Source organism: Magnolia sinica, chromosome 5 (assembly GCF_029962835.1).
Source record: "Magnolia sinica isolate HGM2019 chromosome 5, MsV1, whole genome shotgun sequence".
Taxonomy (NCBI): domain Eukaryota; kingdom Viridiplantae; phylum Streptophyta; class Magnoliopsida; order Magnoliales; family Magnoliaceae; genus Magnolia; species Magnolia sinica.
Genome location: NC_080577.1, coordinates 25,031,580 through 25,103,668, shown reverse-complemented (window position 1 = coordinate 25,103,668; position 72,089 = coordinate 25,031,580). Strand labels below are relative to the sequence as shown.

General features: G+C 41.4%; 2 protein-coding genes and 1 long non-coding RNA gene across 6 annotated transcripts; 2 read left to right on the top strand and 1 right to left on the bottom strand.

Moving 5' to 3' along the window:
* Nucleotides 1-22,438: 22,438 nt before the first annotated feature.
* LOC131245802 (heterogeneous nuclear ribonucleoprotein 1-like) lies at nucleotides 22,439-34,202 on the top strand. Of its 3 annotated transcripts, none has more exons than XR_009170992.1 (3): nucleotides 22,439-22,889; nucleotides 31,969-33,237; nucleotides 33,744-34,202. XR_009170992.1 is itself a non-coding variant. In XM_058245507.1 (2 exons), the coding sequence occupies exons 1-2, from the start codon at nucleotides 22,668-22,670 to the stop codon at nucleotides 33,094-33,096; spliced, it is 1,350 nt and encodes a 449-aa protein (XP_058101490.1). In that variant the 5' UTR covers nucleotides 22,439-22,667; the 3' UTR covers nucleotides 33,097-33,520. The 3 variants fall into 3 exon arrangements, 1 of the variants encoding a protein (XP_058101490.1); XR_009170991.1 differs by having other exon boundaries at nucleotides 31,969-33,270; XM_058245507.1 differs by lacking the exon at nucleotides 33,744-34,202 and having other exon boundaries at nucleotides 31,969-33,520.
* A 1,762-nt stretch (nucleotides 34,203-35,964) lies between these two features.
* LOC131245800 (protein unc-13 homolog) lies at nucleotides 35,965-44,736 on the bottom strand. 2 transcript variants are annotated; one of them, XM_058245506.1, is made up of 5 exons: nucleotides 44,051-44,736; nucleotides 40,038-40,931; nucleotides 39,197-39,652; nucleotides 38,778-38,967; nucleotides 35,965-37,294 (listed from the first exon to the last, which is right to left on the bottom strand). In XM_058245506.1, the coding sequence occupies exons 1-5, from the start codon at nucleotides 44,525-44,527 to the stop codon at nucleotides 36,312-36,314; spliced, it is 3,000 nt and encodes a 999-aa protein (XP_058101489.1). In that variant the 5' UTR covers nucleotides 44,528-44,736; the 3' UTR covers nucleotides 35,965-36,311. The 2 variants fall into 2 exon arrangements, with proteins under 2 accessions (XP_058101489.1, XP_058101488.1); XM_058245505.1 differs by having other exon boundaries at nucleotides 39,197-39,682; nucleotides 44,051-44,734.
* LOC131245803 (uncharacterized) lies at nucleotides 39,678-41,076 on the top strand. Its single transcript, XR_009170993.1, has 2 exons — nucleotides 39,678-39,825; nucleotides 39,890-41,076. It is a non-coding gene; the product is annotated as an uncharacterized LOC131245803 (long non-coding RNA).
* Nucleotides 44,737-72,089: the final 27,353 nt, after the last annotated feature.

Sequence of the window (72,089 nt, the reverse complement as noted above, 5' to 3'; positions counted from 1 at the left end):
CGCCACATTTGGTAATTTCAACATTTCATCCCCAGTTGGCATTAGTGGTGACCCTTTATGTTATATCGATGACCACATGTTGGTGGGTACTACACACACCCTAGATGATAGCCTAATGGGCCGGGGATGGTGGTCATGGGACACTATGCTTGAGCCGTCGGCCTACGCTGGGCCATGTGCTCCCCGTAGTGATCGTGAGCTTATTTAAATCGACTGGTTGTAATTGGACTAATAATAAGTTGGCAAATCATGTATGCATAACATAGACCAGCATCTATTGCTGCCGTACATAACATACAGATTCGCTTGACTGGATGTTTTGCCCAGGGCACAAACCATCATCTATTGTTATCGTACTCATTTGCCTGTCTGGATGTTTTGCCTGAGGCACAAACCATCATCTATTGTTATTGTACACATTTGCCTGTCTGGATGTTTTACCAGGGGCATAGACCGTCTGGATGTTTTACCCCGGTCAATGATTTCATGGGTGACGACCCCAATGTCCGTCTGGATGTTTTACCCAGGACGACAATTGCATTCATGCATTCCTGCATTTAACAAGACTGCATCTACTATATTTTGGAATGTCTGTATGTTTTTATGTTATTCTTTGTTTAGGGCGGCTGTGTGTAATTTTGAGGGGAGATCACACTGAGCTGGTCACTCATTCATCAATGTTCAACCATACAGAGGATGTAGGTACAAGAGTCGACGAGTATGCGACAGACTTGGAGGCGGTGGCGGTCGAGGAGGAGCTATATGACTAGGAGTCGTAGAAGGAGGCGGCCGCCTATTTTGGGTTGAACTAATAAATTAACCCTTTATTTTATTTTAGTACATTTGGAGTTTGAGAAACTTGAGGTTTTGTAATTGGCCCCCAGCTGAGTGGGCCAGAATATTATTCCCATTTTGAATCACATCTATACTACGTTTTATTCCTGCTATGCACTTTGACTTAATGATTACCACTATTAGCCGTTAAATCCTGGGTTTTTTGAATGCGTGTCATGTACTCGGGTTCTGAAAACTGGGGCGTGACAAATGGTATCAAAGCGGAGTATGAGACAGCCTGGCTATGGGACCAACATACGAACCTTAAGAGGTTAACTTAGGCGAAACTTAAAAACTTTCCCTTAGAAGAATAGCTATGATGAATGAACAAAGAAACAAGAACACTTAGGCCCCTTAGGCATAAGCAATAATGAATATTTGAACTTATGAAGAGCTCCCGACTAGTTAGGAAGGACTTAGTATATGAATCACCTAGAATCCCTTGGGAAATAACGAATTTAGAAACGAAAACCTTAGCCCCCTTGGAAGATCCAAACCAAAAGTGCTAACTGAAGGATGAACTCTCGCCATGCAATTGCCAAACTCTCTGACCCTTGTAATGCTTCATACTGGCTAGGAACCGTTCTTCTCTCTTCTATTCCTAAACCACAAAAATCTAACCTCGCAAGAAGCTATGCCACCAGTAATGCGATCACGTCAGACCAACACAGTCGACATCTACCCCATCCCGTCGATGGAACGCCAATAGGAACGCAGCCCGGTCTACATGTCAGGCCTTCCGCCTGGAGTAGCAAATGAGGACATGAGGTCTGAGGTGGTAAGAGACTCTCCCTCCCCTCGGATAGTCACTTCTAGGATGCCCTCGCAGTACTTCAGGCAGCAAACCCCTTCGGCCGAGCCTTCAAAGGATGTACAAGCAGATCCGCCAATGAGAGCAATAGCCTTTGCGGCATTTATGCAGATGGCTGCCACTATGCAGCAACCACAGGGCATGTTCATGTGACAACAACAGGACATGCACACGCTAATGATGGAATCCTTAAGGAGTAGGGACCGTGGGGAGGCGTCTCGAGAAAGATATAGCAGGGGTGCAAATATCTTTGAGCAGTTCCATAAGCTTCGGCCGCCGACATTTGAAGGGGCACCAGACCCAGTGCAGGCGGAGCACTAGTTGGCGAGGATTTTCAAAATAATGCTACCCTTGAAATGTACTGACTCACAGATGGTGAGCTTGGTCACATACTTATTAGAAGGGGAGGCAGAGAATTGGTAGTAAAGCCTGCAACGGAGTGTCCCGGCCACCTACTCCTGGACACGGGCTAGATTCAAGGTAAAATTTCTAGAAAAGTATTTCCTGTGGTCATGCCACAATGAGAAGATCGCACAGTTTTTATGGTTGGAGCAGGGGAGCCTTACAGTAGCCAAGTATGAGGCCTGATTCGACGAACTCTCCCGGTACGTGTCCAAGGCCTTGGAGGATGCTGAATACAAATTGTAAAAGTTCAAGGAGGGACTTAGGCCAGGGATCCAGTCGCGGCTATGCACCTGGGATTTTGAGGACTTTGCAGAACTGGTAGACAACATCATGCGGGTGGAGAAAGACTTCAAGCACACCCTGAGAACCCGCCCTCCAGCTAGAGATGCTCAGTTCAGACCAAGGCAGGCGCTTCCCACTCCACCTACTCCTTCAGAGAGGTCCAGGCCTGTACCGACACGAGCTCCACCCTTGCCCTCCGACGGAAGTCATGGCTATTGTGGCAAAACAAACCACATTACCTGTAACTGTTTTCAGTGGATGCGAGATCAGGGTATCCCGCCTCAGGAGAACCGACCATAGTAGGACCGGGCGGCAATTAGAGCAGCGCCCAGGCCTCAATAGCCTAGATAGGGGCCCCTGGCTCAGTAGAGAGCTCCCCAGGCCAGGGTGTATGTCGTTACCGCTACAGAAGCAAAGCAGGACCCCTTGTAGACCATCCACGGTACTGCCCACATTAGCCGTACCCCTGTACTTACTCTTTTCAATTCTGGTGCAACTCTATCCTTTATTGATTCTGCTTTTGCATCTAGACTGGCATTGAACACCACTAGGATGCATGTTCCCTTAGTTGTAGCATCCCCTATGGGCAAGTTTGTGGAAACTGATAAGGTATGCAAAGCATGTCCCAACACGCTTGCAAATCGCGAGGTTGCTGTGGATGTAATTGTCATGCCTGTCAGGCAGTTTGACGTCATCCTTAGGATGGATTGGCTCACGTTGGCGCGTGCGGTCATGGATTGTCGCAACAAAACAGTGACTATATCCATCCCAGGGCAGGCCTCTTTCACCTTGAAATGCAGGGGCATATGCCGAGAATTCGAGAGCTTGCAGGCTCTAGAGGAAGCTGAGTCAGTGGAAGTCATCATCAGACAAATACCGGTAGTCTAAGATTTCCCTAAAGTATTTCAAGAAATACCAGGGCTACCCACTAGAAGGGCGATAGACTTCTGCATTGACCTCAAGCCAGGGACTACTCCTAGATTACTCCCTCCGTTTCGCATGCCCCCTTTCGAGATGGAGGAGTTGAGGAGTCAGATTGATGAGCTTCTAGCTTAGAGCTTTATCTGTCCCAGTGTTTCCCCCTGGGGAGCACCGGTCCTTTTTATTAAGAAGAAGGACGGGTCGATGTGTCTCTGTATAGACTACAGGAGACTGAACGATGTAACGATCAAGAACAGATATCCCTTACCGCGTATCAACGATCTATTTGATCAGTTGAAAGACGCCAAGTACTTCTCCAAAATAGACCCGCGTTCAGTTATCACCAGTTGAGGATCAGGGATGAGGATATCACAAAGACGGCCTTCAAGACTCATTATGGGCACTACGAGTTCCTGGTGATGTCTTTCGGTCTCACAAATCTCTGACAGTTTTTATAGACCTTATGAACCGAGTCTTCATATCTTACCTACACTGATTCGTAATTGTATTCATTGACGACATCTTGGTCTACTTCAAAAGCCAAGAGGAGCATGAACAACATCTGCGTACGATCTTAAGCATGATAAAGGATAACCAAATATATGTTAAGTTGTCCAAGTGTGAGTTTTGGGAGAAGGAAGCGAAATTCTTGGGGCACGTAATAAAGGCGGAGGGAATAGCGGTCGATCCAGCTAAGGTGGAAGCAGTATCTAAGTGGGAGCAGCCCACTACCGTGACCGAAATTCAGAGTTTCTTAGGCATGGCCGGGTACTACTACCGCTTTATTAAGGAATCCTCCAGAATCACGTGATCACTTACTTAACTGACCAAGAAGAACGCTCGATTCACATGAGATGAGAATGTAGAGGCAGCGTTACAGGAGTTGAAGATGAGATTAACTTCTGTACTGGTGCTCACTCTCCCACAAGAAGGGGAGAAGTTCGTGGTATGTAGCGATGCCTCGAAGTTGGGTCTCGGACGTGTTCTGATGCAGAACGACAGAGTAATCACTTACGCCTCTCGCCAATTGAAGAAGCATGAGGAAAACTACCCGACGCACAACCTGGAATTGGCAGTGGTAGTTTTCGACTTAAAGATATGGCGGCATTACTTGTACGGAGAGGATTTTCAGTTATTCTGTGATCACAAGAGTCTGAAATACATATTCATGCATAAAGATTTGAATATGCGCTAGCGTCGGTGGATGGAGACACTTAAGGACTTTCACTTTGATATCTCATACCACCCTGGCAAAGCAAACTCCGTGGCCGATGCTCTGAGTCGGAAGAAGAAGCATGAGCTAGTAGAATGGGAGATGATGGAATTTGTATAGGACTTTGATATCCAGCTCACCCTCGATGAACCTGATACGTATGCGGCTCTATTGACAGCAGAGCCAACCCTGGTCCGACACATGATCTCCACACAAGACCAGGATGAATGACTCGTCAAGATGAAAGAAAGATGCAAGAATGAAGGGATGCCTGATTGGAGGGTTAGTAGCGACGGCGGTCTTCGGTACCTGGGACGAGTATGCGTTCCAAACGACGCTGAATTTAGGAAAGAAGTGATGGTAGAAGCCCACCATTCCAAGTTAGTTATCCATCTAGGGAATACTAAAATGTACAATGACATAAAAAGACAGTACCGGTGGAGCAACATAAAGAGGGACATCGTCAACTTTGTAGCAAAGTGCATGGTGTGCCAAAAGATCAAGGCCGAGCATCGCAAGCCTACTGGCCTCCTTCAGCCACTACCCCTAGCCGAATGGAAATGGGACAACATTTTTATGGACTTTATATCTGGTCTTCCTAGGACGTAAAGGAAACACGACTCGATCTGGGTCATTGTTGATCGGTTGACAAAAGTCGTCAGATTCTTTCCGATCCGCATGACAGATTCCACTGATAGTTTGGCAAAGTTATATATCCAGTAAGTCGTGCGATCCTAGGAAGTTCCACGGAAAATTATATCAGATCGAGACTCTAAATTTACTTCTGCCTTCTGTAAGAGGCTGTAGGAAGAATTGGGCATGAAACTCAAGTTCAGTATGGTGTTCCACCCTCAAATAGACGGACAGATTGAAAGGGTGAATCAAATTCTGGAAGATATGCTGAGAGCATGCGTCCTGGACTTTCAAGGCATCTGGGATAATCACTTGGCACTAGCAGCATTCACATACAATAACAGTTTCCAGTCCAGCATAGGCATGGCACCGTATGAGGCTCTCTATGGTCGCCTTTGCCGAGCCCCTCAATACTGGGCAGAAATCGGAGAAAGAATCTTATTAGGACCTGAGCTGGTTCAGGCTACTGCTTAGGTCATTGACATAGTTAAAAAACGTCTGCGCACCGTCCAAAGCGGACAGAAGAGCTATGCAGATAATCGACGTCGCGACCTAGAGTTTGCAGCTGGGGACCATGTATTCCTGAAGGTGTCAACCATAAAGGGTCTGATGAGATTCAGACAGAAAAGGAAGTTGGCACCACGTTTCATTAGGCCTTTCGAAATTTTGGATCACGTGGGAGCCGTAACATACTGCCTTGCACTACCTACTGCACTGGCCGATATTCACAACGTCTTTCACGTATCCCTGCTAAAAAAGTATATACCAGACGAATCGCACATCGTTAGTTGGGAGCAAATCGAGCTGACAGATAACACCTCTTACATCGAGGAACCTATCCGTATTTTGAACCACAAGGAGTGGGTCGTACGGATGAAGACTATACCTCTAGTCAAGGTTCTTTGGTCGCATCACGGGGAAGAAGAAGCGACGTGGGAATGAGAAGCAGAAGTTAGGGAAAAGTAACCCCACTTGTTCAATGACACACCACAGGTAATTTCGAGGACTAAATTTCTTTAAGGGGTAGACTGTAACACCCCGTACCTTTGGTACACGGGTGTTACCTTTTAAAACCCACATCAACGTAAATTAAATTGGATTAATCAATTGGCTTGAACACAACTTATGTAGGATGGGACTTCCAAACACCACTAAGGGCCACCTATCAGAGGCCCTAGAAGCTGGAATGCACCCCATGTTAGTCTAGAAGGTAACCTTGCCTAGACGCTTCAAATCAGAATAGCTCCAACTCAACTAACTATAGCAATAGGAGGTGAAACAATCTTCAAGGGCTATTAAATAGCCAACTAAGTGCCCATTTCACTCTAAGGCCCTAATAAACCATTGAAATTTAATACCAAACCAATTCAACCATCGGGTCAGTAATTATGGGGCTAAATAGTGCCCGGGACGTGTGGTACGGCCCACCTGGGCCTTGGGTCCACCCTGAAATTGAGTAAATACCCCCTTACGACTACTTACAAAATGATTGAGCGGATCAGATTCACCGAGACCATCTCGACAAACTGCACATAATGTGCGTGTGCATCCCCTACACTTGTGCACTGGAACTATTGGCCCTGTTAAATGAGCTTTGACCAAGCTATTTTCAAATATGAGAAGAAAAAACTCATTCCCTCCTGCCAAAACTACGTTCAAACAGGGGGAGTTTTCGACCCCAAAGTGGCCCACCACGACCACTATCTGAATCATCCAAACCGTCCATCTTGTCCATGGGCCCGGTCTAACCAAAACAGTATAAGCTTCGGGCCTGTGCATAGGGACAAGAAAAATCAGGTGTGACCGTTCGGAATCCTCTGTGTGGCTGAGATTTGAGATGGTGGGCCTATCAGTGACCACCTAGGTGGTCCAAGATCGCAACAATCAGGCAATCCCATCCATCCAACCGTTGTAAGGATGTTTTGTCATTTGCCAAAAAAGGCCGGACACACGCCTGCAGCAAGAAAAGAGTGTGGGAACCTTGCCCTTCTTGGAAGTCAGCTGCCGACCATCCGATGGGCCTTATCCAACCGTCGAAATCCTCTCCTCCTTGGCTATATATAGAGCCGGAAGCCCTAGGGATTCGGACCAAGAAGAGAGGAAGAAAGAGAGTAGAAAGAGAAAGGGAAAAACAGGGAGGTCTGGCACCTTGTTGCAGCAGCGCGGTCGAGGGAGAAGGTGGCCGGATTCCTCCTGTTGCAGAAGTGCGAGCAGTAGCTCAGGTGACCATTTTCGTTCTCTTTTCCATCTCCCTGTAAGCTTTCAGCTAGGTTGGAGTGACTCTCATTTAGACCAAAGCCAGGCCAGGTGATGCCTAAGACTCGGTCCAACAGCAAGGTCGGACTATTAGTCTGTGACAAACCCAAATAGAGGCCATAGTTCGGGTTGAAAATCAGCCAAGTGATGGCTGTGATCAGACCCAAACAAGGCTGGAAGGGCAACCCAGTCTCAATCCGGGACCAAGCCAATCGATGGCTGTTAAACGGACTGAGAAACCAGTTAGGATAAGGTCCCTATTTTGGACTGAAATTGAACCAATCAATGGCTCTACTCCAGGCTGAAGACAGACCATATGATGACGATGCCATGGGGCTGAAATCAGACCCATCTGCGACATCAGTTTCAGGCCAGAATCAGGCCAATCAATGGTCGACTTTGGACCGAAAAGATGACAAAAAATGAACTACTTCGGCTAGCCAATTGAGGAAATATTTTATGCGTAATAAACCATTAAAACTAGGAAGTTCAACCTTACATCAATAGTCTCTTTCAACATGATCTAAATGATCACCTCCATGGATTGGTCATCGGGCAAAGCCTTCATTAAGGTCCTCGTCGTTAGAATTTGAATCATTTGGTATAGCCCTACGGTTTGCCATTGGTAGTGCTTTACGAAAATCTGGGTTTTGCCGTATAACAACAACGGGCGGTGGAGCAACCATAGGCGGTGGAGCACCGTCTAGGGCTCGAGGCGGAAGTAGCACATCCGCAAGACGTTGAGGGTTGCTTGCAACCCTTACATGGTCAACTGACTCTCCCGGTGGAAAGCTTCCATTCTTTTCGCAAGATAACGAATCCATGGATCATTGTCCACAGGATTTTGTCTCATACCTTTGTTGTTTACCATCAGTTCTAGGGGAATCCTTGCTCTGATACTAATTAACGCAGGGATGAACGTGATGAGGTCGATCACCATCTTACTCAAGCATAACTACTCCGAATTCATGGAATTTCTCTAGACTCCTCACAGAGACTTCTTGAATCCATGAGGAAAGAGAGTAAGAAGAATAGAAATAAATTCTAATAAATTCGTAATTTGATTGATAAATTAAAATAACGAGTTCACAACCCTTTAAATAGGGATACCAAACAATGGGAGAGAAATTAGAAGTAAACTAAAACTAAAAATCCTAGAATTCGCATCTTACTAAAATAATAAAATGGTCATGATGTCTACTAGTGCGCAAGGTTTTCGGCCAAAAATAGTAAGTGCCCTATTTGGCTTCACCAAGCTATTCTCCTAATTATTTTAAGCTCTTTTCACGTTGGGTGCGACTCCGAAAGCCCAACGAATGGAGAGTTATAATCAAACTAAAACTTACTATTTATAGTAAAAACGAAATTAAAATGGGAAATGGTCATCGATCCGGGCAATATTTCGCAAATCCGGCTTACACAACCTGGTGGCTAAAGTAGCTCGTTCTACCCCAAAAATCACATATTTTATGCTCAATAACTCATTCTGGATTGCGAGATACGCCCGATCTAAGGTCTGACTGTCTGGATAACTTCTGTCATCGACCGGGCCTTTTCTGATCTATCTTGGCCATGAAACTGTCCACGACCCACTCTACATTAGAAATTCTCTCCCTCATATATTTTCTCCCAAAACCCCCTTATAAGCCTCATACTAGCAACTGTCCTCCTTCAGAGGCTTGTTATTGTGTCGTTTATATAGATGTAGATAGGAGGTCCTTTAAGGACTACCTATAGGCTTATAGGCTTGCTTTTATTTATTATTAACCTTGACGGTCAGAGAATTAGAAAAGGTACCTATGAGCGATGACAACTATCTGGACGAGCGGTCCTTAAAGGACCTCTTGTTAGATTTACCTTTTTACATGCATCAGTCGTCACGTACGAGGGATTCTCAGGGTTTCTGGAGTTAAGACATACAACCACGTTTCGCTTTTTAGTGTGTTTGACATTAGGTAATCGAATATGGTAATTGTTTCCAGGAGGTGCTATGGATCATGTACACCTATTCCATTCAAAATTTTCTACTATTGGAGTATGAGAAACGTAGCTTGATTAAAGATGTGCACAACCAAATCTTTCGAACTACCCAACCAATTGACCATTATTTGATTTAAATGAGCTATGGGCCCATTGATCATTCTCGGGTTGGGTTGAGGACCATTTCCTGCTAATCTAGTTAGGCTTCCGAGGCTTTTAGGATCGGCTAGAGGTGGTTTTATTGGAGTGATGTATGTTTAGAGCTTCCGCAAGGTTTGAAAATTTTGATCAAGATCAGATAGACTGGGCCAGTAATATGTCGATCTGGTCCGTCACTGGTTTCTGTGACTATCCCAAGTGTATTCTATCTGACTCGCGTGGTCTTTCAATGAGTCTCAATTTTCTTAGAGATATTTTTATTGGGGCTTGGCCAAAAGTCGAAGATTAATTTATTCACATTTTAGGTAGGGTATCTACAACAATTTTAGCTGGGCCTGGTAGGGGCCATTTTATACCTTTTCAATGGAGTTGCCAATGATATAAGCTTTGAAAATTTTGCTGAACAACCTTGGTTGTTAGGCTTTTCATGTTAATTCTTCTAGCAGATGGGTTCCTTTCTTTTAAATAAACTTTTTCACAGTTTGGGTGATCTTTATTCTTTATTTCTTCCATAGTATAAGTTAACTACAATTTGATTGTTTTGACTATGCGTGAATGAGTACAGGTTTGCTTTGGTTGTTTCATTCAACTTATTAATATTTCTCTATAGCGTAACTTAGCTAAAGTGTAACACCCTTGCACCCGTGCCGTAATTTGTTGGTCAATCTTTTATGCTTTAGTTTGTATAGTTGTTTTGAGATTACTAGTCATATTTTTCATATCTTCTAATATTTTCGCCACATGTTTGACCTTTTTTATGTTCTTAACTTTATTATTCATTATGACATTTCTTCGATGATGTAGTACCCAGGCAGCCGATATAGGATGGTCGCCTTTAACTGGTTTGGTTGTCTCTTGACCAAGGTGGTGATAATGCTTATTAATGATTCATGATAGAGTTGGCCATAAATGTATAATTGTCAGGTATTGACAATGTCCACCTTATTTTCGTTCCACATTATGAGGAACCAATGAAGAGAAGAATGTATACATTAGTTAGAATGAATCTAATCACGACCTGGAGTGCATTGTATTTGGGTATTAAGTTAATGGTGAAGAAAGATGATACGATTTTGCGACTTCCTACTAGGAGTTCAATAAGTAGAACACATTGGGTCGAGTAATTCATTCAGAAAAATTGGCAATTGTGACTTCGGTTGGGATCAAATCCTGTGTTGTTTTCTTAAGCTTAAACCATAGTCATTGACATGATGTTGATGACAATTCCATTATCAACAAGAATCCTAGTAGCCTATAAGTAGTCCATATGTGCTAAAACATACAAGGGCTTAAGGTGTTGAGTTATCAAGTGTGAAGTTTTTGTAATAGCAACTACAAGGCTCGTATTCTAGATCGTACCATTCCGTAAACTTCTACGATCCTCCCCGTCAAATTCCGGTGACTCGTGACCTGTAACCGGCAATTGTGCGCGAACCTAAGTCGTGTCCTGTATATTGGAGTCGGCTTGACTCGAAACTTGTACCCTAGTGACCGCGTTGTCGCCACGGTTCCGACGCCGCATCTCGCGTGCTGATGCGATACCCGGGCCAAGAGATGTGGGCTCGCGTCTATCTCGAAGAAACGCCGCGCATTTGCAATTGTGAGAGAATCTCTACTAAACATTACATTAATCCATCAATTAATCAAGTTATGTACAACTCATACCCTAACCATTCCTCTGTCACCCAAAGTCAACCAAACCCATACTCATCTCTTACACACCCATCACCCATCCCTTTTTCATCCCATCACCCATCACTCTCTCTCTCTCTCTCATTTCTCTCTTCACTCCTAAGCAACCAAAGGGGTGGAAACGTCCAAGCTCCCCAAGAGAGAGCTAAGAGTGTGGCCCACCTTCCTACCCCCTCATCTCTCATCCTAACCATCCAACTTTCATCATCTTCCATTAAAAAAGGAGCTTAGGAGCCGAGGAGTCCAAGGAGCTAAAGAAGAAGGCCAATTGGTGGGTGATCCATCATTGATTTTCAATTTGATGGCCCACTTGTGTTGGGATCAAATTTAATGTATGTGTTGTAATCATATGAGGGGCCCATAGTGGTGGGGTCCCTCCACTACACGTCTCTCTCTCTCTCTATCTCTCTTTCCCATCTTATGGCCCGCCAACGACGTATGTATTTTATCCACGCTGTCCACCCAAGTGAGACCCACCATGTTGGCGATGTATCCAACATCCAGCACCATCTAACGGTCCCACCTTGTTGTCCATCTGGACGAACCTGGACGGAGGTGAATCACAAATATCAGCTTTGTTTCAATCCATGGTGGGCCACACGTGTGGACCCACCAAATGTATGAGTTTCATCCTTGCCATCCACACCATCCACGTGGGATGTGGGAAGCAGATTGGATGGTGTATCTCACAGCAGCTACATAGCTGCTGTGATTGACGTCAGCAAGTTATGGGGGTATGATCCTGACCGTCCACATCATGGGTCTCCACCATGATGTCGTGTGGCATCCATATCGTCCAGCAACTAAGGACGGTGGGACCCACCATACGCGTGTTTCATCAACACCGTCCACCTATATGTGGCACACCTCAATGTATATATTATATATAATATATATTAATATAATAAAATATTATGGTGGGTCCCACGTGGGACCCACCTACCGTTGTGGTGGATTGGCTGGTCTATCGCACACCAGCTATATAGCTGCTGTGTGCAACGTGGTTTGATCCACACTGCCTATCTGTGCGGCCCACCCTAATGATGTATTGTATATCCTCACCGTCGGAAGAGGATCGGTTGGTGTATCTCACTCCAGCTATATAGCTGCTGTATGATCAGTGGGACTGATCATGTGGTATGTGTTATATCCACACCGTGCATCCATGGGCCACACATGAAATATATGTGTTTTATCCATGCTGCAGAGTAGCCGTGGAACCCACGCACGTGTGGACTCCACATGATGCATGTGTTTATCAATGTCGTCCATCTATTTTACATCAGTGTTGTCCACCTATTTTGCAATTCCCACCGTCCAGATGGTTGGACGGTGGTGCACACCATGATGTATATGTTATATACAACTGTATACCAGGTGGACCGCATTGCAAAAATCAGTGGAGATTGACCGCCCACCCTTGAAACTATTTGGGGTCACATAAGTCCTGGATCAATATGAAATTGTTTTCCCCCTTAATTCAAGCCTTGTGACCTTATGAGCAGATTAGTCAGAAAATAAACATTATGGTGGGCCCTGTACATTGTTTAACAGTGAAAATCATTATCTCCACTATTATTTATGGTATGGTCCAGATGATCTCTCGATATGATTCACTTTTGAATAATACTCTAAAATGATCTCTAAAAATAGACGTATGGTGTAAATATATAGCCCATTGTGATTGCATCAGGCCCATTGTGATTGTATGAGACCCCTTGTGATTGTATATGAGGCCCATGTGATGCGGCTCATTTTGATGTGTATTAGGCCCATGTAATGCGGCCCATCGTGATATATATGAGGCCCATGGGATGTGGCCCATTGTGATGCATTTGAGGCCCATGGGTGAGGTCCAATATGATATATATGTGGCCCATGAGTTAGGCCCATCGTGATGTATATTAGGCCCTTTTAAGAGGCCCATTATGATGTATATTAGGCCCGTGTGAGAGGCCTCATTGTGATGTATTTGAGGCCATAGGACGTGGCCCATTATGACGTATTTGAGGCCTAGGTATAAGGCCCATTATAATGTACTTGAGGCCCATTGATGTGGCCATTGTGATGTATATGAGGCCCATGTGATGCGGCCCACTTTATGTATATGAGACCCATTGTTGTGGCCCATTGCGATGTATATGAGGCCCGTGAGATGTGACCCATTGTGATGTATATTTGGCCCATGTGCCAAGGTCGATTGCGATGTATATGCGGCCCATGAGTAAGGCCCGATGTGTTGTATATAAAGCCCATGAGATGTGGCCCATTATAATATGTGAGGCCCATTGTGATATGTGAGGCCATGGGCCCCACTATATGTTTGGCCCTATGTAGGCCACTCATTAGGAGCAATGTTAGTTAAATGTCCACATTAATGGACAATGATAGTTAAATATCTACATTATGACCTTCCCTTAGACCCTTTGTTAGGTCGATTATTGAGGCTGATTGTCGAGGCTGATTATCGAGGCCAATTGTCGACGCCGATTATCGAGGCTGGATATCGAGGCCAATCGTTAAGGCCGATTATCGAGGACAGATATCATGGCCGATTGTCGAGGCAGATCGTCGAGGCTGATTATTAAGGACGGATATCGAGGCCGATTGTCAAGGCTGATTATCGAGACTGATTGTTGAGGCCGATTGTCAAGGCTGATTGTCGAGGTCGATTGTCGAGGCCGAATTTTGAGGTCAATTATCGAGGCTGATTGTTGAGACCGGTTATTAATACCGATTATCAGTATGTGACAGCTTAACATCATGATACATACCCATATGCATGATGTACATGTTTGTTATGAGATGTGATTGACAATTGTATATGCCATAGTGCAGGTGGTTTATGAGACTCCCTAATAGGTGGAGTTATCCCACATGAGCGTATGGTATGCGCGGGATTGATGCATAATTAGACTGCATGACTTCTGTATCTTGCATTGTGTGATTGTGATTACTGTACGCCCTAGCGACATTAGGGTTATGGCCTCCACAGGCATGTCATAAATGGCCAGATGGGATACCAGAAATATTTGGTTCAAGCATCTGGGCACTTTAGATGTCTGTGGGTGAAAGTCCCTAAACCGCTGTGCCTAGGAGATGCCCCGATATCTAGACCAAGTGGATACATGAGCGCCCGAGTGCCGAATACCGGTAAGTCGCGTCTCCCACTATATCGTGGTTGGTTGGGAGGGGGTGTGGCCTTATACCAGTAGGTTGAGTTTGACCAGCTCCCAAATGGGTCCATTATCGATGAGGCAGGTAGGCATTGGTATACTGCTAGCAGGCAGGTAGTGAGGTCTTTTCCACTTGCTGGGCTACGCAGCCGGCCGAGACAGTAGCCAGTTTGGAGTGTATTAGACCCCGGTGATGATCCTAGAGATGTACAATGCTGATTTATGGAGCAGGAGTTGCATACTCAGCATTTTACTCATTCATTCACTATCCACTCGGGCTGGTGGTGCGCAATCAAGTTATCATGTGTACCTTCGCAGTGGCTAGAATTTCGCTCGGGGCACACGACCAACCTGAGATTAGGAGTTTACCACATTGAGTCTATCTATCCAAATTTAGGTATGAGACTGGTTTGGATAGAAGTCCCTTGTGATAGATCCCATACCCTATGATACCACATACTATCATCCTGACTTCACACTCCATCTTGGTTATTTCATTCACACAGCATTTTGCATTACGTCTACGGCATCTGGTATTTTGGGTTGTTATATTTTGCATTTGTATGACCTAGATGAGGTTGATGGTATTCGTAGCTCTTCAGAATTGTATATTGTATTACATCATTGGTATCTGATATTTGACTCATTATGTTTCCACATTACTTTCTTAGTATATGACATTGGCTTGCTATGTTTTTGCATCGCATATCCTGAATGAGGTTGATGACATTTATATGGACTTGTTAGTATTTCCGCTTACTTTGATATTTGCATGCTTGGCACTTATCTTGCGCACACACTTACACCACTCTCTAAACTTTCTATAAGCTTATGCACGATAGATGTGTGCAGGTGATGTCTGGACGTGGTCATAGTTTAGCAATAAGCTTATGCACGATAGATGCGTGCAGGTGATGTCTGGACGTGGTCGTAGTTTAGCAGGAGCAGGAGCATGCGACTGAGCTTTGTGAAGATTTTATTATATGCATGTATTTCCCTTTTTGCATTGTACTCGAATGTTTTTATTAGTGAATATGTGGTGATGATGTTGTTCTTGTGATTTGCGTATACTTGTAGTTATGCTTCTTATGAGATAAATTCATGTCGAAAATCCTCCTTATAGGATCCCAGGATCGGAATCTGTCGCATGGGTGCTAGGATCCAAGAATGGGGTACTACGGAGGCTATCGGCACCGAATTCGGCGATCGGGAATTTTGTGAGCCTAGTTTCTGAGTTTGGGGTGTGACAATAACCTTCTTGCCTTGTTTCCTTTCTCAATTGCAATGATCGGCCTTGCATTGTATCCTTGGCTAATGGTGACAAATGATGATCCGATAACTTGGGAGCTTCTTCTTCAACATTCCCTACCATATGATTTGGCTAGTCTGGCTTTGCTTAGAAGACTGACGAGAGAGCTAGGACCATATTATAGCCTACTATAAACAATGTTGTAGGCTTTTGAATCACACTTTGGCCTTTTCATTTCATTCCATGGGTTTCTTTAATTCACTTCCTCCCTGAAGTTTTCTAGAGTCTCATGCATCTGGGATGGACTTTTGAGTAACAAATTATTATTGAGAGAATCCTTTAGATACGAGCTATTCTCTTTAAGGTATTCTTCCATATATAGGTTTTTAAGCTCGATTGAAGTGGAACTGGATGATGTGCCACTAATGTTTAGAACTCTCACCCATGGTCTCAAACGCTATGCTAATGGCCACCTATTCTTCTGGATAACGTGCTTCTTCCACACCCATTGTCTTTGCATATGACACTTTTGAGTTCTGGTCAACTTATGAGATGGTTTTAAAAAATTCTGATGGATGACCGTCATCTAGCGATCTCATCGCGTTGCAGTATGTTTAACCATTTTCGGGCTTTTTGGGATGGCTATCTGATTAACGATCATAAGCATTCGAGTTGCATTGGAGTTTAATAGGTAAAGAACCTTATGTTTTATGACGTGGCCCACCTAACCAGTCTTGTCGAGGTATTGTCGTGTTTCTTTATGTCTGTACACTGGGTCGCTCTTGCGACTGAGACTGTCAATAGGGTATGATTTATGGCTTGGGTAGGGACGACCATTGGTGGACTGTGAATTTATCTAGAGCAGCATTCACATGGTGCATGGCCAGTAAACAAGTCTGTGGCCGAGGTCTTTACAGATGACGCTTCTGAGTTATGGTCAACTCATGAGATGGTTCTGGGATCTTCTGATGGATGACCATCGTCCAATAGTCCTATTGCGCTACCGTAGGTTTAACCATTCTCGAGTGTCCGAGATGGCTGTATGATTTATGATAAGAAGTGTTAAAAATGCGTTGCTTCGGGGTTCAATGGAGTTGTTGTGAAAGTCTCTGGTCATAGTTCCTTACACCTTTACTCTGGGGTAAATAACCTTTTCTTATTTCTTGGCGTGATGCAAAGTCATCAGGTCGTGAATGTGGGAACCATTCGATTTTACGACATGGCCTACCCAATCGGTCTTATTTAGGTATTGTTACATTTCACCATGTGTTCACCAACTCCAAGCGTAGGGCGGTGACGTAGTAATAACTCGGTGAGGCCGAGATTGATTCACAAGTACAAGAATTGGGTAGAACACAACTAAGACTAATCTATATCTAAAGTTAAGAAATCTAGCAAATGATTAGGGTGAAAAATAATAATTAGAATAACTAAGGATCCAGGGATCCACTTATAGTAATTATAATGTTTAGTTCATCGATTCACTCTGATAACTCAATTAGAATCGAATAATGATTCATTTTACTTGGAAGATAAAACAGTTAATCCATTCATAAACATCCAAATAATATATGAATTCAGTAGAACGATTCTCTTATGAAGCACTTGGACATCAATTATAGGGAATTCAATTATCTATTGTGCCCGTAGTCTATAATGGATCAATAAATTTTACAGATTGATTTATTTTCTAATAAAGCTAAGCCATTGCTAAATCAGAGCATCCAATATAATCAGAGTTCATAACAGATTCATAAATAAACAACTCAAAAGCTTATTAAGTAAATTTCAAATCTAATTCAATAAAATAATCACCATGAAATTCAATATATGAATGAAAATGAACTATAACATCGAAACTAAGTAGAAGCTTCACCCCTTAGCCTTAGCTAAGAGATTAGCTAGACATAGCCACCTCTTAAAAAGAAAAACAAAGAAACTAGACTAGAAAAGTAGGAAAATGTGGTGGGGACGTTGGCGTAGCCGCTCCACCCTTGAGCTGCTCTCTCTCTCTCTCTCGCTCTGTCTCTCCCCTTTGTTATAGGATGATTTGTGACGTGTTAGAGGCCTCCTTGTATAGAAAATTCTCCATTGACCTTGGGGTTATAGAAAATTCCAGCTCTTTTCACAAAATCATGCAACAGCTTTCGCACTTTTACGGTCGACCGACCATGTCCACAGTTGGCTGTAACTCTCTATCCAGTAACCCACAGTTGATCATGGAAATCCACGGTCAATATCACTCTTTGTTCTTTCTTATGAATGTATAACATTTAGAGTGTATGTGATGATTATTTCATCAAATACTCCTAAATACTTCAAAATTAGTCTCAATTGACAACATATTGAAAGAAAATTTTTGAAAAAATAATTTAATATTTTAATAATTTTTTATTCAGAATGATTTTTATTTTTTAAAAATTAACAATAACTAAACAATGATCATCTCATCAAACACTCCTAACATGTTTGATTTCATGTTTGGAGTGCAACATTGTAAGCAATTTGGAAGAAATTGATTTTTTTTTTGAATTTTTGAATTTTTTTTCCAAATCGAATCACCTACATTCGAATTTCAAAATTAGAGTTTATGTGATGATCATTTCATTAAACACTCTTAAATATTGTAAAATTAGTCCTAATTAATACTTCATTGAAGGAAAATTTAGTAAAAAACATGAAGAACATGAATAACCAATGGATATCGAAATCAAAGTTCCAATTTCAATTTTTTTTTTCCATACAAAACATAAATAACTAATAAATTTATAACCATTTAAAACTGATTTAATATAATTTCAATAAAAAAAATATCAAAAATTGAAAATATTCATCGGATCAAACATATAAAATATATCAGTATTAATTATGAATTTTGTATTGCACATATGCAATAAATGATATATGGTGGGTAGGATATATTGGACGATATCTTAGTTGTTTAAAACATTACCTATATATTACATACTATTTACACCCCTGCGCATGGGCTAGCTTGATAGAAACAAGTACACTATCTAAGCCTTCAAGCATGTGGTTCCAACTACGGACCTTCTCACCCAAAAGCCAGATGGTGAGCTCTCATCAGGTGAGTAAATTTTTGTAAAAAAAGGTTGATATCATAGAGCTGGGCATCGGACCGAGTCCGACCGGATTGGGTCTAACCCGATCCAATTCTAAATCTCAACAGCCTGACCCAAACTCGATTCGATCCGGGGCCAAGTCCCGATCACCTAACTCAAACCGATTCGAAGTGTATACGGCCTAATCCGATCCGAGTCCAACTTGGTTAGAAAAAACGATCGGATCGGATTGGGCAAGGTTCAGGTATCCTCGCTGCTATTGTCGGTGTGGTCCATTTAAGCTTTAGATGTGATTATTTTTTTCTTCAAATGCTCTAAAATGATCTCTAAAAATATATGAACATTGTAAATATAATAAATACATCACTATGGGGCCATATAACTTTGATCTCCTTTAAACCGTTCGTACAACTCAAAGCTCGAGGCATAGGCTTACGTGCACAGCACAAAAGTGCATACTTAGGTGCACTTTGCTGTATTGAGGTTAGCAAGTTCTATGGGTTTGATCATAGGGTATGTGTTATATCCAAACCGTCCATTCATTTGGCAAGCTCGTCTTAAGGCTTGAGACAAAAAATAAGAAAGATCTAACTATCAAGTGGACCGCATGAATTGTTTAATGGTGAAAATCATTATCTCTTCAGCTATTTGTGGTGTGGTCTAGATGATCTTTGGATATTATTCATTTTTTGGATAATGCACTATAATGATCTCTAAAAATATATGAACAGTATAGGTATAATAAATACATCACTGTGGGGCCCATATAACGTTGATCTCCTTTTAAACCGTTCGTACAACTCGGAGCTCGAGGAGAGTCAGTACCCATCTTTCACTAAAATCTCACTGAAATCCTGACAGCTACAGCTATAACTACACCGTACACGTACCTATAGCACTACAACAACTCAGTGCTCTGTGGGCCCCTCCATGATGTATGTGTTTCATCCATTATGACCATCTATTTGTCCATATCATTTTATCATAAGAAACTAAAAATCAGGTATATCCCAATATCAAGTGGACCACATTAAAGGAAACAATGTTCAATGAGTGTCAATCATTAAAAACTTTTTGGGGGCCATAAAAGTTTTGAATCAAGCTAATCTTTGTTTATTCCCTTCATTTGGGCCTGCATGACCTAATCAACAGATTGGATGTCAAATAAATAGTACAGTGGGCCTTAGGTGGATTTTAATGATGGATATCCAATCACTATTGTTTTCCCGTGGTGTGATTGACTTGAGATTTATATGCATCTCATTTTTGGGATCAAGTCCTAAAATGATCTTAAAAAATGGATGAACGGAATGGATGAAACACATATATCATGGTGGGGCCCACAGAGCACTCACCACCAGTGACGGAGCTGGTGGTAGGGGTAGTAGCCAATCTGTTTTGTCTGAATACAGGTCTCTCTCTCTCTCTCTCTCTCTCTCTCTCTCTCTCTCTCTCTCTCTCTCTCTCAGGAAAGCTCCGTCTCTCTCTCACCAAAGCTCCATCTCTCGTTAAAGCTCTTTCTCTTATTGAAAATGAAAGCTCTCTCTCTCATACTGAATGTGATAATACGATTATATAATATCATCGTCCCCGTGAACGCACGTGGTTTATCCGCTCTGGATCGGATCAGGTTTCAGATAGAATTGGTCTGGATTGCCCACTATTTGAACTTGATCCGAAAAGCATTCGGATCTGAATGGCTCAGCTCGATCGACGCCAATCCAGGCCATTGGTTCAGATCAGATCAGGCCGGGTCCAGTCGGATCCACCGGATTGGGTCAGACATGCCCAGCTCTATTGATGGCATAGAGAGGAAGCGGATTGACTGGTGTACCTCATACCAGCTGTATAGCTGGTGTATTGATGTCAGCAAGTTTTATGGGTCTGATCATGACGTATGTGTTATATCCAAACCGTCCATCAACTTGGCGAGATCGTCTTAAGGCTGGAGACAAAAAATAAAACAGATCTAACTATCAAGTGGACCACACTGCAAAAGCAGTGGGAGATTGAACGTGTACCACTGAAACCCTTTTTGGGGTCATGGAAGTTTTGGATGAATTTGAAATTTGTTTTTTCTTCTTCATTTAGGTCTTTGTGACCTTATGAACAGATTGGATGGAAAATAAACGTCATGAGGGGCTCTAGGAATTGTTTAATGGTGAAAATCATTATCTCCGCTGCTATATTTTGGTGTTGTTCGGATGATCTTTGGATATGAATCATTTTTTGTGTAATGCTCTAAAATGATCTTAAAATAGATAAACGTGTAAATATAATAAATACATCACTATGGGGCCATGTAACTTTGATCTCCTTTGAACCGTTCGTGTAACTCGGAGCGAGGAGCGTTTGTGGGGAACAGATTGGCTACTCCGCGGGCCACCAGCCTCATGGCTAGTGGCCGGTGCACTGTGGGCCCCACCATGATGTATTTTTTAAAATCCATTTTTAAAGATCATTTTAGTGCTTGATCCCAAAAATGAGAGAGATATAAATCTCATGTGGACCACACCACATGAAAACAATAGTTATTGGATATCCACCATTAAAATCCTCCGAAGGCCTGCTGTACTGTTTATTTGACATCCAATATGTAGATTAGGTCATACAGGCCCAGATGAAGGGAAAAAACAAAATTCTACTTGATCCAAAACTTTTATGGCCCCAAAATGTTTGTAATGGTCAATACTCATTCAAAACTGTTTCTTGTAATGTGGTCCACTTGAGATTGGGATATACCTCATCTTTGGTATCATACATTAATATGATCTTTAAACATATATGGACGGAATGGATGAAACAAATACATCATGGTGGGGCCCACAAAGCACCGACCACCAGCCATTGGCCGGTGTCAGGGGGAGTAGCCAATCCGTTTCCGCGTCTGTGCTCGTCTTCGCACGACACGTACCTACAGCAGCTATATAGCTGTTGTGTGGTACACCAGCCAATCCGCTTCCGCATAGAGAACTTTGGTTAAAGTTAATTTAAGCCGTACATTTGTCAGCTTTGGCCCAACTTATTACATTACTGACTAACCTGATTCTTTTGTAAAAGCATGAAAAAGGAATAGACGGTCATGATGCATGGATTAGATCTCATCCCCATATGCCCTGCTGGCACATGTGGTGATTGATACATGAGCTTCACTGACACGCGTCTAGTAAAGCTTTTCCGAGACCAAAAAATCCAAACAAGGATACTAAAGTCATTTCCGACCGGACCGGGCACAAGGGACATCCCTTCCCCTCCATCCATCAGCTGAGCCACTTCACTTTTACCGTACATAACAAGAGCCAGTGCGACCCAAAACTAAGGTGTAAGAGTGCAAAATCACGATTAAAATCTCTAGATTCTTTGAGTGTGGCCCACCTGAAATTTGAATCAGGCTGGATTTAGATCGCTTCATCTTAGCATGTGTCACATGATCAACGGGTCAGATGGAGTATAAATAGTGGCCCTAGGAAGATTACAATGGTGGGTTCCCATCCCTACTGTTCTCTGTGGTGTGGCCTACTTGAATTCTGGACCGTTCTGATCGCGGGCTTACGTCCTAGCATGAGGTGTCTAAACTGATGGACGGGGTGGATGTCACGCACGTACATCACGGTAAGCCCACAGAGTTCGGCTGTAACACTCTCTTACCATCCAGCGTCAACCCCCTGTACGCAGGCCCCCCGTACGTCAATACAAATACCATTCGACAACATCCAATCAAACCCTAAAATCTCCGCCTTCAATCCTTCTCCCCCACACTCTCAAGACATCCAAACCGTCCAATCCGCCGCATCTCATCCGTCCAATATATATATATTTTTTCTTTTTTCTCTCTCCTCGTCCTTTGAGCGTGATCAGATAGAAAGATTGGATATTTCTCTCCCAGCCCCAAGTCGCCTTTCCTCGGCCCAAACCCTCGCCCCTTCTCTTTTCTTCAGAGAAGAACCCCGAAGAGAGAGAGAGAGAGAGAGAGATGGATTCAGATCAAGGGAAACTATTCATAGGGGGGATTTCATGGGAGACGTCGGAGGACAATCTGAAGGAGTATTTTGGGAAGTATGGGGAGGTGTTGCAGACGGTTATAATGAAGGATAAGGCGACTGGTAGGCCCAGGGGTTTTGGTTTCGTTGTATTTTCAGATCCCTCCGTTCTTGATCATGTTCTTCAGGACAAGCACACCATTGATGGAAGGACGGTGAGACTTTTCTTCTTCTTCCTTTATTATTATTATTTTTTTGTTATTTTGTTATTTTATTTTTTCGTTCTTTGTTGTGATGTGTTTTGAGATGTTGGGGGGCATCGGGCTTTTTAACTTTTGAGATTGGGATTTGGGGTTCGTTTATTTGGTGGAGATTTTGTGGCACAGTGAGTTCTTAATTTTTTTTTTTTTTTTAATAAAAAATTTAAATTTATTTCTTTTGATTGACGATTATGTGGGGTTTTGTCATTTTCGAGATTTGGGTTTTGATTTGTTGGGATTGTGGATTTGTTATTAGCGGTTTTTATTGTTTTGGTTATTGTTATTGTTGTAATATTCTTTGATACTGTTATGAAGAAAAATGTTTGAAGCCTTAAGAAACAGTTTTTTTTTTTTTTTGGTTTTTGTTTTTCCTCGATGGCTCCCTTGAAATTCTTCATTCTGATGTTCGGGGCCTTGCACCTGTTGCTTCACTCTCTGACCATTGTTACTACGTTACATTCATAGATGATTTCAGTGGTTTGTTTCCTCAAACACAAGAGCGAAGTGCTAAGTGATTTTCGCCTCTTTCGGAATAGTCTGTTACAATTGTTTTTCTTTTTATGGGGGTTTTTTCTTAATTTTTGTTTAACTGTGTTTTTCTTTCTTTTGTTATTGATGATTGACATGATTTATTATTTCCTTTTATTTTAATTGTTTAAGAAATGTTTGGCAGTGTTTTGGTTCCAGTGTTGGAAGGAGAATGTTGGCATTGTATGAAATCTTTTGAAGAGCTTGCATCACTGTTTATGTCGTGATTGCAGTATTATGTTTTGTAATTTGCACTTATATTTCTTGATAACTGTGTGATGATTGTATGCATTTTGCTGGTGCATAATTGCTGCGTTTTTCTTCTTTTCCTTTGATGCATTGGTAGCCATTGTGGATGTTGCGTGGTGGTGTCTGGTTGCCCTTGTATCTCTATCTTGTAGTAGATTTGCTAGTTCAATGAGTCGACATTAATTTTTTGTTTAAGTCAGGCATCTTTAATGGAATCTGCATCTGGAAATGGAGTGTCTTTGCCCCAAGTTGGCATTTGGATGACTTCAAGTGGGACTTGTAGTTATCCAGAAGGTGATTTGGGTGGGCTGCATCCAGTCTGACACAATGTGGGAACACCAGAACACACTCTTTAGTTGATGACAGTAGCATTTTGAATTTTTTAGTATTTTGTGAATGTGAATTCTTTGTGATTTTTGAATTTCCAGATTGCAGGGTGTATGGTTCCTGTTATATCTGAAGCTTGTAGGCTTTCCTGTAGGTGAATGAGGGGGCTGTAATTGAGATAAATTAGATGATGGTGTAGTTCTGGAATAAAGTTTCTTTTCCCCCATTGTCTGGTTGTAAAGACAGTTGCCTCTGAATGCAGGAGCCTGAATTCAAATGCTAGTACAATCTTCTCAATCTATCTGTAACCAAAAAACCCAAGATTTTGAGTAATAACCAGGAAATCTAAGCGCTCTAGTTTTATTTGTTCTTGGGAAGAGTGAACTGCTTCCATTGATACGAACACGATGTCCCTGTTTCTGAAATAATTTTCAGAAAAAACTGCAGATGTTTATTGGTATTGACTGCCATTTTGCAATGCCGAATTGCATTTGTAAAAGAGTGATGTAATGCTGACAGCATGTGGAAGTCCAGTGTTTGAAATGTCGGTGGCGCATTACGTATCGCATCTTTGGGATACAGATGCGTATTGGTTATCGCACGGGATATATCCTTTGTATTAGGTAATTTATCCACTTTTTGGGATACATGGGGAAACGTTGGGAAAATGGTTGATTTTTTCAATGAAACTTCAGTGATTGTTAAAAAAGACCTTAATACACACTTTTAAATCATAACATCTCAAAAAAGAAGTTCACATAATAGGTTTCCTTTGTATAGGGTCCTAAACTATACGCGGACTGACTGAAATAATGCAAATATATTCAAATTGAATGCATAACATTTAGAGTGTATGGGATGATCATTTCATCAAATACTCTTAAATACTTAGAAATTAGTCTCAATTGATAGCTGATTGAAGGGAAATTTCGAAAAAAGAATCTAATTTTTTAATAAATTTTAATTAAAATGTTTTTTATTTTAAAAAAATCACAAGGACTTAACAAATCCGTTTATCAACCCTCATACATGCTTGATTTCATGTTTGGAGTGCAACATTGCAGGCAATTTGGGAGAAATTGGGAAAATTTTGATTTTTTTCCAAAATTTTCCAAATCAGACTACCTACAATCAAATTTCAAAATTAGAGTGTATGTGAATGATCATTTCATCAAATACTCCTGAATACTTAGAAATTAGTCTCAATTAACAACTGGTTGTAGGAAAATTTTGAAAAAAATGGAGAACATGTATAGCCAATGGATATCGAAATCAAGGCTCCAACTCCATGATTTTTCATGCAAAACATGAAGAACCAATGGAATTGTAACCATTTGACACTGATTGAACATAATTTCAACAAAAAAGAGATCGAAAATTGTAAATGCTCACCGGATCGAACACGTGGGATATATTGGTACTACTTCTCAGTTTCGTATTGCACAGGTGGGATACAAGATATATCGTGGGATATATCGGCTGATATTGTCGATATTTAAACCATTGGAACCAGTACTCAAACATTCAGAATATATTTTTTGGAAGATAAACATTTATTAATCAACCAAAAACGCCACCTGTTGGGGAAAAGCAAGCATGACAGCGTCAGATCTGCTAGAAAAGATCTAGCCAATCCAAATCATGCGGAAAAAGCCCACAGCCCAGACCAAAAAAAAAGTTCACAGCTGGGCTGAGAGGGAAAAACAAAAGAGAATCCCACTGCCTAAGCCAATCAAAGAAAGATAATAGCCCACAGCTGGGCCAAGCAAACCAACGTTTAAGTCCACAGCCTGGGCCAGTCAAACCAATCTAAAAGCCTACATCCTTGGCGAAGCAAACTAGCAGAGAAACCAAGGCACTTTATGCAAGAAAAACAACCAATGTCCCCCAACATTCAGAATATCTGTTGCACTTCAGTTCAGTAAAGATACCCATTTTAGTTTCAAGGTTCTGTTCCTCTATATTGTGAAACACATGCTTCCAATGAATGCACATTGATTTTTGTGGTGCAAATTGGATGTGTTCCATCTCTCTTCCATGGACTTTGAAATTTGTCATATGTATAATTAGTTTGATGTTTAAATTTCTAGCACTTGATTATCTTGTGGTGCTTTCAATTACTCTTGTATTTGTTTCATTTCCTTTTAGTGCAAGAGATTCCAGGTGTGGTGGGTTTATTCCTCTTGGTTTGCATTAATTCCTTACATTATAGAAAAGAGAAAAACTTTGATACCCTGACAGTGTGATGGATGATACACAAGCACTTAGAAATTACTTTGAAATTGCATACATGCCTTTCCGAGTAATTCAATTAAACCGTCCAAATTTGAATACGGGTTTATATGTAAGATGAACCCAGAATTATGCTTAGTCTACTATCTGATTAACATATTGGCGGACTTTTATTGGACGGTTAAAAATGAAAAATATCCAATGGAAATTCTAGAAAAAGAAAAATATCCAATGGTCTTATTTGAGCAAAGAATTGTCTATGAATATAGGTTAGGGTAGTTCAAATATTTGTTTTTTGGACTGTAACTTAGTGACAGTGGGCTCCACAATTCAGTCACTCTAATTTGAGTTAGTATATGACATAAGTGCTTGTGTATCAAGCACCATACACAACCAGAGTATCAAATATCTCCCTTTTGTTTGAAACATAACTGAAGATTTCATTGAAAAGGCGCTGAGATAGCGCCAAAAAAGCAAAAACAGCAAAAGGAAAACAGAGAACAAAGGGAGAGCAAAAAAACCAAACTAACTCAAACGACCCATGGCCGCACCCCATTATAACACAATATCCCTCACATGATTAGCAACCCAATCCACACTACCACAAGTGTTATGGAAACTTCTCCCGTTCCTTTCGCCCCAAATTGCCCATAAACCGGCAAGAAGATAGAGTCTCCATTACGCGTGAGAATTCTTGCCAAGGGCCACTCCGTGCTAGGTAGAGAGGACATCACCAATATCATAAGGCATAGACCATGCTAGGCTGAATCTCGCAAGAAGAGAGGCCCAAACTTTGCTAGCAAAGGAGCAATGAATGAGGAGATGGTTCACTGTCTCTGCACTGGACATACAGAGAAGGCAAATATTTGGAATAGTCATGGATCCCTTTTGCAGGTTGTCAATGGTAAGGATTCTCTTTCTTCCCGCTAGCCAAGCAAGAGCCTCGATTTTCAGAGGGGCTCTATAATGCCAAACCTGAGAAGTGTTCACAAACCAACCCCCTCCCCCCCCCCAAATGAGCTGGGGAATGGGATGAACGACGTGGATTAGACCCATACTTCAAGGTGGGGCCTACATGAGCGGCCCTCCCCAAAGCTTGTTGTATCACGCTAATATTTTTTGTTTTCAGTTCACGTCCAGCGTCCCTGGACGCTGGACGGTTTGGGCACACAACATATATTTAAGGTGGGCCCCACCTATAGATGAGATGTCCAGGTGGGCCACCAAAAGGCTGGGTGGTGTGGATAAGACATACATCAAGATGGGGTTCATCTGGATGGATGACCACATCATCACACCAAAAATAATGAGAGAGAGAGAGAGAGAGAGAGAGAGAGAGAGAGAGAGAGAGACGCGTGATGGAGGGACCCCGACAGTATGGGCCCTCCCATACATCACAACATAAATCAAGTGGGTCCCATTACATGTGGGCCCACCGATCAAAATCAACGGTGGAGATCCTTTCTCCACCAAAATGTAAGGTCTAGATGACCCTATTCATGCAAGGAAACTAAACATCATGATGGGGTTCATGGAAAATGGCCCCATCATGGAATGATCATGAGGATCAAGGTGGGCCGTTGGTCACATCTAGGGTCCAAAGTGAGATCCATACCATCAATCGGTAGGCCTTACTTGGCCCATCATCAAAGCATTAAATCTAGGCCTATAAAGCACCCACCGTTTGATCTTCTTGGTCCGATGGAACGCCAATCTTCTTGTGTCTCACTTTGATGAAAGATGATGAGAAATGAAGGGTTAAGATGATGGATTTTGGGATGGGAAGTGGGCCACACACACACTTCTCTCCTTGGAAGAGCTTGGATGTCCACCATTTTTTGTTGCTCGTAAATTGTGAAGAGAGAGAGAGAGAAGGGATGGTTGTAAGAGAGGTGATGGATGTGAGTGATGGATATGAGGTGATAGTTGTACTTGACATGTATGGGTGTGTAAGAGAGAGAGAGGGAGAGAGTTGACTTTGGGGTTGCTCTTGTACTTGACATGAGGTGATTGATTGATTGATGGGACATGATGTAGAGATTCTCTTGGGATTGCAAACGCGTGGTGTTTTCCTCGAACTGAACGCGGGCCCACAATTCCTGGCCAAGGTATCGAATCAGTGTGCAAGACGCGACATCGGAACCGCGGCGACGGTGCGGTCGCAATGATACAAGTCTCGGATTGAGCAGACTCAGATTTACGGGATACAACTTAGGGTCGCTCGCAAACGTCGATTATAGGTCACAGGTTGCCGGAATTCGACGTGAAGGATCGCGGGAGTCTACGGAACAGTACGAATTAGGATACGAGCCTCACAGCTCTCCCCTCCTAATAAAAATTTCGTCATCGAAATTTAAAACAGAACACGACCAATACAGAGCTCACCAAGGGGGAAAATCCTATCAGAACACAACATCCCAACATAGTCAAACACCTAAGAGATGGGGTTAATGACTTAACGCACACGAATCTCAGCCTCATGCTCCTAAGACGCTTCATCAACACTACGATGACCTCGCTGAACCTCGGATCTCAGATTAAAAACGATCAAAACTGGAATACTATGCAGCCTCATAATCTCAACGGTGGGGAGCTATATCAGAAAATCTCTAAGTTATTCAAACTCGGGGATCTAACCATTCTAAGTTCTCAACAGTCATAGAGTGAAGGGTAGTTATTAGCAGATATGTGATGTTATCTTCAGGTATTCCCAAGTCATGCTCTGATACCATCTTCTGTCACGCCTCAAACTCGGAAACCGGGCTCACAAAATTCCTGATCACTGAATCCGATGCCGACAGCCTCCGTGGTACCCCATTCTCGGCTCCCAGCGTGCATGCGCCAGATTCCGATCCTGGGGTCCTATAAGGAGGATTTTCCAGCATACATTTATCTTGTAATAAGCATAACTACAAGTTTACCCAAATTACAAAGGCAACATCATCATCACATATCCACTAATATTAAACATTTGAATACAGTGCTAAAAGGGAAATATATATATCAAAATCAAAGCTCCAGAAGACCGCTGTACACTCCATGCTCAATGCTGCTGCAACATAATGCCACCTGCACACATCTATCGTGCATAGGCTTATAGAAAGCTTAGAGGGTGGTGAAAGTGTGTGCACAAGATAAGTGCCAAATATTCAATGCAATACAATGTCAGAAATATTGGCAAGATCATGAATCATACGATAATAGAGTAAGCGAAAATACTGGCAAGTCCATAAGTCATACAATATCAGAGTACGCAATACAGATTAACTATGCAAATGAGGAGTCATAGAAACCCAAATATCAGATGCCGAGGGTACAATGCAATATATAAATCTTGCTAAGTCCGTCTAGGCTATATAAGTACAGAAAACATAACAATCCAAAATGCCATATGCTTGCGGATGCAATATGCGATGCGAATGAAATGACCAAGCTGGAGTGTGAGGTCGGGATGACAGTACATAATATCACAGGCTACGGGATCCATCACAAGGGACTTCTATCCAAACCAGTCCCATACCTAAATTTGGATAGTTAGACTCAATGTGGTAAACTCCTGATCTTAGGTTAGTCGCGCGCCCAACCGAAATCCTGGCCATGCGAAGGTACACGTAACAAATAGTTGTGCACCACCAGCCCGAGTGGATAGTGAATGAATGAATGAATGAGTATGCAATTCTTGCTCAATAAGTCCACATATCAGTAAGGTTCCTCTCTGGGATCATCACCGGGGTCTAGTACACTCCACACTGACTGCTGCCTCCCTAGCCACACAGCCCAGCGAGTGGAAGAGACCACACTATCCACCTAACCAGTAGTCTGCCGATATCTGCCCGGCTCATCGATAGCAGACTCATTTGCGAGCTAGTTAAACTCAGCCTAGCTTACAGCTCCCTCACTTGGGCGGATAAGGCCACACCCCCTCCCAACCGACCACGACACAATGGGAGACGCGGCCTACTGGTATTCGGCACTCGGGCGCTCATGTATCCACTTGGTCTAGACGTTGGGGCGTCTCCTGGCCTCGGAGGTTTAGGGACTTTCACCTACGGACATCCAAAGTGCCCAAATGCTCGAACCAAACATTTTCGGTGTCCAATGTAGCCATCCACGATGTGTTTATAATTAACACATCATATTCTATGATTAAAATAGCAAACCATTTATTAAAAAATGATTTTTCGAATTAAAAAAAAGGGCTGAAATTAGTACGTAAATAGAAAAAATATAAAAAAAATATAAAATGACACGACAAATTTGTAAAATGCACATTAACATGTTCTACTATAATTAACACATCATATTCTATGATTAAAACAGCAAACCATTCATTAAAAAATGATTTTTTGAATTTTAAAAAAAAAGGGCTGAAATTAGTGCGTAAATAGAAAAATATAAAAAAATATAAAATGACACCACAAATCTGTAAAATGCACATTAACATGTTCTACTATGATTAACACATCATATTCTATGATTAAAATAGCAAACCATTTATTAAAAAATGATTTTTCGAATTTAAAAAAAAGGGCCGAAATTAGTGCGTAAATAGAAAAAAATATAAAAATATATAAAATGACACCACAAATCTGTAAAATGCACATTAACATGTTCTACTATAATTAACATATCATATTCTATGATTAAAATAGCAAACCATTCATTAAAAAATGATTTTTCGAATTTTTTAAAAAAGGGACAAAATTAGTGCGTAAATAGAAAAAAATATAAAATGACACCACAAATATGTAAAATGCACATTAACATGTTCTACTATGATTAACACATCATATTTTATGATTAAAACGGCAAAACATACAATAAAAAGTATAAATACCTATTTTTGATGAATTTACGAAAAATGGCCCACGCCCCATGGAGCTTTGATTCAAGAAAATCTGTAATATAATGTGTTTTTATCTCAAATACCAATCCAAGATTGGTCGAAAATAGTAATAGAAGGATTGAGTAAGAGTTTGGAAGCAAGTGGTTTCAAAAAACTGAAAAAGCAGAGCTTAAAAAGAAAAAAAAACTGACCGTTACGGCCTAGCCATTATGGGGCAATAACGGCTGTTACGCCCCGTAACGGCCGTTACGTTACAAAATCGGGGGGTCGCCTGTTATGCCCCCATATCGCGTAACGGGTACGACCGTTACCGTTATGTATTGGCCGCTACGGCCGATACGTAACGGATTCGGGACACCCTGTGCTCCGTAGAGGGAAGATTCCTAGGTCCACCATCCACCAATTGAACAACCATATTTGCTAGCAATAACCTCACTCCGAAGAGCTCCCACCTCTGTACCGAAATGCTACCACCATTCGCCTAAAAGGGCTTCATTCATTAGCTCCAAGGTGCAGATGTTAGCACCACCTTTGTTGTAAGGTTTGCACACTTCATCCCAAGTCAAAAAGGTGGTACCTATTCTTCTTGGCTAAATCCCCCCAAAGAAAATCCTGCCTAAGCTTATCGATGTGATTAAGAGCCACCTTCGGACACTTAAACAGCGACATCAAATATCTCCCTATAGAGAAATCATGAAACAATATTTTTTTTTTGGGATGTATTCTCAAAATTTCATTGTCCATTTCATTGCATGTCTATGAAATATATGAAATTCTGCATTAGTTTCTGTTGTCTTTTTTTTTTTTTTGTTCCTCTTTTCCCCCAGTGTAATCTCTGCTTTGGTTGTTCAGGTGGAGGCTAAAAGGGCTTTGTCAAGAGAAGAACAGCACACCTCTCGATCTGGAAACCCCAATGCAGGGAGAAATGTTCCAGGTGGTGGCAATATTAAGACCAAGAAGATATTCGTTGGAGGGCTACCTCCCACTTTAACAGAAGAAGGATTCCGTCAATATTTTGAGAATTACGGCCATGTAACTGATGTAGTAGTAATGTATGATCAGACCACCCAACGTCCTCGTGGATTCGGTTTTATCTCCTTTGATACTGAGGATGCTGTAGATAGAGTTCTACACAAGTCCTTCCATGAGTTGAATGGAAAACTTGTGGAAGTCAAACGTGCTCTTCCAAAAGATGCAAATCCTGGCAGTGGTGGCCGCTCTACTGGTAGTGGGGGCTATCAGGGCTATGGTGGTTCTGGTGTCAACACCAGCTCATATGATGGTAATGCTAATAGGTACATGCAGCCTCAGGCGTCTGGAGGTGGTTTTCCGGCATATGGTTCTTCCGCCTATGGTACACCTGGCTATGGATATGGTGCAGCAAGTAATGGCGTTGGTTATGGTGGTTATGGCGTTGGTGGCTATGGTAGTGCTAATGCTGGGTATGGAGGCCCTGCCGGGGCCTATGGAAATGCTCCTAATCCGGGTTATGTTAGTGGCCCACCTGGTGCCCCAAGAAGCCCATGGAACAATCAAGCTTCTTCTGGATATGGTTCTGCTGGCTATGGTGCAAATACAGGGTATGGAGCTGCAGGTTGGAATGGTCCTGGTTCAGCTGTTGCTGGTAGTGCTGGGACTGTTCCTGCACAATCAGGCCAATCTCCAGGTGGGGCCACGGGTTATGGGAACCAGGGATACGGCTATGGTGGTTATGGTGGGAACGAGGGGTATGCTAATCCTAGCAGCTATGGTGCTGTAGGGGGGCGTGCTTCAAGCACCCCAAATGCTAATGCTGGTGGTGGTGGGGGAGACCAACAGGGGGCAGGTACTGGTTACATGGGCAGTGGCTATGGTGATGCCAATGGGAATTCTGGCTATATGAACGCAGGATGGAGGGGTGATGGCTATGGTGCCGCCCAGGCAAATGGTGGTTATGGTGGTGGCTACGGAGGTGCTCAGTCCAGGCAGGCTCAACAGTAGTGAAATGCAGCTGCTTGCGACGTCAACTGGGTATTTCTTATTTTGAGGAATCTTCCTTTTCTTACTCCCGAAATCTGGTTCGGATCGTTGTCTCGCTCGTGGAGGGATAGCTTGTGCAGATGAAAGCGGATTTTGGGACTGGTTGGATTGCTTGAATCCCAGTAGTTAGCAGTGGTAGCTATTTTTCTAGTATATAATGAGTAGTTCTGAGGAATAGCACATACCTCTCTCTAGTTTTTGTCTTGAAGTGCAGTTTGTTATGTTTGGCTTGTTTACTTGCGCCTGCTTTAGCTATATTCTGGAGCCTTTTCCTCATCTCTAGTGTTAAAGCTAGAGTAGCTCGTATTAGACTATTTACCTTGTGTGCTTGGATACTTATGTTGTTTTTTTTTTTCTAAATAATATGGCATTAAGCATTCTGATATCTAAGGAGGGGACCTGGCGATGCTACTTCATAAATTTCGTAATTAGAACTTGTGCTTGATACTATCTCGGTAGCTTTTCTGCTATATGGTATAGAATAGACTGGATGGAGCTAGGCAAGCTTGGGTTGAATGATAGTCACAGCGTAGGGATAATCATAGTAGTAGTTGAGATATTTGTCAATGGCATAATTGTTTTCCCCCTGTATTTGGCCTTTTGTACAGGAGATGCCGCTTTCTAGATTGGAATCAGATGTATACCCGCGCCAATTTTGAAGTTTTTAAATGGGGGCGGGCATGAAAAACTGTTGGAGGGATCTGATTCATTCGATTGCTAACCGAGGCCATGGGGGGGAATGCTGCTGAACTCAAGATACTCTGAGCCCAGTTCATGTTCTTTTGGTTGGTATGGTTGCTTGTGTTCCACCTGCATGGTATGTCAGACAGTTGTATGCAGGAGTTATTTTGTCATCTGTTCATTAGCAATTGACTATCCGGGAAAAAAAAATGTCATCTGTTCATTTGGAGATTTATCTGTTGCTTTTTTATTAAGCCTGCAAAAACAAACTATATCCTGAGACGTGTTCATTAGAAAATTTTAGAAGTAATCCTGTTGGCGCATAACTGAATAGATATGCTTTTTAGGTTCTTTTAATTACATAATTGTAGTTTGAGTTTTGATGAGATTGGTGTGTTTCTTTGATATCATTAGGACTCGGCTTTCAACCATGTTCTTTTTGCCCACCTTTTTAACTACAGCTCAAAGAAGTCGTTTTAACTACAGTTCAAAGTGAAGCTGTTTCTTGTGAAATTTGAAGCCGTTTTCCATCCTAGCTGCATATTGGAGGAGACAATTCCTTATGAGCAACCCAGTCATACCAATAGCTAGAGTTTTAGGCGTATATTTAGTTGTAGCTAAAGACGATTATTTAAACTGCCAACCCAGTTAAAGAGTGCTAGCCGGAGTTCAAGCTGTCCGTTCAGTCGTAGTTTCAATAGATGGTTGGTCATGATAATTACATAGCTATTACTGGAAAAGCATAGTTGCCATGCATCGTGATGTTTACAGCATCTTAGGGCCATCTCTAGGTTCCCAGTGCCAACAGGATCAAAGCTTAAAATGGGGTAATTCTTGTATCAGTTATAACTGATATTGGGTATGTGTCAGATTACATGCAAGTTTCGGTACCAAAAACAGTCTTATAATGCATTAAAACATGTTAAGCATTCCTAAATACTCACCTCTCTCGAATATGGGCTTAATTTGTATCACTGGGCACTGAAATTGATATGTTTTGGTTTTGGATGTACTTCAGACCTTGAACAGGATGTTCTACTTCTAAATTCTGGTTGAGGTAAGAATGCCACCTTGGTTTCTTATGGCACTTGTGGTTTTGGGTGAGAACTGCAGAGAAGGCCTTTATTTGCGTCTCCTCCGTTTTGGTGATGATTCGGTCCCAAGTGCTTTGCTGGGCTTCTTTTCAGTGCTGCCCCAAACACAGCCTATATTGACCATGCTTTAGAAGTCTGCTCACATGCCTATATTAACTATGCTTTAGAAGTCTCTCCAGCCATGATTTAGCGGAGCATCTAAAAGCTCTACCCTTAGATATTGACTTACCAACCATTGATTGGTTTCTCAGGTTACATAAATGTGTGCTGATGTTGGCTCACCAATCACCATTGATATAGATTTGTCAAGTTAGATCCAAACTAGGTTCTGATTCTTTGGAGGGGGCTCTTTGATTAAGATCACAAGACTGACAACTCGCAATGGTTGATTGACCTGGATCTGAACATTTTGTCAGAATGCCGATGTCCATGCCATGGCTGAAATATTCTTCCTGAGTTTTTAACCAGAGCCTAAATCTTTAGACCAAGCGCTACTGATATAAACCTGAGTCTTCTTCCGAGTTTTTGACCAGAACCTAATTTTAAGGCCAAGTTGGACTGATTTAAAAATCCAAGCTTAAAGCCTTGAATTACTTCATTATTTGAAAATAAAATCATTACACACTCGTATTCCTCCACTTTTATAGTTTTAAAGTATGTTTGATAAGAAAAGAAGTTGCTCTTTTTTACTTGTTTTATTTTTGTTTCTTTTGGTGGGAACTCATGTGAGTATTTTGAGGCTGTTTTGGATGGATTCTTCTTGAGGTTTGTTATGACTTCAGCTTGATGCAATCCCTCATACACTGTTCTAATTAACTGCAACTTAACAACTACCAGCAACATCCACACAGCCTGAAGAATCGGAAATGTTGGAGCCATATCCCCACAATATACACCGCAGTGTGATGTATCAACGAGGTCCATTCATGTACTGGGCCATTGCATGGATGGTTATGTTTCAAAACTTTCTAGATACTCGTCCGTCTGATCTGTGGACTCCAAAGTGATGGTAGAAAACTAGAATAGCTGCCAGTCAAATACTCAATTGGGTAAGTTGAAGAAAAATGATGTACAGGATCTTCCAATAGTTTCCATTTCTGAAACATAAGAAATCCACTTAAAGAGTCGTGTGAAATGGATGGGATTGATACATTACCCTGCGACACATACTCTGAAGAGATGGATCTACGGATCTAGTGTATTCTGGTTCTTCTGGCTTGGCTTCACCGGATCTGTCACCCTGTGAAACGAACTATCATTCTACCCAAGAGAAAGCATATAGACCAAAACACTCCCAACCCCATACAAGACCTCATCACAACCAAATTGAGAAAGCTTGTGCTCTATTCCCATGTATAAGAACTATGCCCTCTCCATCTTATCTTTTTCTGATTAGTGTTTTCATTTTCTCCTTGGTAATTGAAATGTCTTCTTCAGGAAGCTGTTGGCCACAGAATCATTCCTGTGACACAACACTCTCAGGATTGTGTTAGGGTCGGCCTGGTTCCATCTTCCTGTAGTCGGTGGCATTGGCACCTTCCGCTTTGACCCTTCCCCTATTCCAAGCCCACTCATCTCGCATGCTATGATACTGAAGTCTTCAACTAGCTGCTCTGAACCTAGGCCCATTAATTCGACCACCCCCTCAGCCACCTCTGCTTCCTTCTCCACCACCTCTTCTGCCATGGATCCTTCCCCGCAAGTGCAAAATGCAAGCTTCAGGCTCCTGAAATCTTCTGCTACTATCTCGTAGTCAGACCTTGTGAAGGTGCGGGACCTCCCTCCTGCGAGCAACACAGTCAAGAAGGCCTCAAAAGAAGCCTTCATCACCTCTATCACTGCAAGGGGCCGAGCCTGATTGGTGAGGATTGTGGTTAGGAGCGTGAGGTTCTGCTTGAGGAGGTGCAGTGTGGGCTGGATGCGGGTGTTGGTTATGCTTCCTGTGTAGAGGTTCTCATAGAAGACAGTGTGCAGGTCATGGAAGATGAGGCGGAAGGCCGCGACCTTGGAGACGTGTTGGGTGGCGGACTGGATGGAGGACTGGATGAGGTCGAAGGAGGGGGTGGTACTGAGGCTGCAGCGGCTGATCGGAAAACGGGCAGTGAGAGGGGAGGGAGTTGAGCTGGGAGAGAGGGACTTGTAAAGGGAGTCGACTTCGGAGAAGAGGTAGTGGAGGGTGTTGAGACGGATGTAGAGACGTTGTGTCCCGCGGCTCATCAGTGGTCGAGGTTGGTGGTTGCTGCTTAAGCCATTCTTATTGGAATCGCTTGAGCTGGCCGTGCCCACCCACCATTGGCTTGCCTTCCTCCATAGCTGGACGATCTTGGAATCTTGGTTGCATCTGGTTAAAGGGGGAAGTGCAGGGATGTAGCTTTGCTTTGATGCTAACACAGGAAGCAGATAGGAAGGACAAACCGTTATAACTATCTGAAAGGCAAGAAAAAGAATCTAACGGATGATTTATGCACCCATTATATTAAAACAGTATCAATCATTATTTTAAATGGGGTTTTCTGTGTCATGTCGACCCGGTTCAGGCCCGTATTGCCCATGGAAGCAGACAAACCATGGTCTAATTGAAGGAGATGCTCACTTATGTGTAGGAATTTGGTGAATTGCCATCATTAACCGTGAGATGGGGCCCACATGATTGCATGATCAAATTATCTTAACCATCCATATGGTGGGCCTACCACAGATGGATCGTAGTCTGAAAGTTGCGCCATCTGAGATAGAGGTGTACACACAGCTCGACTAGGCTTGGCCACTAGCTGACCCCAGCTAGAACTCGGCTTGGCTTGGCCACTAGCTGACCTCAGCTTGAACTTGGCTGGGCTCAGTCCTAGTGCCTGATTGGCCAGCTCGGCTCAGTTCGGTCAGCAGCTTGGGCCAGTTCGAGCTGGGTTCGAGCCAAGATCGAGCCGAGTTCGCCGGTGTAGCATTTCCACAAACACATGGGACTGTACCTTCAAAATCTCACTGTATGTAAAATGGTAGCAGCGGTTTTACTGGTATTTCATCAAACACCTTGTAGGCAATATCAAAATCAAGAAAAAACGTATTTGTTTCATATACATACCTTTCTTGCCACCAGTTGACACTTCGTTGGGTCATTTCGTCAAACACTTGGTGAGCAACATCAATATCAAAGTAAACGACTCACTGAACTGGTTCGATCTGCGTCCAGCCGAGCTTGAACTCGGTTCGAAATTTTTTCAAGCTCAAAAAATCAGTTCGACTCGGCTCAAACTCATTTTCGAACTGAGTCGAATCGAGCTTTTTCGAGTCTGAGTCGAGCTAGCTAACCGAGCTAAATCGGTTCGTGTACAGCCCTAATCTGAGCCAGTGGGACATACGCAGTCCATGACCTTTCCCCAATGAGTGAGGGACTTTTGACTAGCTATGTTTCTGATGGTCAATTCAAATTGCGCCAATTGGGATGGTTTGGATCAACTGCCACATACTTTTGGACATTGGGCCATCCCAGCAGTTCCCGCCAGATGTGATTGTCCAATCAAGTAGTCGTGTGGGCCCCACCAAATGAGTAAAACACGACTCTAAATAGCTATACAGATCTGGCCATGAGAGAGACAGTGGACCACAATCCACTACGGGCTGTGGGACTGACCAACCAAAACTTCGCAGAGTGACGATTGGGCTCGACGGTTTGATACCACACAGTCACACCAAAGCCACCCCTGACTTGGGTGAGTCAAATGGCGGGCCAATCAGAGTCAGGTCAAGTTGCCGGGTCTTTTTAGCTATGGTTGTGGGACCCCACCAAGCCTGTCTCATGGGTGACCAGACTTCTAACATATTTGTGCATGTGATGTGAATTTCTACACTGTTCCATCGTTTGGAAATTACCACATGATGCAGAAAAGGAAATGTAGTCTCTCAGGAGGGTTTGTAAGCCATCTGCAATGTCTTTAATCAATCTGCGAGATGGTCCTTGTACCGGCATTTCAAAGAAGCTGTCCGCAATTCCATTAGCCATCTTCATTATCTCCACCGCCGACTCTGCATATGGCTCTTTTCTGGACATGGGGTTCCACGTCTGAAACACCACACATTTACAATCACTCATCGGTTCGTTAGTACACAAGCTGATCGTTTTTTATTCGATTTTCAATGATCTTGATTGCCCCAAGTGGGGACCATCACCTTGTTAGGTTGGTAGGCTCCACGACCCACATGGCATAAATAGCCAAATGATCTGGGCTGTCCATTATCAGTAGGCCCTACGGACCCAACTGCTACTAGTGCCAAATACCAAGTGAGCTTACCTCAGTTTCTTTAGCAATGTGAAGACACTCCTCCCCTATCTTCAATCTCTGGTTTATCCCCGCCCTCATGAGGCCCATAATAACAGAATCGACTTCGTACAGCACCATCTCTCTAACGATGGTCTTTCCTCCGTCCTCACAATCCACAGAGTCTTCCACCACCATCTGAACCAAGACCTTCTCTAGCTTCCCGGCCATCTGCAGTACCTGGATCACCTCGTAACTGGCGGTGGAGACCTCACCAAGGTAATGCTTTAACACGGCCCCATAGCACTCATGGAGGGTCACGGCGGCAACCCCGGCTGCGACGGGGTGCCACCTCCTAAGGATAGGGCTGAAATTCTCCTTCTCTCTCAAGGCCAACTCCTCTGTTTCTTTCGCCAATGCGAGGAGAGCTTTGCTGGTGTCTTCACCCACTTGGACGGCCCTGCTGTTTGCATTCCCACCTTCCAAGATCTGTTGATCATTGGCAGACGATGGTGATGACTGGCGCCCATAATGCCAAAGAGGAAGTGTATGAGACTCAATCCGCATGGAAATTTTCATTTTGTACAAATGGGTGAATTCTAGACCATTGATCTGATGCCCACACTCTTTGGATTGATCATGGCCCGAGAATCTCCTGGAAGGTATTAGCAATCCAATCTCTGTTTCTTTTTTTTTTTTTTCCCTATCTTAATTGTTTATTTCCAGGTTGCCAATAGAAGATGCATGATGCTACTGCCAAGAAGACTTAGGAAGCATGATCCATTCACTGTGGGGCCCATCATGTCGATGATCTGGATCTTCGAATTGAGGTGTGACCAACAAAGACAATAGTAATATAACACATTACACATACCTTGGCAAATGCTTTCCTCAATGATGACCTTATGTAGTAATCAACTCGATTCCGTGTGGAATCCGGAACTGCATGATCTGGAATCTGTGAAGCGACTCTCTGCGCTGCCCCATTGCTTGAAACACTTTCGTCTAAGATCTTTGTGGCCGAAAGTGCTAAAGGGAGGATGTTCTCCACCAACTTGGCAGCATTCTTCTGAAAGCTCCCATGGTAATCGAGCAATCTCTTTTCAGCCCACCCTTGCATTGAAGCCAATGCTGATGAGAGGATCCTACCATACAGGATATCCTTATCGGCCCGCTTGGCATCGTTCGCAACCTCCGCCAGAATTGTAAGAGAAGCAAACAAGAGGTCATGTTCCACTAGGCCTGTTGCAACAAACTGGTGGAAGAGTACCCATGAAAAACATACATTGTGTATCAACCTAGTAATGCCCAAGGTGGACCATGTCTTCTTCATGAGCTCTACAAGATCGTCGATCTCATCAATGACCATGGTCGCATCCTTGATATCAAAGACCGACTGGAGGATTGCGATGTAGAGGTGGAGGTTGATTGGGTAACCATCTGCCCAGTGACACGTTTCCGGGACGGTGCCATTGGGGCCCCGCCAAGCTAGTGTCATTACACAATTGCACAACGTTTTCATGGTTTCTGAATTCTTGCTAGTGTCAATGATCTTCGATTTGCTTGATTGGATGATCTGATGGAGACGGACTGCGGAAGCGTTCGATGGGTCCAGGGGGATCAAAGGGTGCAGGAGGATGCCTGCTTCCATGATTTTTAGCTGGCGCCGTTGCCAGTGGGAGTACTCATGGGTGCCTTCAAATTCAGATGGTTTTAAATGGCGGAGGAGCTCTAGTGGGAGGATGATTGTCTCTGCACGCCGGCTCATCTGCTCGGAAGAAAGATTGCAGAAAACAGTGTATAAGAGCTTGCAGTATAAAGCAATGCTGCAGCTATTTTATCAGGTAAGTAACAGGATGTTGGTGTGTGCAGGGAATGGTTCTTTGTAACATTGAAACTCTTTTAAGCGTACAGACCACCTCCACCATCCAATAGGGTGCATTTTGCACATTCCTTGGGACCGTGCAATCACCCAACAGCTGTATTTTGGCCTAAAAAATGCAGATCAATGATCTTAACCATCCAATGGGCTGCACTAACCGTCTATGGAAAGGTCCAGTGCTGGATGGTTATAATCCTTTGATTGAGTGCTTTCTGGGTTATGGCCTGTTGGAGAAGTGGGCCATTGGGGGAATCGCTTGGGTGAAAAAAAAAAACACACCCTTTGATTATTCAACATTTTAAGTAGACTATCTCAAATGCTCAAATGGTCTAAAATTTCCGATCTAAGAGTGTCTGTCTTTTGTCCATTCCTAGCAATGGTGAAGACCATCACATATACTTACGGTTTGGATCGTTGTAAGATGGCCCGTATCTAAATGCTGCAATCCAACGTAATCCTACAGCAGTACCGGAATGGAATTAATCCCAACTGATTAATGTCTGCTAATTAATCAAAATAATGTGATGTAGGGAGGCAGATTGCGGAAATCAGTCCAGGCAGGGGCTCTGTGGGGCCCACAGGTGATTATGGGTTTTATGCACGACGTTCATCCATTTTTCCATATCATTTTAGGTATGAGCCCAAGAATGAGGCAGCCTGGATATAAATCGGTCCAGGCAGGGGCTCTGTGGAGCCCACCGTGATATATGTACGGTACATCCAATTTTCCAGATCGTTTTAGGCTATGAGAAGAAGGGAAATCACAAATGTCAGCTTGATCCAAAACTTCGAAGTTTTAATTTTTATTTTTTATGGTGGGTGTTCAATCCCCACTGTGTGGTCCACTTGAGCCTTAGATTTTCCTCATTTTTTGGGCTCATACCCTAAAATGATATGGAAAAATGGATAAATGGTGATGGTGGACCCCACAGAGCCCCTGCCTATCCAAGCGAGGCCAAGACTCAATCCGCTTCGTATTAAATGAGTGGTGCAGCAGCTCCTCCACCGTTCAAGTAGTATTCGTGAATTTCAATCTGGGCCGTCCCGGTCATGGGCCCCATTGTGGCTGGTGACAGGTCCTAAGAATCCATCGACTAGGCTGTTGTAAAGATAGTGATCAACACCATAGAAAATTTAGCTGAGGGAGTCGGGCGGTTAGTATTATTTCGAACTGCTTGATTTGCAGCCAACGGTCCACAATTTGGACGGCTCACTTGGGGAGCGGATTAGGTGAGACCCCATATCCACCGAGGTGGGTAGGACCCCTGACTATGGGCCCACTGTGATGTATGTGACTACATTCACGCCGTCCATCCGTATTGATAGTGCATGATCCAAAAAATGTAGCAGATCCAAATCTCAAGTGGACCATAATACAGGAAATAGTGGTAATCAACCATTAAAAACTTCTCGTGGGCCACAAAAGTTTTGGATCAAGCTGATATTTGTGTGGTCTCTTCGTTCAGATCTTTGTTACCTTATCAACAGAGTAGATGTAAATTCAAGTGGCCCCTATAAAGTTAGTAATGGTGGGGATTCAATAACTAATGTTCCCTGTGGTATGGTCCACGTAAGATTTGGATCTGCTTCATTTTTGGGATCATGCCCTAAAATAAGCTTTCAAAACGGTTGGACGATGTGGATTTAAGGCACATACATCACAGTGGGCCCCACCAACCTCGTTGGATCCGGGGTCTCACATAATCATTGCTACATCACGTGAGGCCTTTTTGTATCATTTTTCATTCGAGTCCGGATCCTCTGTTATCAGGTCAACAGAGAATTCCTGATATCCTAATTCTCATTGGTCCACGTCACCACTCACTAAAAAAAAAAAATAAAATAAAAACAGCTTCGGACGCCAAACCATTAGGGTAACAGGAATTCCCTGTTGACCTGATAACAGACGATCCCGACTCCATTCATTACTGGCCGGCACAGGCCCCAGTTAAAACAACGGAAACTGCTAAAATCCGCCGGTGTCCTTATCCCCTTGTGATAAGCGCCCAAGCATTTCTGTCGGGTGCGTCTTTGTTCGGGGGCAGTCTCTGGCTCGATGCCGGGCAATCTAAGCCGTTAAATCCAACCTCCCCGTTTCATCAATAGATTCTCAGCTGAAAGCGGGACCCACATTCTTTCCTCGGTGAATAGCATAAATCCAACATACGCTGACCCCGTCCCCGACATATGGCGCGGGCTTATAAGTCCAAATACATGGCAGGATCTAACGTGCACCGCCTCCTTTCTCGCACCGAAACGGTTATGCAAAAGCTTTGATACTCTGATAGAGCGTGATGGTTCATACGCATGCACTCATAAACTGTAAGCATGCTGTTGTACTTGTAACTCATTAAGCCGTCCAAATAGTGGGATCACTATAGTTAGGTAACGAATCAACACTTTTACTGGACCACTCTCCTAAAAGGACGATTGATAGACATCTAATGGACGGTTAAATGCATATAAATCAACGGTCTGATTCGTCAAATAGATGTCTACTAATTGGAAGTTAGGATTCAGATTTTAAGCTTCTGACTTATCTACTGCGGGTCCCACACTTTGGACGGTTGAATTTGAGTTGAACAAATTCGAATTACTAATCCAAAGTATTCTATTTCTACATGTGAGTCCATCAGCTACCACCCGTACAGCCAGGCACACAGCTCCACCCAGTGCACGTTAGCATGGCGCACACGTGTAGAACATAGCGCGGGCCGATGCAGAAGAAACGGCCAAAAAAGAAGATTTTACGTGGTCTGCCAATTCCGTACGCGTGTGGGAGACGCAGGCGCACGTACGTGTGTGTGAGATCTTAGCTTTCCATTTCATCTCCACCTCAGGTGCGACACAGCATCTCGAAAACAAATGAATGGCAAGAGAAAAAAGTTCTCAACCGTCAGTTTAGTTTGTACACTGTGGCCCACCTGATGGAAAGCTCAAAATTCACACACGCGTTTCATATAAGCACGTGTGGAATTAGGAAGGTTTCATGAAGAACCTTGTACCTGTCCAACGATCATCCTCATGAGCGTCTTCCTAAGCCGGCTCTCGCTCTGCTCCGACATCCTCATCTGCCGCCTCATCAATTCCGACGGCGTCATTGCCCGTTTCGCCCTCGGCGAGACAGCTGTCGCGACCCCATTGGTCGAGCTCGGACACGTCAACGACCGCCTCGGCGACCCTCGCTTCGTCGTCTTCAGCCCCATGGCCATCTTCATCCTGCTACCGTTCCTTCCAGCGCCCTCCCCGCTATCCTGCGCCGGATAGTAAGAGAGCGCGCCCCTCCCGCCAAACCCGGGCGACGATCGGCAAGCCGCGAAGAACACCTCGTACGCGGTCTCCCTAAGATCTTCGCGGTCGAGAAATTCCACCTTCCCGAAGGGCCATTCGATGCCCGGGTCGGCGGGGATGGGATCCGCCTGCCACGTGGACGACGAGGATGTCGTCGAGGCGAGGGACTCGCGGCGGGAGTTGTGGCCCATCTCGGATCCTCAGCGGTGGGAGGGACGGTCGTCAGATGGCGGTGGCCATGGGTGGGGCTCGCGGCATTCTGTAATTTTCGAGAGAGAGAAAGAGAGAGCGAGAGAGGTGGTTTTGGTCGTTTGGTTTGTTTCTGACAGCGGAGCCTGTCGACGAAAACGAAGAAGGGGTGCGGGTACAGCTAACTCATGAAACAAACCGACCTGGTTGTATGATACTCGGGCCGCGTATGATGCTTGATAGACAAGCAATCGGAAATTCAAATAAACCGACTATATTTTGCATCCAACGATCTCCAACTAACAATCCAAATATCAGATTGGTTGAACACTCCTAACCTCTGATTCGTGGACACTTGTTTGTGGAAATAGGACCGTTAGATAATTTTCACTTTTAACCGTCCAGTAAATGTCCACCAATCAGATATTTAGATTATCAAATAATCTTAATGTTTGGTTCATGCGAAATCTTCACTGGGTAACATAATTTGAACAGTTTAATTTGATGAATTTCGTGCCACGTATGCAATTTCTATGTGCCTGCGTATCATCTATCACACTCTGCCAGAGTATCTAAGTTTTTCTCGATGAGAAAATCGTACATCCACCTTCGTCTCGGGCCATGATAGTTTTGTTTTTGATAAAATCGAAGCCATCCTTATCGGTGACCCCACCATCAGGAAGGGACATCCAAAATCATTCCGATCCAAACGCAATCCGCATCTGGTTATGCAAGGACGCCATTTCGTCCCGTAATGTGTGTGTCATCCACACCGTCTATTTTCACCAGATCATGTTATAAAGTGATCCAAAAAATCAGGGCCCACCGTGATGTTTCTATGCCATTCAAATATCAGCTTGATCCATAACTTAGGTGGGCCCAAGGAGGTTTTAATGGGAAACGGATTGGCTACTCCCCCTGCCACCAGCCAATGGCTGATGGTCGGTGCTCTGTGGGCCCACCATGATGTATGTATTTCATCCATGCCGTCCATCTATCTTTCTAGATCATTTTATGCCATGAGACAAAAACTGAGGTATATTCCATCTCAAGTCGACCACATTACAGAAAACAGTATTGAATGAACTTCTACCATTAAAAATTTTTTGGGGACCATAAAAGTTTTGGATCAAGCTGATCATTGATTTTTCCCTTCATCTGGGTCTGTATGACCTAATCAACAGATTAGATGTCAAATAAACAGTACAGTGGGCCTTAGGAGGCTTTTAATGATGGATATCCAATCACTATTGTTTTCCTGTGGTGTGATCATTTTTGGTTTTAAGCCCTAAAATGATCTTTAAAAATGGATGAAGCACATACATCATCGTGGGGCCCACAGCGCACCAACCATCAGCCACGGGGCTGGTGGCAGGGGGAGTAGCCAATCCGTTCCCGTTTTAATGGTCCCCATATCCACTTTTCCATACGTCGTGGGCCACTTGTGTTTTGGATCGGCATGATTTTGGGACTCACGTCCTAACAAGAGAGTCAGACGTCCTACACATCACGGTGGGCCCGCAGAGCTTTTTGTTGCGAGCGTAGTGTCCGTTAGACAATCACTCGCAGAGGCCGGCACTTATCTGTGGTGGATCAGGATTAGGAAAGGTTTTCGTTCGTCCAATTACCAACACGTGGAAGGTAGGGGAAGTAGATCTCGCCCATCAAACTAGTGGATCCTATTTGTAGATGGGCGCTTGGCTTAAATCAGACCAAATGGTTGATCCTATCCAACTGTTTCTTCTGTTGAAACTATTTCAGTGGTGCTCGTCCATTTCAAGGACACCGCTCATATGGATAGGATTGTTGGTGTGATCCTTGTACCCTATTTCTATTCCTTCCTTTCAGAGCCAATAAGACAGGGACAAGTGTAAATTTACAGGAGTTGTGTGATACATATTAGATATTACATGTATTAATTTTATGCAAGTTGCATTTGAGACATGCGAAGATACCCGAACATGATTTTGTCATGATATAGCTTGTGTCCATCGAGCAATGCTATGTCATCCGTAAAATAAGAATCATTAAGCGGAACATGGTCGAGTTGGTAAGGAGGCTTAGAGTGATTATCTGTATAGGTGACAAACTAAGAAAAAAATGCTTTAAAAGGTCAGCAATGCACGAACCATCATAGGAGCTGTGGGGATGTGAAAAACATCCATACAGTCAATTTAATGTAATAAATAGCAAGGAAATTTAATAGAGAAGGCCTCTCATACCAACTAAACCAAATCAAATCTATCCTTTATTTACGTTGTGCTTCTTAGCATTATCTGTTGTTTACATTCCTTAGTGTAATCTATAACAATAATCAAATAGTTGTTAATCTTAGTTATAATTCGGGTCTACGCTTACATGCTGGGCTCAATTCAAGTATTAAGCAAGTTCTCTCTTTAAAAAGGTGCTATGGAGTTGCTCTTTGTGACTGACTGTAAGAATTTTTATTTTGTTTCAAGTATATTAAAGAAGTCCTTTCATACAGAAGGTATAGCTATAACTAATTTTCGGAAGTTGAACCCCACCCTCTGGAAATCGCGTGATCATCTTAATCAACGTTGTGCAAGTGGCAGAATAGGCGACTGATCTCATTCAATCTCGGTCACATATGGTCGATTTCGACATATCTGCCTATCTTGGCGCTTGCGGTTATAGTTTTTCGATTTGAACTGAGCCACACATTCAATTTTGGTACACTCGCACAAATCACATGATCGAAGTTAAAATAAAAAAATGAACAACATATTTTTGGTATCTCGGTGGGACCCTTTCTCTAATTTATTTACCGGTGTGACATTGTGAACTTACTAGTCAGAAATATAAATAGAAGAAGCAATCAAATTACAGGGGCTAAACCCTTAACACCAGCTACATCACCTCCGATCGAGGACGTGCCCATTCAAATGAACCTGAAATTATTAAATTTAAACACTAATATGATGCTCAGTCCCATTAACTAGGAAGGGGCATCGACCTCTTGGACCGTTTCTCTTAAAGAGATAATGGTTGGACTTTGGGATGTGCAACTGAGTATCTAGCATATTCATGAATGCGGGAGAGATTAGGCAGAGTTGGTACACGCTCAAGCCGAGCAATTTTATATTTAAACTGAGAATTTTAATGGATGAATGACTAACTAGACTGAGGCTATACATCGGTTGATGACCATCATTATTGAAAGAGCACCTATGGCAACGCAACATAATGCTGAAGTAAGTTCTATCGGTAACATTGTTTAGCCACCATTGATACCTCCCCTACAACAGAGAACACTTCCTGTTTCAATTTAAGATGGTGGAATACTCCATTATCCATCGAGTTCAGGCGACCAGAGAGGAATGTCAGGAATTTTATCCCTGAATTTTAGAATTAGGGCATATCGGGAGGACAACCTGTCACGCCACAAAATTCAAGTAAAGAGTGTGCACCCTTAGACTTGAGTTTCGAGTCATAATGTCACGCCCCAAACTCGGGAACCGGGCTCACAAAATTCCCGATCGCCGAATCTGGCACCGACAGCCTCCGTAGAACCCCATTCTCGGCTCCCAGCGCCCATTCGCCAGGTTCCGATCCTGGGATGCTACAAGGAGGATTTTTAACATCCGTTTGATTCGTAATAAGCATAACCAAAGGCATAACCCACAAACAACAACCAAAAACTCCATCACATTTCCACTATAATCAAAAACTTCACAGGTACAATGAGCATAAGGGAAATACAATGAAGATAGACCAAAACTCCAAAAGAAGATCAGCCACGCGTCCAAGCCTCAACGCTGCTGCGATCCAACGTCACCTGCACGCAACGGTCGTGCATAAGCTTATAGAAAGCTTAGAGGGTGGTGAAAGTGTATGCCCAAGGTGATAATGTAGTCATACAGTATCAGAGTAATGCGGGACATGCTGATGAATGCTAAGAATCCCATTAGCCGTACCAAGGCCATGCGGTGCAAAGAATGATGTCGGCCATACCAAGGCCATGCAATGCAAAATGCAAGTCAAGCATACAAATCCTCATCTAAGTCCACATGTCAATACGGCTCAAATCTGGAATATCACCGGGGTCTAGTACACTCCAAGCCAGATTGCCGCCCCATCGCGCGCAATAAGGTGAGTGGAAAAGACCTCACTATCCGCCTGCCAATATCGGGCTCGGCTCGTCAATAGCGGACCCATTCCTCGAGCTGGTCAGACTCAGCCTAGCATTGCCCCCTACTCTCGGGCGGGTAAGGCCGCACCCTCTTCCAACCGACCACGACACAGTGGAAAGCGCAATCGTCTGGTAATCGGCACTCAGCGCTCATGCACCCACTCGGTCTAGACGTTGGAGCAACCTCCTGGTACCATAAGGGTTTAGGGACTTTCACCTAGGGATATCTATCGCACCCCATGTAGAACAGTATTTCCGGTATCCAATCCTGCCAACCACGATACGTCTATGGAGGCTACGGCCCTGATGTCGATAGGGCGTATAGTAACCATATCACACAATGCGAATGCATGAATCACACTATCCAGTCATACAGCAATCCTGCGCGTATCATGCGCTCATGTAGGGCAACACCCCCTGTACGGGAGCCCCTTAAACAATCTGCCCAAAGGCATATGCTATGATCAGTCATTCCTCATATCAAGCATACGTATGATGCATATGATCATGAATCATGGAATTAAACATGCTATATAGGATGGATGATGTACATAACAAAGGTGGGCCTAGACGGCCTACACATAACACGCACGAGCCTAACAATGGGCCCTAGGAAAAGTCATAATGCGGACATTTAACCACACTACACTTACAATGTGGACGTCAAACCAACATTGCTCCCAAGGCACGACTGCCACAAATATCATTTCATAAGTTATTTTGGGATCACACATTGCAATGGACCTTAGGTACATCCATTGGGCCCTTAAATACATCAAATTAGCCAAGTCATATGGGCTTTATATTCATTAAGTGGGCCACACCAATGGGCCTTATGTACATTGCAATGGGTTATAACCCGGGGGCTTCAGAACCGATCAAATAGGCCTAAGCTTATGGGCCTTACACGTGTCAAATGGGCCTCGACAGTTGGGCTCCATATGTACATCAAATGGGTCTACTCACCTGGGCCTTATATGTATCAAATGGGCCTCACCAATTGGGCCCCATGTGCACATCAAATGGGCCTCAACTCATTGGCCCCATTACATCAAATGGGCCTCGACCCATGGGCCTTTTATATACATCAAAGTGGGCCTCAACCATGGGTCACAAGTACTGAGGTGGGCCTCAATCACGGGCCTCAACATTAGTAAAAAAAAATAAAAATATATACATATAATATAGTATATAATATGTATATAGTATATAATATATATACATAATATATGTATATAATATTATATGAACTATAATATTATATATATATATATATATCTATATATATACACACACACACACATCACAGTGGGCCCACACACTCATCACAGTGGGCCCATACACATCAGAGTGGCTCCACGTCCACCGTCCAGGCGGACGGTGGGAATGAAACACATACGTCAATGTGGGCTCCATGTGGGGCCCACCATAGTGTTTATATCCCATCCGGACCGTTGATAAGGTCCAGCAGACCTAGATGAAGGGTGAAAATAATTTTCACCCTGATCCAAAACTTCTGTGGGCCCAAAAAGGAGTTTCAACGGTATAATCCAATTCACACTGTTTCCTTTGATGTGGGCCGCCCGAATCTTGGATCAGTCTGATTTTTGGGGTGGGCCCACGTCAGGTAGTGGCCCACCCGATGAACGGGTTAGATGACATATAAACATCAAGGTGGGGCCCTCGGCTGCAGCCGTGGGTGGCTGCTCGGTCACCGTCCGCCCGGACGCTGGCGCAGGCAGCGCCTGCTGCGCTTCTGACGCGGCAGCAGCAGCAGCTGCTGCTGTTTTGTTTTTTTTTTTTTTTTGATATTCGTTTTTTTCATAGATTTTGCAGGTGGGGTCCACCTCTTGCAGATCTGCTCCGTCCATTGACTCCCCATGCCTCGCGACAGACAAAACAAGCCCAATATTGGGCCTGCTTCAGCGTATAAAAGGGTTAGGAAAGGTTTCAATGGTGCAAACCTCCATTTGTCACAGTATGGCCCGCCTGAAGATCTGATGGATCCCACCTTCTGGCTCAACGCCTAAAATCGTCTTGGGAAAGGAATGAACGGCACGGATTTAATATATACATCAAGGTGGGGCCTACGTGAGTGGACCACTCCAAGGCTTTTTAAAAAAGGATATTTATGTTTTCCATTTAAACGTCCAGCGTCCAGGGACGCTGGACTGTCTTTGCAATTTGAGGTGGGCCTGTTCAGGTGGGCCACCACTGATGAACGGCGTGGGTATTATACTTATAAGGTGGGCCCCACTCAAATAAAATGCTTACTACATGGTGGGGTCCATTCAAGTAGCCATACAACCTTACCATCATACAACAAAATAAAAATAAAAATAAAATAAAATAAAAATAAAATAAAAAGGGAGAGGGATAGAGAGTGAGACCGTGTGATGGAGGGACCCCGGCACTATGGGCCCTCCCTTGCACTAAATCATACATCAAGTGGATCCCATTACATGTGGGGTCCATGGAATTGAAATCCAACGGTGGAGATCCTTTCTCCACTAAAACAAATGGTCTAGATGACCTTAAATATGCAAGAAAGTAAACATCATGATGGGGTCCATGGAGAATGGCCCCATCATGGAATGATCATGATGATCCAAGTGGGCCACTGGCCACATCATAGGGTCCAAAGCGAGATCCAAACCATTGATCGGTTGGCCTCACTTGGCCCATCTTAAAAACATCAAAAACTATCCTATCCAAACACCCACCGCTAGATCTTCTTGCTCCCTTGGCTTCCTTGGCTCCTTGTACTACCCTTTGATGGAGGAAGATGGGAAATGGATGGTTGAGATGAGAGATGAAGGGGTGGGAAAGGTGGACCTCACATATGAAGTTTTCTCACCATGGGGGACTCATGGTGCTCTCTCTTGGATTTGGATTTCTTTTTTTGAAAAAAAGAATAAGAGAGATAGTTGTAAAGGGAGGGAGAGAGAGAGAAAGAGATGGGTGATGGAGTGATGGGGGATGGTTTGGGTTGAAAATAGTGAAAAGGTGTATGGTTGTTGTTGAAATTTGGAAAAGAGGAGTGGTGAGGTGGAAAGAATGGTGGACTTTTGTAAAAGGTGGTGATGGGTTGTTGTACTTGAGGTATGGGATGCTTTAATGGTTGATTGATGGGACTAATTGTAGAGATTCCCTCGAAATCCGCAACGCGCGGTGTTTCTTCGGAATAAACGCTGATCGGCATCTTCTTACCTGGGTATCGGTTCGGTGCGCAAGTCACGGCGTTGGAACCGCGGCGACGACGCGGTCGCTATGATATAACCTCCGGACCAAGCCGACGTCGGTGCGCGAGACCTGGCTTAGGATCATGCGCAAATACCGAATACGGTGCGAAGGTTGCCGGAATTTGACCGGAAGGACCGCGGAAGCTAACGGAACAGTACGGATTAGGACACGGGTCTTACACATAACTCGTACACAAAGTGTACCAACTTCATTCCATTATACAATTATTCAGAGGCAAAAGTAATATTCATTTTTACATTCCAATTAGGCTCATTCACACAAAATGATTTAAGCACCAACATTCGTCCATTCTCAACATCCATAAACATTCAATTAGTGTAAATTAGGCATTATTCATCAGTTAATACAACTTAGCAATGGGTACTTGCTACAAACCTATAACAATTCAACTAAATAAAACTAATCAAATGCTTAAAATCTTATAATTAATATCATCATTCATCATATATGAATCATACTATCATAACAAGTAAAATTCTAATTAATTAAATAATTAAGAATGGTGTAAATACGGTCAATTCCTCTTCTGATAGATACAGCCACGTCTCATATGTGTTGTGCACCAGTTCAGTCACAACTTCTTATTCCTGCGCCAACTCATCAGCTAATTGCTCATTTATACAATTTTTTTCATAAATAAAAATGTAATCTGGTCAGGCTTAGTGAGAAAACCCAGCATGGTTCATGCTTATTGAAATTAAGATATAATAGAAATAGAGTATGCACAATGATATGGATGCAAATGGTGTATGAATGCATCAGATTGGATGATCGTCCATGTGCTTAGGTTAGAGATCGTCAACCCGTATCCACCTGTTGATTAGACTTCCACCTTTTGTAGGCTTGAGCATAGCCTGCATCTGGTAACACTCTCCAAGCTCAACATTTCTTTCTGAGAGGGCCCCTAGGATCGACTATGCATTATGCAAATGCAATGAATGATGGATGATATATGAATGTATAGTTTTCATAATTGCCATAGATACTTGTATTGATAAGTGAATTCAATCTACAATTATTATAATTCATACAATTTGACACCGATTAGCATGTGATTTACCGTTGTATACGACCACCGTAGTTAAAAATAACAACATTGTAACAAAATACTCAATCAGTACATCAATCAATCAGACCATCACAAACAATTTATTTTAATTCCAATGAATCATGAGTCATGTTGGGTTACTCACTTGAGTTTAATAGTGTGGAATCCACAAGTTAATCAGGTAGTTTGAATTAAAAAAATTCTGTCAATTATATCCACAATATTGTTATTCATCTAGTTATATTACACAGTGAGGCCCACCTTTGATTAACATCCTAGGTAGTCAAACCCTAAATGATTAAGTAATTGAAAATTTCATATATAATATGTTCATTAAATTCAATGATTAAAATTTAGATTTTCTTTTTCTTTTAAGATTCTGAAATAGAATGACAATGATTGATCGGGGTGGCCCACCGAATGATTGAATCATTCATATTCTTGAGGTCTTGGCATATTTTACATCTACACATTTGATAAATGGTGTGGATCTAATCATACATACCCCGATGGCCCATCTCGACTTTTTACGCTAAGTGATAGCAACACTTGCGTATAAATATGAACTTTCCTTATTAAATACTTATACATCTGACTAGTGTGGCCCATCCGATGATTGGATTAATCTGAAAGCTAGGGCCCTTGTTTATTTTGGCCTTAGGGATCATATGATCCGTACAGATTTAATCTGATTTGACCAAATGCACACCAATCAATCTCTGCGACAAAAAACATCGCATGAAATTTTAGATTTCTATCGTCTTTACATCGTATCTACACATAGATTGATGCAATGAACATGTTGCTGATCCACACCGTTCATTGCATAGATCGAGTCAAATTGCATTAAATGCCTAAAAATTAATGAAAGAATGGATAATAAACTTACTAGATCTAAGCTCTCCAAAATCTTCTCTGTCTCCCTTTATTAGTTATCGCAGGGTGCCTTTTTGCTAATATATAAGTTAGAGTAGAACTTTTCTTATGACATACTTCTTAAAAAGAAAGGCTTATTTAAGGGATTGAGAGATACAGGGAAGGTTAGATGTATATATATGAGAGAATGATTAGGGATAGAGATAAGATAGGGAATAAGATAGAGATGAGATTATGATAAGATACAAATAAGATAGAGATAAGATAGAGTAGAGATGAGATAAAAAATTCTTTATTGTTATTATTTTATTTTTCATGGGCGTTACACATCCTTTCCAGCATTTGCCCAGTAACCCATTGTTCCATGAGGAACAAAACCGGGTAGGTCCTGATTTACCACCGATGGTTGAATCTCAACGAATGAATCATGACTAGATCGCGCAAACGGTCTAAGAGGTGGCAGACAAAGTCCTTGGCTACAATACTATCTCGGTTTACCAAAAGCCATATCCTGAATGGATTGGCCGACAACACCCATTGTAGAGAAATTATCGACCGTATTTTTTCATATTCTCGAGTGATCATGGTCAATCAACCATCGAATATGTAGGTTGATTCACTATGCAGTGCGGTGAACTGGCTAACAATGACTATCGTAAGTTATAATTATTCAGTCATTCGTTGATGATAATGGTCTTCATGTGGTACTCCAACTTAGTGCCAAATTCAATTCATACCTGACAGGAGATGGATGAAAAATTCCATGCTCAATTCTTTTGTAAGGACATGGAATGACCATGACCGATCTCGCACGCTTCCGGCAGTTGACAAGGGAATCTTGTGAGAATTACATTACCAAGTTTAAGAGAGTGAAAGCCGGTATAAGGTCTCACAACGGATGCCAAATTTGTGCAACTTGCACAAGACGGCTTAGAATACACACTACGAAAGAAATTTATTGGAATAGAGTTGGATTTGTATGATCTAAATAGGAAAGTTTGCAAGTATGAAAAACTTCATCAGGAAGGAGTAAGATAAAAGAACTCGACAATCAAGACATATTATTAGGACCCTAATTATGAAGTCATGATTACCGAGGTAGTAGCAAAAAAACCACTCATATGCTCAACGCTAGTTAAAGCGAAAACAACTACGTTGGCCACTGAAAAGGCTCAGAAGATATATACTTTTGATATCACCCGAGCTGATGAAATATTTTAAATGCTATTGGCCAGAAAGTTTATTAAAGTTTCCAGTAATCACAAAATACCCACGGCTGATGAATTGAAAAAAGGTTGAATATTGCAAGTGGCATGGGATGCGTTCTCATTCAACTAATAAGTATTGCGCTGTGTTTAGGAACATTGTACATGATAATATTGATAGCATATTGTTGAAATTCCCTGAGAAGGTGAACATGCAATGTTGATCAATATTGATCCGTTCCCGCCTAATCTGGACGTCAGCATGGTTGCGATAAATCTATGGAAATTGGATCGCCCGCGACAAATAATTGATTTTGGTCCTGGTAGTTGCCATAGCATGTCATGACGACCCAAGAAATATCAATCCTATGGAACGACCAGAGATTTTATAAAGTGACCGAGAGCAGTATATCATAACGGTTGAGACTCACAACCGTGCGACCAATGTGCCAGAATGGTCCAAGACTTAAAAGCTCCACTTTGGCCAAAGAGCCAGGTTAGATATGCAACTCTAAAGAGGATTGACAAGGAGGATCTCCGTCAATTGTGGAAGGCATTTTCATCTTATGACCACCAACCTCAATAGAGAACTCTGGGACAAAGAATGGTTAAGCCTCTACCAACTCGAGAGAAAGTCTGGAAAAGGGTCAGGCATCCTAAATTCTCTGCCCTCCCTAAAGCAATGACTTGAACCTAAAAGCATTGTTGGCAGTAATGTCAATCAGTAAGAAGAAAAAAAATGGCAGAGACTAAGAATGCCTCTCGAATACGAGCCATGCGATCATGTCCATTCTAGAGAATTCCTCAACCAGGGGAACATTGACTGTTAACATGGTTGAAGTGATTTTAAAACCCGTTGTGCACGATCAGGATATGGAAGATGTTAACTAGCTTAACAATACATCATGATTTGGGCAACATTGACAATCGTGACGATTTGTCTAATTTCTTGGCGATGAGTGGTTCTCAGGCGATGGTCTACTTATTGAAGAACTAATTGCAACAATTGAAGAATTAGAAGTGTCGTTATCCATTTCCAAGTAGGTAGGGCAACTCCAATGATTGATAAGAACGCCAAATGTTCTGGTGCAAGCTTTGATGAATAACACAACTTAGTAACACTTGATGGGGGATGTTTGGGTTCAGAGGTTATTTTTGGATCATTGCCACCTGTGATGTTTGATTGCAACATGGTACTTACTCTCCCATACGGTTTTTAAGCCAAGCCATCTCATCCTAGTAAAATGCCAGGTGAAGTGGAGGAACTTAGTCCTCTAGTAGTGATACAACACGCTTCTTTTCCCCCTTAAAGATGTAATTGAAGGAGCACCAAGAGTGAGTGAAAAACCACAAGTAAATATTGTTATCGTGGAGTAAGGGGCATCGTCTAAAAGAGTAGTCATAGAAATGCCCACTCATGGCATGACTCAACATCTTGAACCGCTGTACATATCCGCTCACCTTGAGGGCTCCCTTATTACCAGAATTTTGGTCGACAATGGGGCTATGTTAATCTTCTCCCAGTGAGAATGATGTCAAAATTAAAAAAAATCGCAGCTGATTTGATTCCATCTGAAGTCACTGTCAGTAACTTTACTGGGGATGTCACAAATACATATGGTGTAATATCGTTCAATTTGACCGTAGGAACTAAAAGAGTATTAGCTCCTTTCTTCATGGTCGACACTTTTTTTTAGTTACAATGCTCTGCTCGGAAGAGATTGGATCCACTCTTTTGCGTATATTCCATTATCCCAGCATTAATTTATAATATTTTAGAATTATGATAAAGTCAAATTGGTATTGACCGATAACAATCTATTTTTGACTACATCAAACGGAAATGAGGCCTACCACTACGGGGATGAAGTAGGACCAATTCACTTAACTAGAAGGAACAACCATGGATGTTTGACTGAGATATTTGTCAAGAAGAATCCAGACAATATTGTGCGAGATATTACTACTGTAATTCACCCAGTCGATTACCCACTGAGGAACATTGTACATTCTTAACTGATTCCGTACTACACCATCGAAGAAATCCCGTGACTAGTATAGTGGCAGATGAGGAGTGAATGACCAATTTCAAAGCTATAATAAAAAGGCTCAAAGAAAGCTTAAAAGATGTTGACAATGATTGTTTTGTAAACTTGGCTGATACGATTGTTTCGGCTGATGAAGCAGATGGATATGAGATAGACATGGACTTAAAGGAAGCCTATGATAAGTTGTGAGATTATTAGGCTATGAGATAGGCTCCTTTCTTCATGGTCGATGTAATAATCTTACAACTTATCATAGGCTAAGGATTAGGATCCCTTGGTTAAGGTGAACTTAGAAACCGAGCAGGATTCTTGACCAACCTTTATTAGTGGATTGCTGGAGCCACAAAATAAAGCTGAACTCACTGGTTTGCAGAGAGTTTGCCATTTGCTTTATGTGGGACTATCATGAGAGACCATGACTAGATTAAAGCCTAATTGAGCATAAGTTACTAATAAAAGAAGGGTATCAATTGTACAAGCAACCACTTAGGCGAATGACAACAGAGGTTACTAAGAAAATAAAGGAAGAGATCAAATAGTTACTAAAGGCAGTTTCATCAGGTCTATTAAGTACAACGAATGGATATCGAATGTGGTTCTAGTGATAAAAAAGAATGATAAGTTGTGAGTATGAATTGATTTTAGAAATTTAAATCTTGCCACACTCAAGGACGAGTATCCAATGCCCGTGACCGATCGGTTGATCGACCGAGCAGCCATAAACAAGATAGCTTCCTTCATAGACGACCATTCTGGGTATAACCGGATTTACATTGTGCTCAATGATGTGCTGAAAATAACGTTTAGGAGCCTTGGGCTTTTGAGAACCTATTGTTGGATAGTTATACTGTTTGGGCTCAAGAATGCATGAGTTACATACCAAAGAGCAATGAATGCCATATTCCATGATATGATTGACCAATTCATGGAGGTTTACGTCGATGATGTGGTAGTTAAGTTGGCCAATATAAGAGACCATTTTGCTCACTTACATAAGTCGTTTGAGCGAATGAGGCTCCACAAACTAAAAATGAGCCCCCTCAAATGTTCCTTTGGGGTGTTGGCCAATTATTATTATTATTATTATTATTATTCTTTTGGGATTCCTTGTACATCAGCGATGGATCGAGGTAGACCAAAATAAGGTTCGAGCAATCATAAATGCTCACCCACCAAGGAATAAACAAGAATTGCAACGTTTCCTCGGCCATGTCCATTTGATGTGAATGTTCATCTCTAATTGTTAAGAAAAACTAATGTGTTTCCTCCGTTAATAAAACTGAAGAAGGGAGTTGAGTTCAAGTGGGAGGTAGAACATCAGTTGACTTTCGAAAGGATTAAAGAGTATCTGATGAAGCCACCATTATTAATGCCACTAGTCAAAGGTCGACCATTTAAGTTGTATGTCGCGGCATCGGCAGAGTCAATTGGAGCACTACTAGTCCAATATAATGAAGATTGGAAAGAACGAGCAGTCTATTATTTAAGTCAGATGCTCCTCGATACTGAGAGATGATACTCTGCGATAGAGAAGTTATGATACTCTTTATACTTTGCATCCACCAAACTAAGGCATTATTTGTTGGCCGAAAGAGTTAATGTAATAACATTGAGTGATTTAGTAAAATATACGTTGAATCAGCTAATTTTGAGTGGTCAAATTGGTAAATGGGTTTTGGCTTTGTTGGAGTTTGATTTTAAGTATTTACCCTAAAAGGTAGTAAAGGGTTAGGCTATAGCTAATTTCTCGGCCGACTATCCATCTGATTTGGAAGGCTAACTTTTCTCAGAAGTTTTAAACTTGTATTATACATGTTTAATACCTTGAAAGTTGATCTTTGATGGCTTGAAGACCCATAAAGCTTTGGGAGCTGGGATTATCTTAATTGCACCAAACAGAAGCATGCAAGAATTCATGCTTTAATCAGAATTCGAATATACTAATAATTAGGCCTAGTATAAGGCTATGATAATTGGTTTAGACTTGCTAATGGAACTAGGCATGTGAAGTATGACAGTGGTGGGTTGTTCACAATTGGTGATAAATCAGATGGCGGGATTATTCTACTGTGTCAGCGTACTATACCTTAGCATCCCAGATGCTAGACAATTTTAATGAAGTAGAATTAATACACATAACACAAGATCATAACATGAACGCTAATGAAATGGCATAGATGGCTGCAGGGATCGACATCCTAAAAGGATCGACTGAAAGTATGGTCATAGTACAAAGGAAGTCCTTATCCTCGGTCTTTGAGAGGGAGATATTTATGAAAATATGGTAGGTCAAGATAGAGGAGGATGACTGGAGTGTTCTCCTTATAGGTTATCTTTAAAGCTCACAGATTAAGCTGGTAGAGATCTACGAAAATTAGCAATCAATTATGTCATGATTGACAATGAATTATACCAGAAAGGAGCCAATGTTATGCTATTAGGATGCCTAACTAATGATAACATCTAAATATTGCATATTTATCCTCTCAATTGCACTAGTTTTCATGCATTCAAAGTGTTTAATTGATTAACTAATATTTATTTTGTACATGTGAGGTAATCCGAAAAACAAATACGAAATCATGCTTAAGAAGGAGGATTAAAACTCAAAAGATTAATCAAGAGAAGACTTTGATATTTAGAAGACATTAATGAAGAATTCACGTGTCAAAGATCCAAGAAAATTAAGTACAAAATATTAAGGAAGGACTAAAAAATCACACAATTTAATAACAAAAATAATAGATTGTTCAGTCTCATTGGAGGTTATTCGGTCTGATCGAATGTGCACAGAACAGTTCAGCAACAAACTATGATTTTTAGAGATAATTCGGCTAAACACCTAGGTTCGATCAAAGCTGGTTTCAGTGCCATTGAAGATGAGTTTGGTGCGACCTATGTGAGGTAGAGACTTCAAAAGAAATTTGAGAAAATTCAGCTGTGACAAAAGTGATATTCGGTATGACTAAAGGCTACAGTCGGTGCGATCGAAGTGTAATAAGTACATAAATTTCAAGTCAGTTACAAGTCGGTACAAACTTTTTCTATTTAAAGCGGTGTTTTAAGCCTTCCTAAGTACGAATTAGGTTAAAAGAGAGACGTAGGAGTTATGTAGCTTCTTTGGAATCATCATTCCTTCTCAATCCTTTGGTTCTAGTTTGTTTTTCAAGTTTTTCTTTATGTTTTGTTTAAGATGTTAGTCATACTTGGGTAATCTCTTAGCTAAGGCTAAGGGATGAACCTTTTAATGAATATTTGATATTTTAATTTATTTTTTCAATGAAAGTTTAAGTTTTTATATTAAATTGGGATTTAATGTGATTGAATTCGTAGATTGGGGAAGGAATTAATTGGTAAAATTGTTTGATCTATTGTTGCCTCTGGATACATTAGATGCTTTCAATTCCTTGTGATGTGATTACCTAGATCTTCATGAGAGATCAAGCTTATCATGATTCTAATATATGTTGGATGTTTTTGATTGATATTAATGTGTTATCTTTTGACTAGAATGAATTAGAATTTAGTTCTGGTTGAGTTATCAACTCGAGAAGACAAATTGAATTCAAAGTCTATTGATTGTAGATTCTTGAATCCTTAGTCTTTTTTATCATTATTTTTACTACTCTATCTCACTGGGATAAAAACCCAGGCCAACTATTCTTCTTAGATTATAATCTTAGTATATTCTCACTAAGTTGCCTATGAATTAACCTCGATCTTACCGAGTTATTACTACATCACAACCCTATACTAACCCTTGGGTTTGATTAAGTTTTTGGTGTCATTGTCGGGGAACTTTGCATTGAAAATACTTAGATTTAGGTTATGCTTTAGTTTATAGTTTTAATCTAGGGTTTTTCTTTTAGGTTTAATTATAGGAAGTTTAGTTCTAGTTTGATGTTGTTATAAATTTTTTTAAAACTAACATTGTTTGTTCGGTTTTCATTTTTTTAACATTATTATTTATAGTTCTTCTAAACTGGTAACTCCGTTCCATCGTCTTATTGCTTTATAGTTGATTCTAATTGTTATAGGATTTTATATTTTTTACTATATGACTTTACTTCCTATGTCTAGGTTTATAACTTAGTTCCTTGTGCTTGGTTCATGCCTAAGTAGGTAAGGGACCATATAGAACGACTTTTAAGTGAAGGTGGTTTAATCAATGGGCTTTCCATATACAATCGAGTTAGAAAATATCTGAGTACACCTGAATCATCTTTAGGGGTGTACACAAGTCGAACTGAGCTCAACTTGGCCCGGTCACCAGCCAAACCCAGCCCGACCCGGTCACCGGGTCAACATGTCCAACCCAAACTCGGCTCGGTCAGCAATCGGGTGAGTTCGGGCGGAGTTCGGGTTAGTTTTGGACCTTAAAGCAAGTTCATGAGAAGGGTTTTGACAGGTAATCCGCGTCCCATTACAAGGCCCTCGATCAACGGTTTAGATAGTTGAACTATGGACTCCACAAAAAATCTAACTAGTTAGGAGATTATAATTCCTTTTGTATTTGGATGAATCTAGGCCGTTCAAGTTATACGTCTGTGAGGTGGATGACTCACTGTCACTTCAAAGATGGGCGGTGAACTATCCCATAAGTCAAGAGAGAGATTGAGAGAGAGAGAAAAGATATTTTATAATTTTACTACATTTACATACATTTGACAAAGCATAAAATAAAACATCAAATACAAACTGAATACAGTCATACACTACTGACTACTGTCAAGGAGATTCATCTGCTGAGCCCGAGCTGCTATCTAAATTTTCATATACGTACTCATTCACCTCTCCCTCTTCAAAAGGTGGAGATAGCTTTTTATTGCCCTCCTCTTGTATAGTTTGAAGTAGAATTTTCAAACTTTTTTAGTGAGAAGATTTATACATAGTTTCTAACATCCTGTAAAACGTACTCAGACTGGAGAGAAACTTAGCTGAATTTTTACTATTCTTATTTTTACTCGTGCAGCTTGAACCTACTTCGACATCATGTGGTCTCGGAGAACATCGCTGATGTGTAGAAGCCTCTTTCATACTGCGTTTTAAGGCGAGTTGGAATTGTTCTTCTTCCAATGCTAATAATTTAACTTCCTCATCTTCCTAAGAAAGTTTGGATTGAGGAATGAAAGCTTTTTTGTTTGAATCAAGAACTGCTTGGAAAAGAATTTGGATTTCTTTTGAGGCTTTAGGACACGGTTTTGCATCTCAACCCCGACAGGATAAGTATAATCTGAGCCGATTAGTTTTATTAACAAACTTAGCTCCATACAAATTACACAAAATCTTCAACTTTCTAGACTTTGGAGAATGGACTAAGGAACCATAATCCCAAATGTCAATCGATGGTTCACTTAAAGACATATCTACATATTGTGTTGGAAAAATATTTTAGGCTTTTTAGCAATAATGAAATATCAACATTAAATAAAAGTAATTGATGGATAAAAAAAGAGTCATTAGTGCATTGCGCAGAGCGCGTAACATCCATCAACATAACATAAAAATAAAATAAAAGAGTACCCATTACAACATTTGCAAATTCAAATAAATTAACAAGAAATGTTAATCTAACTTTATTCATGTAATCATGTTGCTGTTGTTTCATGTGTTGCAATTTGATACACATTCTCTTCCTCCTCCTCATCAAGATCATAACCTCCTAGACTCGGACGCAACCAATCTTGTGTACAAATTAATGCTTCTACTGTATCTGGTGTAAGGGAACTTCTAGTCTTGCTCACGACCTTACTCCATATATTGAAAGCAGATTCTGATGCCACGGTTGAAATAAGAACTGACAAAAATATCTCATGCCATCGTAGATAGTGTAAGGTATTTTCCTTCACTAACTCTCATTTTCCACAACTCCAAAACATCGAACTCTGAATCCTACCGTAGTACGACTGACTTTTTGAGATACATGTCTAACTCTAATTCTTTCGTTTCTGTGTCTGTATTTTCTTTTGCTAAAAAAGACATGTAATCATCATCGAAGCTTGAAGCAACATGCGATCTAACTTTAGAAGCACTTAGTGTGGATACTGTAGTTGTGTACGTCTTGTACAATGCTTCGATTGCATCATAAACCTTTGAGGTTTCATATATTGCCTTTTCATTAGGATAAATCCTCATGAAGATGTACTTAACATAACTCATCTTGCACCGAGGATCAAGAACAACAGCTAAGGACATTATCAAATGACAATCATCCCAGTACTTATCGAACTTCATTTGCATACCACTTGTCATGATTTGTAGAAAAAATGGACCGTCATCAGCAGTTTTCTTCAGGGCATCCTTGATCTTCCATACAGCTGGAAGAAACATATTTGCTGTAGGAAACTTATTGCTAGAAAATATTTTCATATAGTCATATAAAACCTTTAAAAATTTGTGAACTTCTTTCGCTTTGCTCCAATCATCTTTAGTAAGCAACCAAGCATATGTTTCATCACGCGTTGCATATTCTGGAAATATAGTTCCAATTCCAGGGCCGAATCCAACATCTCAAAAGTCGAATTCCAACGTGTGCATACATTTAGCTTCAATATTTTTGGAGATTTTAAATTCAAACGTTGGATGATGTCATTCCATATACTTAATCTTGACGGTGAGCCTCTTATGTATTTCACACTCTCCCTCATATTTTCTATAGTTTGGTCAATTGATTTCAACCCTTCTTGTACAATTAAGTTGAGAATGTGTGCACAACACCAAACATGAAATATTTTTTTCTCAAATAATAAATTGTCAGTTGCTTTGAACTGGTTACATAAGAATAATATTACACTGTCATTTGTTGAAGCATTATCTAAAGTTAATGAACTGACTTTTTTTTAATGCCTTAATCTCGTAGACAGTTGTAAATGCAATTTAAAATAACCAAATCGGAATGGGGAGGTGGAAGGTGGCAAAAGTTCAATATTCTCTTGCAGAATTTCTAATTTTCATCAACATAGTGTGCAGTCAATGAAATGTAACCCTTTATTTGATTTTGCGCCGTCCACATATCAGGCGTCAAACTTACTCTTGAAACTGAATCTAAAACTGCTTTCAGCTTCATTTTCTCACTCGCATACATCTTCTTCTACTCTCTCTTCACAGTAACATGGGAAACCTTCTCAAACTGAGGATTAAGAAATTTACCGTATCTCATAAATATTTCACTCTCTACCATTTTAAATGGCTGTTCATCAATGATAATAAGTTTTGCAAACCACTCCTTAAGCTTCCCTTTTTTAAAATTATGAGTGGTAAGTGTACCTTTAGAAGCAGATCCTTCAGACTTTGTAAACGATAACAATTGTTGGCCTGAAGGTAGAAGTCTAGGTTTTCTTTCGCAACTTTGTCTATGTCTGTTTAAATGAGACGTCTACCTGCCGACACTTTTGGTGTATAGACTTTTACAGTGCAGACATCTGATCTTGGTGATATTGTTAACTACTACTTTTTCAAAGTCATCCCAGATAGCTGACCGTTTCTTTCCTTTATTTGCAGCTGAAGAGCCCTCTCCCTCAACAACAAATGGTGATGTGGCTAACGCACTGACACTAAGGGTAGTTAAGATTTCATCCTCACTAGCCATCTCTAAAGATATGAAACAATTTCATTTATTCTTGAATCTTAGTAAAGAATTTCCTAAGCAGATAAATCAGTTACCCATTCAATGTTGGATAGATAGTAATGCTTTCATTATTCAATTTAAATGCGACGTCAAAATTTCGGCAGCATCTCCCCTTATCTCTCCAGAATATATAAATCTTGGATTTGATTCACACGTCGATTTTTCGCACAAAGTGTGGATATTTGATGAAGAAGTAAATGCAAGAAATATATCCAGAGAGAATTAGGAGAGACGAATCGAAACAAGCATGTGCATTTAAATTAGAATAAATGAAAATATTAATATCTATTCAACATTGAACTGTCCAAAAAGGGACAATTTGAGAATTTCTATGCATCCATGAACACACTCAATTTATGTTTGACAACATAGAAATCCTCAAATGAGTAATTGATTATCCTATATTATATAAAAAAATAAAAATAAATCAATTACCCATTTAATGTTGAATAGATAGTAATGCTTTTATTATTCAATTTAAATGCGACACCAAAATTTCGGCAGCATCTCTCCTTATCTCTTCAGAATATCTTAATCTTGTATTTGATTCGCACGTCAACTATTTACACGAAGTGTGGATATTTAATGAGGAAGTAAATGTAAGAAATATATCTAGAGAGAATTAGGAGAGACGAACCGAAACAAGCATGTGCATTTAAATTAGAATAAATAAAAATATTATTGTCTATCTAACATTGAACTGTCTAAAAATGGATAATTTGAGAATTTCTATCATCCATGAACACACTCAATCTATGTCTGGTAACATAGAAATTCTCAAATGGGCAACTGATTATCCTATACTACAACAAAAATAAAAAAATAAAAATATATCCAATAGACAATTAGTATAAGCATAGATTTTAGTATAAGTATAGATTAAGACTAAAACAGAAAATATTGTGTCTCTTTTAGAGTCAACGGGCAGATCTGATAGTTCCACGCTAGGACCCTTGGGCCGACGTGAAAGCGGGCTCCAAAGGAGGTACTGCTCCAAGAGCACGGCTAGAGGTGTTACCTCTTCTACTAAATGGGCTGTTGTTCTAAAGAAATCAATTCTATCATTGGCAACTGATAGTCCTATACTTAAACAATTCCATAATCAATCGTAATTGACATTCAACATTTAGCTAACTAATAACAAAATGTGTTTAAACTGAATAAACAGATTTTGTTTTGATAAATAAACCTAATAATATCTATTATATACTAGTAATATACAAGCAATATTGGAGCACCATACCATAGGCTGCAAGAATATCATGTCCCCCTAAAAAATAAATCCTCCAAGGATAACATATATATATATATATATATATATATATATATATATATATATATATATATATATATATATATATAAGTTGCTTATTATCATTCTCAATCGCAAGTATCATTCATCATCAAACTAACTATTAACAACATTTACAAAAATATAAATGACTACTTGATATGCACATATTTATTTAGTCAAATTGAAATCAATTATCAAATATTGCAATGAAAGATATAAATAAATCACAAATCAAATCACAATTCCAAGATATAAATAACAGCTTTAAACTTACTCTTTCTACTTGGATGGCATATAAACATCATGGTGGACCATAGGGAAGTTTCAACTGTAGCCATTTCTATATAAATGTATAGAGATGCAGTTGGAGACTATTTTCTATATACAGGTATCTAATCTTTTTGGTAGATTTTGACTTTTTTTTTTTGAATGGTATACAATTGTTTGTACTTAGATGAAAATTATAAGAATGATACTGAAATGAGATAACAAAATTCAAAAGCATATTGGCTTACACAGGAAATGACTAATAGGGAATACTTGGATGATCAAGATGCAGAAGAGCTAGATGATTTCATTATTTCAGTTACGACACAGGTCTGAATGTTAATTTTGTGATTTATGTTGTATATGTTTTTTGAGTTATGATGCCAATGCTTCACTTTCTAATTGTGAATAAACTAACAATGGATTAAAATTCATCTCTCATATTTGGTTTAAACCATTTAATTGCATTATCCTCATTTTCCTAAAATCATATTCATTCCTCAGTTTCTCAAACTAATTGAACTCAGTAGATGCTCACAAAAGATTCTTATTTATAAGAGTATATTGGACTTCCATGCAATTTTCCATTCAGGTTAGATACTATACATTTTATTCGTTAACTCTCTCTTTAGTTTGATGAAGGTTTGATTATTGATTAGTTGATTGCTATCTTTCAAAAAGAAATGATTAGTTGATTGCTAGTATGGTAAATAGATGGTTTGGTGCAAACTTGCTTTTGCTTAATTACGTTAGTTTTTACTCTTGGTTTTCCATCAAAAGTTATTCAATTTGATTGATTTAATGGGAAGAAATTGTGGATTCATTTGAATGTTTGAGTAGATTGAAGTTTGGAAGTGGTTTACAACTATTCTTATTTTTTTTCCGAGAGGGGTTCTTATGATTTATCTGTCGAAAATACATGATAACTTTGCAATTGGTTTCATTTCACCGTTTTGAAATTAATTTTAGAGCTAAAACTATTAGGAAATTCAATAGGGTATTTAGTATGATATAAAATTTATTAAAATAAAAATTATATAATGGATTGTCTCAGTACGCCCCGAGGTGTTTCGGGAATTCCAGTGATGCTTTCACCTTGTGTCTGCCTACCACATTTAACAACACTGTTTACATGATCAATGTTTCACCAGTTGTGCTATATGGGGCAGAGTTTGGAGGTGGCATGAACAAAGTATGAGAAGTTAAAGACTAGGATGTTGAGATGGATGTGTAGTAAGACTGGGGAAGGATAGAATTAAGAATGAGGTATTCTGAACTAGCTTAAGAGTAGAGCCCCAGCAGGGTATAAAATGATGGAGAGCTGTGTGAGAGGATTTGGTCATATACTGTGAAATAGGAGATGTCCTCAGTAATGCAACTACAATCCGGGGGAAACTATTTGCAATAAAACCAAAAACTGTGTACCAGATTTGCAGGAGAAATATATCATTTTAATATCTTTAAGGAAAAAACATCATGAGAAGGGAAAATAAAACAAGACACACACACAAATACACAATAAATTACAAAATAGAAAGATAATCACAGTGTATTTAAAGAGAGAGAGAGTGAGAAATCATACTATGGTCGGACAGCTTCCGCCCGCTGGTCGGACGAGAGAGAGTGAGATTAGAGAGGTGAGAGCATCGAGGGGGGCGCCGGACTGTGGTTGGACGAGAGAGAGAGAGATTAGAGAGGTGAGAGCTGACGTCCGGACGAGAGAGAGTGAGATTAGAGAGGTTTGGTGGGGTCGGGCGCCGGATTGTGCTCGGACAGCGTCCGCACACTGGTCGGACGAGAGAGAGAGAGAGAGAGAGAGAGAGAGAGAGAGAGAGAGAGAGAGAGAGAGAGGTGAGAGCCGACGTCCGGACGAGAGAGAGAGAGAGAGAGAGAGAGAGAGAGAGAGAGAGAGAGAGAGAGAGAGGTTTGGTGGGGTCGGGCCGTCGGGCAGGGAGAGAGGGAGCAGGGTTTGGTGGGGTCGGGCTTGCTGTTGCTAGGGTCGGGCGATCTCAAAAGGGTAAAGGGGAAAGGGACGGGTAGGGTTTTGAATACACACACACACACACACCACTTGACTAAGTCGGGCGGGGTCGGGCTGAGTCGGGCCAAGTTGAGTTAGGTTTTGGACCGAGTCAGGCCGAACTGGGACCTGTTGGATCTCGGCCCAAACTCAGTTTCGAGCTGAAGAAAATGGCCCGACACGGACCGAACTCAGTTCCGGGTCGGGCCGAGTCGAGCTTTTTTGGGTCGAGTCGAGCGAGTTAATCGGGCTAGCACGGTTCGTGTACAACCCTAATCATCTTAAACCATGCCTGCAGTCGCTCTAAAAGTGTCCGAGTAGGAGCCCTACTTTGAAGAGAATATGCCTGAAATTGGACAAAATTTCAATGAGATTCCTGTGTAGAACGCGACATTTGCTAGGACGGCGCATGATGAGAACGAGGCATACTACATTCCCCTGGTTTGAACTTTAAGAGATTACCTACAACTACCAAGAAGAGCCATACCATCTTATATGATTTTTTCGGTCAGTGTAGGTAACTTAGATTTCAAATTGGGAGTGATCTAACTTCTTTCTAAATTTCATGGATTTGACTCAGAAAGCTCCTATCTACATCTCAAGGAATTCAATGATATTGTAACAACTTTTTGCATTACAAGAACGTCTCTCAAGAAGTCATTAGACTTAAACTATTTTCCTTCTCTCAAAAAGAGAGGGGCAAGTCATTGCTCCCTTCACTGATACTGCACTCAATAGGCACATGGATTGAGATGACCCGAGAGTTCCTTAAAAAGTCCTTCTCGGTTCACAAAACTAATAACTTAAAGTGCACCATCATGAATTTTTTCTAAAAGGAAGATGAGACATTCTTCCAATATTGAGAAAGATTCAAGGACCGTTACTCGCATGCCCACACCAATGTTATGAGATTTGGCGAGTAATCGGTTTCTTCTATGATAGAATAAATTCAAGTATGCCCGAATTTATTGAGATGATGTGCAACGACGAGCTCATGATAAAGGACTCAAAGGAGGCATAGGATTACCTTCATAGGTTAGCTGAAAACACACAATCATGAGACACCACTAACAAATCAAGTAATTCCAAGCCGAACCCTAAGGGAAAAGGGGGAATATACTTCCTCAAGGAGGAGGATGATGTGAATGTAAAGATTATGGGCCTCACTTGAAAAGTTGAGGACATGGAACTAAGGAAGGTGGAGGTGATCCAACCCACTAATGTGGTTGTGGAAAGTGTATGTGGCATATGTGAGTGTGCAACACACCTTACAAATGATTGTCCTACAATCTCAACTTTTCAGGATGTATTGTAAGCTCAAGTGAATGTCATGAATGCTTATCAAAGCTCATTCAATATGTTGAACTCTAGCACGTACAATCCTAAACGACAATATTATCCCAACTTCAGTTGGAGAAATGGGTCAACCACTAATGTAGACACTCCGTAAGGACCTCCCCTTACACCTCGAAGTGCACCACAAGTGCAACCACAAAAGAGGACCCTTGAGGACACGCTGCAAGCATTTATACAAGGGCATATTCAATTCAATGAAACCACTATGTAGGCTATAAATGATTTTAAAATATCGGTTTCAAGGATTGACTCACACTTGACTGTTTGGGAAAAAGGGACCTTTATGCCCAACCTTAGCTTAACTCAAAAGGACAATACGAAGCGAGTGATTTGAATCCTCCTAACCCACATATGGAACAAGCCAAATCCATCACCACTCTTAGAAGCGTTAAGGAAATAGACAGGATGATACTGATAAAGGCCAACATGCCTAAGGATTCAGATAAAAATGATAGTGATGATGGATCAAGCCCCACTCCACATGACAAAGAGTCAGTGTATGAACATAAGCCCGCAGCTTTGTTTCCCCAACGACTACTCTCATCAAAACATCCATCAGAGAATCAAGACATCTTGGAGATATTTCAAAAAGTCAAAATTTATATTCCCTTGTTGGATGCAATTAAACAAATTCCCTCATATGCTAAGTTTCTTAAGGACCTTTGCACACCCGAATGCAAATTAAATGTGCAAAATAAGACCTTTTTGACGGAACAATTGAGTGCTTTTATCAAGCAGCACGTTCCCGCAAAATATAAAGACCTAGGTATCCATACGATTTCATGTATTATAGGGAAATTCCAAATTGAACAAGCCTTGCTAGACTTAGGGGTAAGTGTTAACCTTATACCTTACTCGGTTTACGAATAATTAGGGCTTGGTGAATTAAAACCTACCAAGACCACCCTACAACTTGTTAACCGATCTATTTGTATACCAAGAGGGGTAGTTGATGATGTATTACTCCAGGTTGATAAGTTCTACTACCCAGTAAACTTCTTTATCATCTTAGACACACAACTTGTTATAAATGCTAACACTCAAATTCTGGTCATCTTGGGATGCCCATTCCTAACTACTTCAAATGCAATCATCAATTGTCAGAATGGAGTGATGAAGCTATCCTTCAGGATTATGACATTGGAGGTGAATGTGTTCACTCTCTGAAAACAACCTGGGGATATAAATGGGGTTCATGAGGTAAACATGATTGACACACTCATGGAGATTGAGCTCATATTGATTACGATCTCTAAATTCTTAAAAGCCTGTATTGCTCATTTTATAGATTCTGACAATCACATGATTTTAGATATAGTGAGCGCTTTGTTGAATTATGAATCGGTACTTGAAACTAATTGGTGGAGGCCAAGCTTTAAAAAATTATCCCTTATAGACTCAAAGCCTTTACCATCTAGCACAAAGCAATAAAAGTTTGACTTAAAACCATTGCCATCTAAGCTGAAATATGTTTATTTAATACTACATGATCAGTCTACATCAATTCCAACACGTGCCATACCCTTCCGTGATCGAGTGGCCCGATGCCAAAATATCCTTCTAAAGATTGAAAAATGGCCATTACATTCACCCTGTGTGATCCGTTGATTCGACAGTTCGGATCCATTACCATATGCATCAACAGACAGTTTGTATTGTTGATTGTTCCACGCATGCATGATCCTAAACCATTACAAATGAGATCAATCCCCCTCAAAATGAACCTAGATCTCTCCCTAAATGGGCCCGACAATCCCAAGCCATCCGATCAGTAATCCCAAATGGACAGGTTAAAAAGAAGTCAGGCAATTCTGCGTATTGAACACTGACAAGAAGCCCTCTGATCCACGGTTCCTATTGTTTGATCCATAGTGGTCTCTCAATCCATGAAGTGTGAACCAGATGTTTATTACCCTTCAAGCAAACACATTTTTTCTAGACCGTCGATTCCATGGGCCACCTCCTGGATGACCCATCATCTAAACATCAAACAAATCAATCATCTATTTTAAAATGCCTTCAATTGGCAAATTTCCTAAAAAAGTATGAGGTTTCTCGTTATTTCCTGTATTTGGCCCATGTTTTATCCTGTGTTGAGTGTTGTACCATGAGATTTTGGTGGGAGTGCAGTGATCCATTCCATCCATCTAGTGGGCCCGAGGATGGATGTGTCACGTGGCAATGCGACAAACTGCACCGCGGTTGGGTGGTATTCAAATGATCAGTTAGAAAATGTAGGCAACTCTCCGCATTCAAAGATTCGGCCATGTGGGTAGTCAGAAACCGTAGATATCCATCCAGTGGGGTCCACAAAATGGGTCGTCTAGATCACGGTCTAAATGTTCACAATTATCCTATTTTAGTTTCATAATATTCGTTTTACACATATGTACTACTCCGATCAAGAGC

Bases quoted from the DNA above. Each gene is read 5' to 3' on its own strand.
- LOC131245802 (XM_058245507.1), top strand. From the start codon at position 22,668: ATGGATTCAGATCAAGGGAAACTATTCATAGGGGGGATTTCATGGGAG. The intron at 22,890-31,968 runs GTGAGACTTTTC...TTGGTTGTTCAG, and splicing joins ACACCATTGATGGAAGGACG to GTGGAGGCTAAAAGGGCTTT.
- LOC131245800 (XM_058245505.1), bottom strand. From the start codon at position 44,527: ATGGGCCACAACTCCCGCCGCGAGTCCCTCGCCTCGACGACATCCTCG. The intron at 40,932-44,050 runs GTACAAGGTTCT...TCTTCCGAGCAG, and splicing joins TGAGGATGATCGTTGGACAG to ATGAGCCGGCGTGCAGAGAC. The intron at 37,295-38,777 runs GTAATTTCCAAA...TTCCTGTGTTAG, and splicing joins TTCCTTTTCTGCATCATGTG to CATCAAAGCAAAGCTACATC.